Source organism: Pleurodeles waltl, chromosome 1_2 (assembly GCF_031143425.1).
Source record: "Pleurodeles waltl isolate 20211129_DDA chromosome 1_2, aPleWal1.hap1.20221129, whole genome shotgun sequence".
NCBI lineage: Eukaryota > Metazoa > Chordata > Amphibia > Caudata > Salamandridae > Pleurodeles > Pleurodeles waltl.
The window spans coordinates 1,085,383,156-1,085,455,244 of NC_090437.1; positions in this window are offsets into that span (position 1 = coordinate 1,085,383,156).

The window sequence follows — 72,089 nt, forward strand, 5'->3', positions numbered from 1 at the left end:
ACTACTATACACCACCAGACCAACAATAAGGGTGGGTCTGGGCTCTGAGATATCAGAACCAATCCGGGTAGGTAGAGGCACGAGACAGGGCTGCCCCCTCTCACCGTTACTATTCTCACTCGCAATGGAGCCCCTAACGGCCACCCTATGCGAGGAGGGACCCAACTGGGGAACACCTCACAATACACATAGTGTCGCTCTACGCTGACGACCTCTTGCTATATTTCAGAGACATCACGCAGATTCCGCAAAGGGCTGGTTCGCTCTTGCAGCACTTCGCGCAGGTGTCAGGTCTTAAGGTCAACTGGTCTAAGTCAGGCCTCTTCTCATTCAACCCAGACCTACCAGGCCCGAGACTTACCCTAGCTGAAAGTCCAGTCCCATGGCAACCAAGCACTTTTAGATACCTGGGCATTCAAGTCTACCATAGCGAAGAAGACATATTTGAGGGTAATCTAGTAAAAGCAACATCCTCAGTCAGATCCCAAATGGCTTTCTGGAGAACGTTGCCACTATCAGTGGCGGGTAGGATAGCACTCCTAAAAATGGTGGTACTTCCACGACTCCTATACTTCTTCTCTAACGTACCACATTATGTCTCCCCCAGCTTCTTTAAAGCACTGGAAATAGGGTTGAGAGAATTTATATGGAACAGCGGCCGCTGCAGGGTAGCCCTGAAAAAACTGTACCTACCGACCGATAAGGGTAGACTTGCGGTTCCCAACCTGGAGCAGTATTATCTGGCAGCCCAACTTCAGTGGATATCCAGATGGCTGGCTGGTAAACAACTGGCAGATACAGCAACAGAGGCAGGACCATACTTGCTCCAACAAATACAGCATTCATTTCACCCTCTCACACACGCGCAAACCCCACGACAAATGTTCCTTAAAACAGCTCATAAATGCTATCATAGATCACTCTGCCTTCCGGGACCGACGATCCCATTTGCACCCACTCTAGCACTGGCGGGCACACTGAGGAGCTCTAGGATCACGTCAGACACAGAACTGCGCTCATGGCACAAGTAAGAATTGCACACACTGGGTGACATATATGACGAAAACCGACTATTACCATTTGCCAAGCTCCAAGAAATGGGGCTCCCGCCTGGCCTATTCCTCCTATATTGCTCGTTGGTGAGGTCTTTGAGCTCCAGGTGGGGAGACATCACAATGGCTCCGCCCACCCACCTGCTGGTCCAGTACCTCCAGACTGCCCCCGAAAGTGATACATTACATATGGCATGGGAAACAGACGCGGGTGAACCCATCGCGATAACAAAATGGAGATCTGCCCTCTCAGGCCACCTCAACATACCACGTAACTCGCGATTCAGACTAATCCAGTATTATATAGTGAACAGAGCCTACCTTACACCTGCACGTGTAAACAAGTACTTTAACCGTCAGGATGCGGCCTGCCCCAGATGCCGTGAGATTGGAGTGGACATGCTGCACATTATGTGGTCCTGTCCTGCCTAGGCGCCTATTGGACGGCAGTGATTGACAACCTAACTACTTGCATAGCACAACAAATACCCTTCACATGGGAGGCATGCATCCTAGGACTGTTCCCAAGAAGCAAGCAACACAGAGCAGAGGCGCGTTTCACAGACCTAGGACTAATTGTCATGAAACGGCTGGTGACCCAAAGGTGGAAGTCTCCAGACCCTCTGCCGATACAGGCCTGGAGACGCTCGCTCAGGGTATGGGCGGGAGCAGAGAACTTAGCACTCAAGCGTGAAGAAGCCCTAGGGCTACTACAATTCCCGATCTCCATCGGCTGGGAGGGGTTCTTACTCCAACTATATAACACGGAAGCACACCCGACAGGGGAGGGATTAGACTAAAGCGAACTGACATCCACAAATGAGAAGATCACATCACATAGGGGAGTAGAACGCACAGCACAATTGAGCAAACTATGACATTGAGAACCGAGAAGAACATACGCAACGACTTCCACAAAAGACCTCCCCTCCCCGCCTGCAAACTGATTTGTCACAATTAATCCCCAACCCGGCATGAAAACAGCGAAATTTAAAATAATCACATAGGTGTGGACCTCGGCCAATGTTATTGTTATAGATGTTCCTCTTTTCTTTTACTCTTCTTCACTTTAAGGTTAATCTATATAAAAATCATATTATCTGCTCTCCCTATTTTTCTCAACCAAGCGTAACAATCTGACACTTGTGACAAAATAATGTTACCCTAACAAGAACCGCAACTGTGATGAACAACTGAACAATTGCAGTAACATAACGTAGCGAATGTCGTATAACTGCAACGCCACTGTATTAAACATTATGTAACAATGTGAACATCATGCGCTAAAATATACTGTAAAGTAACAATCATCATTCAAGACAAGATGTGAAATGTAAGTTAAACAAAAAAAACAATAATAAACAGATTTATGAAAAAAAAAAAAAAGTGTTGGCTTCTTAAATTTGCAGTTAACAGAAGCCTGTTCCTCAGCTCTAAATACTTAAAGTACTCAAAGTTCTTCTATCCTTAGCCGAGTCTCCCACTTGGAGTTTTATACCTCAAGAATGTCGGGAAATTCCTGCAGAAGAACGTGATATATCAAGCCAATCCTGTTTTTTGCTTAATGTCTTCGACCAAGGAGATCTTAGTAACCGATTCGGAGTCTCTCAGATGCCCACTCAAAAAATCCTGTAACTGCAAGAATTAAAAATACTCCCCTCTTGGAAGATAAAACAATTCCTGAAGTTCTGTGAATGCGCAGATTTGCCCATTACTATAAGAGTCTCCCAGAGATGTCACCCCTTTCTGAGCCCATTTAGTAGCAACCGAGTCCTGAAATACTGGTGGGAGAAAAGGCCGTCATAGGTGTATATAAATTAAGTTTCGGAATGCCTACCAGCAGCTTAACCTGAGACCACACTCTGAATGCAGCCTTTACCATTTAAAATCTAGTCCTTTTTATAATAGCTGGGTTCTAAATTCCGAACCAAAATAGACACTGGCTTGATCACCTAGGCTTATCTCATAGATAGCAGGCAATTCAGTAAAACTGACCCTACTCAATGTGTCAGAGAGCAAGATACCCATGTGCTGTAACATGCAAGACCAGTAATACAATTTAAAGCTGGGAACCGCCCATCCCTCAAAGACATTGTAGGATCATCCACTTGCCTGCTCTCCTACTCCTATGAACCCCCAAATGCTTTCTATGCCAGACAGCCAGCATATTTAATGGGATTGCTCTGAAGAGATATAGAGGCATACCTATGGAAAGTGGTGCATCATGTCATGATTCGCCACTTTTTTTGCGACCCATTGCGCCCCCCTAACACCACCATGTGTGCGCTGTATTTTTGAAATGGCGCACCATGGTGCACATTAGGGAACAAGCATCAAAAACTTTGATGCTAGTTTGGCGCTTTGCAGGATTAGCGGCAAAAGTTTTGACACTAGTCCTGCAAAGTGAAAGGAGGCCCATTGAAAACAATGGGAGTGTGAATTTAACGCCTGCCTTAGAGAGGCATTAAAAATGAGGTTAAAAATCATCATTTTTCTGAGCCTCCTAATGCCGGAAAATCCCCTGGCGCAGGCAGAATGTGGTGCAAAGGTTTACAAAGTGGTGCAATGGCAAAGGTGTAGCAATCAGAAATTTGTGGAATAAGACCTTTTATACTAAATAATGATTTCAAGTTAGTAATTAAGGGCCAGATGTACGAACTTCCGGCATTGCGACTCGCAAATCGCGAGTCTGAGCGACTCACAATTTGCGGGTCGTAATGCTGGATGCAGGATGGTGTCCCTGATACCATCTGCGAATCGCAAGGGGGTCGCAAAGACCCATCTCATTAATATTAATGCGGTGGGTCACAATTTGCGACCCCCTTGCGATTCGCGGCACTCACAGGGATGGTGGCCTGCTGGAGACAGCAGACCACAATGTCTGTGACTGCTTTTTAATAAAGCAGTTTTTTTTATTTATATTGCAGCCCGTTTCCTTAAAGGAAAACGAGTTGCAATACACACGAAAAAATGAAACGTTTTTGTTTCATTTTTTCAGAGCCATTCACAAAGGGGAAGGGGTCCCATAGGGAACCCTTCCCTTTTGCGAATGGGTTAGCACCCATTTGAAATGGGTGCTAACTGCGAATTGCTTTGGGACTGCGTTCGCGGTCACAAAGCAATTCTACATCGCGATGCGAATCGCAAATAGGAAGGGGAACACCCCTTCCTATTTGCGAGTCGCATTCCCATTTTGCGAGTTGGGAACCAGGTTACCGACTCGCAAAATGGGAATGAGCATCGCGATGTGCGTTTTGCATGGCGCAAACAGCGAATTTCGCTGTTTGCACCATGCAAAACGCTTGCTACATCTGGCCCCAAATTCCTTGCACTTTAAAGACTGTACAACCGAAACTCCCTGGTTACAGGATTTCCAAAACTACATCCAGCTACCTTCAAACCAATCTTATCACATTTTACTGCTAATACGTTCTATGGTGTTTTGGTTTAAATGTGATGACACAGTGCCCAGTGTTAAATTGGGTATGGCTATGTAGAATTATTAGTTGGGCTGGATAGTAGCCCACCACAAGGAACAATGTCACTATTCTTGTTAGGTCCAGTAAAGGTTTCAGTAATTTAAACATAAGCACAACTCTTGGTAGCTATGGCGCAGAGCAGACAGCCTTAACATATGAAAAAGTATTTTGAAGTGCCAAAACAGTTTAAAAAATGAAAACACAACACATTATAAACCCCACTAAATAAAAGTAGCAACACAAAATGTTCAGCACCAACTGCAGTCATCTGACCAACAACCCAGATAGAACACGAAACCCTAAATATGGCTCTCATACATTGTTACATATAAAGTATTGAATAACCTAATTTTAGTGTAAAAATAGTGCAACAGAAAATGTTACTCAAATAACATGTATTTTTACATTCTTTTTCAAATTCAAAATAGGTTATTAATATATGTTGTAATTAAATAAATATGTACTATTTGTATATACTTTTAACATTTGTTACATTTATTCACAATTTCAACTGTTTTAAATAATTTAATTTAACATTATTTCCTATAGGGTTTCATTTTAAGTCCCTACCTCCATTATTTTCTAAGGGAGGGTGTTGCGGTACCAGTGGTGGGTCATGTGCAGTACTGGACTTACTAGAAAAGTGTAGGCTACTGCCACTGAGTAAGTGAAATTTGTGAGTCAGGCCCCCTGTGCATTTTCAATATGAGAGTCAACACTTATTCCTGCCCAAGTGGTTTGCTTGGGAGAGTGACACCCTCCTTGAACTCAAGATCCAAAAATATAAATGAATGCCAATATACTTCACTGACATTGCCAGGCATGCCAGCGTTTCTCACCATGCAGAAAATGGGTCCCTAATGGGATCACCATCCAATGTTGCTTCTTCAGAACTCCAAATAACCCACTCATTCTGTGCCTCCACCTACCTCTCAACCACTCTTTCACTAACACACTGCAGACTTTGCAACCATTCTATGCCCCTGTCCCTTTCTGTGATGTGCCCTCTTACCCTCTGTATCACTTTAACCCAGTCTCTGCCCCCACATCCACCCTAGCGCCATCATATATGCCGTCCCCTATCATAAATTGTTTCACAACCTTTTCCATATAGCAGTTACCACCCTTTATCCCTCACAATTATGTGCTTCTTAGCTGATTCTTTGCACTCACCAGCTCTCTACTCCTCAGTTTCCCTCCTGTCTCAACTTGTAACAAGTGTTCTGTTCAAAACAAAGTATTGTACTGTATGAATAGTGTGGATGGACAGAACCAAAAACTTAGAAATGATTGAAGATCAGACCCTCCACATGAAGTAAAGGACAGAGTGCAATAGTTATAAAAATGCTGGATTTAAAACAAAGCTATTCTAGCTAGCAATAATGATGCAGCTTTATGAGCATGATGGTAGCAGTATCCAGTAGAAGCAGCAGCCATGGCCCAACCACCCTTAAGGAACCTCACAGACCACAAAGGGCATGTGTCTCTAAACCAGATGTTTTGCAGGCCATTGAAGTTGGTGCTGATGCCACCACCATGTACTTTCCATGCCTTGTCCTACATACTTTAATGAGTCTTAATAGACTCTGAGCCACCTGTCTACTGTCTACAGGGGCCAGGGCACACTCATTGATGGGAAAGCTCTCAAGATAAGCAACTGTTCTCAGAAACAGACTTTAGCATTGTTGAAGACAAAGGAACTTTTCCCTTCTGGTGCACCTTGAGACAAGACTAGAAGAGAGTTTGTAATAAAATGTTTGCAGTCCCTGGCTAGGACCATGTGGTGAAGCTCAGATCACCTTAGAAATGGAGGTGGGGGAGTAAAAATCACGGAATTTAACTCTGCGGAATTCTACGGAGTTACATGAAAACTCAGTGAGATCCTGCACAGTTCTGTCAATGGGTGCAAATAGGCATGTCATGCTGCTCGCACTGTGATTGAGTGCTGGTATTGCGTTCTGAGCTGAAAAATCATCACAAACGGCACCACGTGGCACATAAAAGGGTGTAGCTACTCAAGTTGATTTTGTTGCTGCTTAAGTAGATTTTCTACTCGAGGGGCAGCCTTCTCACTGTGAACAGTTGTGATCCCCCGCACCCACCTTAGATTCAAAGGGACAGATTTACAAGGCCCTAGTGCCTTCTTGCACCACATTAGCGCCTTTTTATTTTTTACGCTAATGTGGCTCAACAAGGCAAAAATTGCTACGCCATATTTACAAAGTGGCACAATGCATGCATTGCGCAACTTTGCGACCCCTTGCACCATATTATGCCTCCGCCAGGTTTAATGTATGCAAGAGGGGCATTCCGGTGTTAGGAGACCTGAAAAAAGGGTACAATGAAATCTACAAGATTCTTTTGGCGTAATTTTTAATGCCTGCTCAAAGCAAAAATGGTGCACCGATTGAAATCAATGGGCCTCCTTGCACTTTGCTGCACTACCATCAGAATTGTTGATGCTAGTGTAGCAAAGCGCCACAATAGAGTAAAGAATGTTGATGCTCCTGGCCTAACATGCACCATGGTGCGCTGTATTGTAAATACGGTGCACCCTTGTTTTCGTTAGGTGGTGTTGGGGGGGCGCATTCTTGTAAATCTGGGCCAGAGTCTTCAACTGTTATCAACAATGTGCAATGAACACTGGTAATGTGAGGACGCTCTAGGGATAGCAAATTACTGCTTGATCCATCGTGCATATGTATATACCTTTGACTTTGCCACATGCTTTCTCCATATAGTTTGCCCTGTATGTCTCGCTGTTCTGACCCAGTGAGCATGGTGCCATGGAGAGAATGATTTGCAATATCAAAGATACTTTACAACCTGCAAGAATTGTCACGGGTAACATTGATAATTATGAAAGGGCATCTCCCTTACTCTAAAACTGCTCTGGGTTGAATGAAAAGAAGCAGCGTGGTTCAATGAAGTTTGGATGATGGTGGACAATTGATGTGGCACAAAAGAAATACAGGAATTACAATTGTACATGACATGGGGGTCAAAGACATCTCTGTGTGTCTTAGTGTGCAGGCGTGATATGTGGCAAAAAATACCTAGGGGTGAAAACGCGCATAGTGAACCCAGCCATATTGTCCAAGTTCTCAGAAATGCTGCAGTGTTGGATGATGGAAGTGCACTTAACTTCAGTAACATTTCTTTGGCTAAAAATGACGATAGAAAAAGAAAAAATGATAAGCGGTTGGTGTCTCATGGCTGATGAAAGTAGTAGCGATTATTTTTGTGAACGAAATGTACCTCCTGAGTCATCGCCATGTGATGATTTACAAGGTAAAGTGGTGTCTTCTTCAGATTCTTTGTAACAACGTTGCTCTGGAGACTTAGATGAAAATTGTTTATTTGCACCTCCGAACAATACAGGAATAGATATTGTGGCCGGTCATTCTCTAAAAATAAGCATGTTTAGAGTTATTTCCATGCTCTTACTAGTTCAAAATACAAGAATTTGAGTGTGTAAAAGTCAGTGAAAATAGTTCATTTTGGTAATTCTAACCAGAGTTAGTAGATTTTGTATGCATACCAGAACACCAGTCACCTTTAATGATTAAATTATGGAAATGTAACATTTTCATGCATATTTACAATTTCTTTTCTTCTCTTTTGTTTTCAGTTTTTTTTCTTTACCATTACTGAAGGTCTTTGTATCTTTAACATATTTTATGTTTTTTCTTTAAAAAACAAGTAAAGAAATACAAATTGGGGTTGCGTGTAGTGCCAATTCATATTGTATGTACTGTATGCGCTTTGTCAATGTTATGTTGTGAAGCCTATAATCACCATGACTTTTAATATATCCATTCTGGAAGCTTGGTGGAGAGAATTCTTGAAGGCTTTCGGGATTGTTTGGGCTACAGGAACACATCATGTTTCAAGGGGTCTTTTTCCAGCATTTCCAGCTGACCAGGTTCAGCTGGCCTTGCCCTGGACCCTACTATTGGCCTCTGCGGAGTGAATTATGAACCTCAAGTGCTGTCCCTTAGGCCTTGTGCCATTGGCTTGTGTCACAGTGTAGTACTCCTCCTAACATTTATTGAAACCCAGGAGTTAGAAATGTCTTGTTAACTCTTTACCCTGAGAATTGGCATGGGATGGGACCAACCTGCAAAGCCATCCACTGAGAGCACACTGCCAAAGGATTGAGTTTGGTGCAGCTCATACTACATTCTTATCAGGAGCAACAAATTGGATTATGCTGAACTGCCTTCAACCAGCGTACAACATCATTGAGCCCTCATTGGCCACACCTACCCTGCTGAGGAAATCCGTGTTCCAGAAAAGTTCCTAAGTCCAAACATAGAAACATTGACTGAGCCAACTTGCTACCTGCATCCGATCAGTGTCAAAGGCCTTTGTTGTGGACTTCACCAAGACTTTCGAACATCTGCTTCCCATCATCATTAAACCCAGTTTTGGCCGCAGCCTGCTTCCTTGCCTTGATGAAAACGTTTTGCTACATAAAACTTTCTAAAGTGCAAAGGTAACTTTTTTTTAACTGGGATGGACCTGGCCTTTGCTTCCATGCCAAACTCCACTGTGATCAGTCTTAAAACCTTCCCTTGTCCCGGTCAGGTGCAGCCAGATGAATGAGGTTGGTGGCTGGTGGTTTTTTGTGCTATTTTTACATTCAAACTTTTAAGAAATCATAACTTCCATTTTACTTATTGGATGCCTAGTGGCATTTCATTCAATAAGATATTCTACATCTAAATTGCTTTGAGGGGGTGTGGCCAAGATGGCGGCGTGAGCGGACGCGTTCGTCTGAGCTCCGCCGCCCGAGCCCCAGAAAGCAGTCTTGTGACCCCAGAGATCGATGTCCCGGGGTGCCTGGAGGTAGCGGCTGGTCCCGAGGAGCGGAGGGCCCCCCGAGGACGTTGGAGACGCCCGCTGCGGCGAGAGGTGGAGGCGCGGAGCCGTGCGGTGTGGGCCCGCGCTGGGTGCCGGTGAGTGAAGCGCACCGAGGACAGAGTCGCGTGGTGTACCCCGGGCCCGGCAGCCTTTCGGCCACGGGTGCAGTTGCGGCAGGAGCACAGGTGGGGCTGTGGTGATATCGCGCAGTGGAGCTGCGACGGGGGTCCGGCGCGGAGTGGTGCGCTGGCAGCCATGCGGGGCTGACGTGCCCGCATTGCTCGACCCTCCGGGCGGACGGAGGCCTCAGACGAGGCGGCAGATGAGCCGAGGTGTTACCGGGGTACCCCGGCTCTGGAGAGAGGCAGCCTAGAGTGGCGCGACGGCGCTGGGCCGCTTATCGGCAGTGCGATCGGCCCGCGGTGGCCCCAACTGGTGCTAAAAGAAGCAGCTGGGTGGCAAGTGGCCATTAAGAGTCTAGGAGCGAAAGGGCAGTAGCGGCTGGTGGAATACGAGGCCTGGTGAGGCCTGGTCCCCTGGAGATACCGTGAGGGGGCCCTGGCTGGGTGATTGCACGGTCGCAGTAGAGAAACAGGAGTGATGGCGGCTCCATGTTCAAGCGGGAGCGGTCAGTTAGAGACATGCTGGCTGGAACACGCCCGGTGCCGGGTGTAGCTGCTGACGGGCCTACGGTGACAAAGTCCCCAGAGATACGGGGGGAGATGGAAGAGGATGAGGGGGACCCTGTCACGAAGGGCTTTCTTACCTCCTTGTTCGACTCACTCCGGAGCGATATACAGGAACTTCGCAGGGACATATCTCAAGAGGTGAAGGAGCTGCGAGGGGAGGCTACGTCCCTGGGAGAGCGGGTGGCACAGATGGAGGATGGTGAGATCTCCTGCAGCGAGGAAGTGGCGGACCTGCAACAGGAGTTTGTCCGCCTCCGGGAGCAGCAAGACCTCCTGCAGATAGCGGTGGAGGACTTGGAGAATTGCTCAAGAAGGCATAATATTCGCATCAGAGGAGTGCCGTCTGGGGCTGAGAAGGAGGGCATTGGAGACTTTGTGGTGGCACTGTTTCGCTCGATACTTGGCCTGGGGGAGACCAGGGAGATCGCGCTAGATTGAGTTCATCGAGTGGGCCGAGCTGGTGGTGCCGGAGACCGTCCGCCAGATATTCTAGCATGTGTCCACAGCTACAGGCTTAAAGAAAGCATATTGCAGCGGGCTCGTAATCTTCCACAGGTCCACTTCAGAGGGCATGCGCTCCAACTATTTCAGGACCTCTCGGTTCGGACTTTACAGCGGCGACAAGAACTCAAGCCCATTACTGAGCATTTGCGAGCGCATGATGGCCCTCATTCCGACCCTGGCGGTTTGAAACTGCCAGGGTGGAGGGCAGAGGAAGCACCGCCAACAGGCTGGCGGTGCTTCCTGGGCCATTCTGACCGCGGCGGTAAAGCCGCGGTCAGAAAAGGGGAACCGGCGGTTTCCCGCCGGTTTACCCCTGGCCCAGGGAATCTCCGACCCCCTTCCCGCCAGCCTGTTTCTGGCGGTTTACACCGCCAGAACTAGGCTGGCGGGAACTGGTGTCATGGGGCCCCTGGGGGCCCCTGCACTGCCCATGCCACTGGCATGGGCAGTGCAGGGGCCCCCTAACAGGGCCCCACAATGATTTTCAGTGTCTGCTTTGCAGACACTGAAAATCGCGACGGGTGCCACTGCACCCGTCGCACCCCTGCAAATCCGCCGGCTCCATTCGGAGCTGGCTTCCTCTTTGCAGGGGCTTTCCCGCTGGGCCGGTGGGCGATCTTTTGGGGATCGCCCGCCGGCCCAGCGGGAAAGTTAGAATGACCGCCGCAGTCATTTGACCGCGGTGCGGTCTTTTGGCGGTTTCCGCCCGGCGGGCGGCGAGTCGGAATGACCCCCTATGTGTCTTACTCTTGGGGTCATCCGTTTCACCTAGTCTTCCGATGGGAGGATCAGCTTCGACAGGTGAAGTCAATATCGGAGGCGAATCGGATTCTGCACCTGGAGGGTGATAGCCAGGATCCGGGTGCGAATGTCGGCTTGGCTGGCAGAGACTGCTTGCGCTGGTGGCGGAAGGAGAGAAGGAGGAAGCAGCAGCGACCTACGGCTTCGGAACAGATGTCGGAACGGCAGTCGGCGCTGAGCACCGTGGTCGCTGGGACTAGTGCTTAAGGGAGAGGTGGCCGTGGAAGGCTGGACTGATGGGGGTCGCATTGCTTAAGGCCTTGTGGCCGTTTATGAGGGGCCCAGGTGGTGGAGCCGGTGGACTTGGCTTGACGATCTTGGGAGGTTCTATTGCACTGTCGAGACTTTGCCTCTATGGAGATGTGTGTGAGAGGACTTTTTTGCTGTGAGCACCTGTTGTGCGTAATGGTTTTCTGTTGGTGTGCTTCCCTGAGATCCCAGTCATTGTGTGGTTTAGCGATATGGCCCTGTTGTTCAGAAGGGTCAAGGTGCTTTCCTGGACTATGGTTCCCCCGCGGGGCTCCTCCTTTTCTGAGCGCTCTTTCCTTCCTGTTGCATGCCTATTAAGTGCGTAAGCTTGAATGTCCGCTGGCTTAATAGTCCGACTAAGAGGTTGGCGATATTATCAGGCCTTGAGAAGTCTGGGAGCCATATCTGTTTGTTACTGGAGACGCACTTGTTGCATAAGGACACACACTGTATGCGCTCACAGTGGTTCCCTAGACAATTCTGGTCTTCAGCTTCCTCAAACATGCTGGGGTGGCGATATTGCTTTCAAGGTCCTTCCCTGGGGAAGTAGTGGCAAAAATACATGAAGTACAGGGGAGGTTTCTGGCTATCAGAATAAGGGCCGGGCTTTTTTCTTTACTATTGCTTCTTTGTATGCCCTAATACTCAGCAGGAAGCCTTCCTGAGACAGGCTGTCTCCCTGATCCTACACTTGCTGGATGGCGCCATCTTGGTGGGGGGAGATTTTAACTTGGTGATGGATAATGAACTGGATCGCTCCGCCTACCGCTTTGGGCAGACCGGAGCATTGACAGTGGCAGGGCGTCAGTGGCTGAGTGTGGTCTAGAGGATGTTTGGAGGAAGGCGCACCCCACGCTTAGGGATTATTCCTTTTACTCAGCGGCGACCAAGACATATGCACGGTTCGACCTTTTTCTGGCTTCGCAGGAGTTCCTCTCCCGAGTTAGAGAGGCCACGATTGAGCCTCAAGCCTTGTTGGACCATGCTCCTATTACTGTAGAGGTGAGTATGGATGTGGGCCGGGTGGGTGCTTCGGGCGGCGCTTTAGAGATTCGTTGCTTCAGAATGGTGCAACGGTGGAGTCGCTCCGGTGCGCAATTACGGACTACCTTAGTATTAATGACGACGGGGACACTTGTTTGGAGACGCTCTGGGAGGCCTTGAAGGCGGTGGTGAGGGGGGAGGTGATGTCGCTGTCCGCTAGAGATAATAAAGCAAGGAGAGAGAAGAGGGAGGAGCTGGAACAAAGGGTGGCGGCACTGGAGCAATCACATAAGTCTACTGGAGCGCCCAGAATCTGGCGGGAGCTGGAGAAGGTTCGCCAACAGCTGAAACGGCTAGATTGGGACAGGGCGGAGTATGCGATGGCACGTCTGAAGCATAAATACTATATTGGGAGCAACAGGTGTGGAAAGCTTTTGGCGCACCGGTTGCGAGCGCAGCGCGCAGTGTCGACGATAAAGCTGATCCGTTCCCCTTCCGGAATGGATGCGAGAACGAGTGATCGGATTGCAGAGGCGTTTGCGGAGTTTTACCGAGGGTTGTATGCGGCGGATGAGCAGAGCGATGTGGCTCTAGATACATTTCTGGAGGGCATGGCACTCACTCCTCTTGGGGAGCGGGAGGCATCTTCGTTGGACCAGCCTGTAAGGGCGGAAGAGGTCATATCGGCGATCTCACGCCTAAAGGTCGAGAAGTCCCCTTGCCCGATGGTTTTACGGCACTTTTTTACAAGACCTTTTGTGCGGAACTCGTGCCGCTGTTAGTGCGGCTCTTTAACTCATTCCGGACGTCAGGAGCCCTAACGCCCAGTATGCTGGATGCTACCATTGTAGTTATACATAAGCCAGGGAAGGACCCAGAGGAGTGCGCTTCATATAGGCCGATTTCGCTCCTGAATATAGATGCCAAACTATTTACAGGCATACCCGCCCATCGCCTTAACTTCTATATGCCGGGTCTTGTTTACCTGGATCCGGCAGGTTTTATACCGCACAGACAGTGCAGTGATAATATGAAGCTTCTGCTTCATTTGCTAGATAAAATGGATCGATCTCGCAGGAAGGCACTCTTCCTTTCTATTGACGCGGAGGAGGCGTTCGATGGGGTACATTGGCCGTATCTTTATACAGTGTTGGAACGGTTTGGACTGGGTCCAGGTTTTATGATGTGGATTCGTTGCATCTACCAGACCCCTAGGGCTGCGGTCCGAGTCAATGGTACGCTTTCTTTGCCGTTTCCGATTAGGCGAGGGATGAGACAGGGGTGCCCGCTCTCTCCCCTCTTGTTTGCGCTATACATGGAGCCCCTGGCGCAGCGTTTGCGAGAGAGCTCTTTAGTCTCTGGCATAAAGTTCGGAGGCGATCACCATCTCATTACCTTGTATGCAGATGATGTGATCATTACCCTGGCGGAGCCCGCGACATCGCTACCTGCGCTTATGGAGATACTTGATGAGTTTGGCCGGGTCTCGGTATTCCGGGTGAATATGCAGAAGTCCCAGGTCCTTAGTCGATTTTTAAGCTTGGAGCTTGAGGAGGATCTGAGGGCCCGATACCCCTTTCTCTGGTCGTCCTCGCGGCTTTCCTACTTAGGGGTTGATCTGGCACCTTCTGCTGCAAAGACGGCGAGCTTGAACTATGCGAAGGTGGTTCGTGAGGTGCAGCGAGACCTGGAGGCCTGGGGGAGACTCAAACTGTCTTGGCTGGGGAGGGTGGCGGCGGTAAAGATGACAGTCTTGCTGCGTATACTGTATGTGTTCCAGGCGCTTCCCCTGACCCCACCGCCCCAGACGATAGCGACTCATCAAGCGGCGGTTATGAGATGTGTCTGGGAGGGTCGACCGGCGCGTCTCCTGCGACGGGTTCTGTATCGCTCTAAGGGGAAAGGCGGACTGGCGGTTCCCTGCTTTCTGTGATATTTTCAGACGACACAGTTGCGTTTTCTTTTAGAGTGTAGTCGCCCACTTACAGAGAAACACTGGTGCTTTATGGACCAGGCCGTGGCGGGCTGTCATATATGGAAGGAGCCCTGGCTCTGGCGTCGGCACAAGGCGGGGGGGACTCTATTCCTCCCCGATCATGGGAGCAAAGTTACGCATCTGGTATGCGGTGGCGAGTCGGTTGGGGCTGACGACGTTTCCGCACCCGATGACCACCGTAGGTGCGAATCCTGATTTTGAACCGGGGCTACACGTGGAAGGTTTGCAACGTTGGCATGAGGGGGGATGTAAGAGGGTAGGGAGCCTTTTTGATGAGCAGGGAGTGATTCCCTTCGATCAGCTGAGAGAGAAATATGGCTTGACAGAGGCGGATAGGATGATGTACTACCAGATCCGGCACTGGGCCCTGTTGCCGGCTAATAGGGCATTAATAGATAGGCCGTTAACACAGTTTGAGAGATGGCTCTTGATGAAGAAGGATGATAAACGAGTAATTTCAGAGCTTTATAGGCTTTTGCAGGGGGAGGGGTTACCGCCTAAATCTAAGGGACAGTTGAGATGGGAGGAGGAGCTGGAACGGGAGCTTTCTGATGAAGAGTGGGAGAGTATCTTTTACAGAATACATCATACGGCCTATAATTCGGCAGGGACGGAGACACCATATAAGGTAGCCTCCTACTGGTACTACACCCCAGCAAGGATACACACATGGGGCCCCACTAGACCTAGCCTCTGTTGGAGGGGGTGCGGGGGAAGAGGTACACTTGTGCATTTACTGTGGCACTGCCCCAAGCTCCATAGATTTTGGGAGAGTATTATGATCGGTGTTGATAAAGCGTTTAATACTACGATTCCTAGATTTCCATCGTATACCCTGCTGGGCCTGCCTAATCCCCTCACCTTTCCTCTGCGATCGCTAAAAGGGCGACAGATGGCCCTGGCCCTTAATGTGGCGCTGCAGCTGATTCTAGCTTTGTGGGGCACAGACAGGGTACCGACATATGTGTCCTGGCTGCAGAAACTGTGGTGTATTCTGGCAATGGAGAAGCTTAGTCTGGCCTCTCAGCAGCGAATGGGGGACCTGACTACCTTGTGGAGACCATTCCTTCAGATTTTATCCACAGAATTTACTGAGTTGACATGCCCGGCTTATCTGCGAATACTGGGGCTGACCTGAACCCTGGGGTGTGTGCCTATTTTTCGGGATTCTGCGGAGAACGGGGGCAATGCGGGGGTGGCGGGGCGGGGGAACGGAGAGATGTAAAGACAGGGTCCTTCAAGGGAAGCACTGTTAGTGTTTTATTAGTTTTTTATATATTATGTATTACAATGTATGAGGTTCGCTTTGCTTTATTGGGCGGCAAGGAAGAGACCGATGGGGGGTCCCTTTTGACATGACTTTACAGGTGATGGATGCATTGGGCCCACTTTAGAGCTTCTTGAATAAGAGGTGTTGCATTGTGTTTATCATACTACGATGTGCTTTGAGATTTTTTTTGTGTTTTGACTTTATTGCTGTGTGAGTACTGCATAAATACTTTACACATTGCCTTCTAGGTTAAGCCTGTTTTTTTTGTCATAGCTACCAGGGTTTGAGCTCAGGGTTAATTATTTAGTGACTTTAAGGGTCACCTTGACAAGGGTTGTGGTAATTTTTTTAGATGGGTGCTCACCCCCTCAACTAATATCCCACTTTTTTACATTGGTGCTTATCAGTGGGATCCAGGACTTGTGTTTTTACAGAACCATTCAGTAATGTAAGTTAAAATCAAAAGTCCCTTGGTAATCTGACATAAAAATCATCTTTTACTTTTTAAATGGAGTTCTGGTTTTTGATTGGCCATTTTTGATAGAAAGAATTGAAGTAGATCTGAGCAACATTGAGACCCTCAACATGGTAGAGCCAAAGAAGCTGTGCTTAGAATGAGGGTCGAAGCTGGCAAAGGGGGGCAAGCATGTGAAATACCAGATAGCCCTCAGACCTTGGGATGAGATCCGTCTGCTGCAGGCCCCACACTGGAGCAAAAGGAGGATGGAGCAGAGAAGGAAGAAGAATTGTAGCAGGATAGTCCTGCAGAGGCCCCAGTGCCAGGTGCAAATGAACATACAGGTCCCCTACCTTGTCCAGGGAGGGAGCTTAAAGACAGACAAGCAAAGAGGGCAGTGATGCTGCAACTGGCCACCCTGGCCATGGAGGAAAGGAAAGCTTAAGCAGCAGTGGCAGTGGCCCTAGATGAGAAATAGTTGTGACTGGAGAAGAAAGTGTTTTTGACTCATTAGGTGAGCCAGAAACAACTGAACCTGAAAGTCAGGGAGGGTCACAAAGTCCAGTGAAAATAGTGGCAGTGTCAGCAAAGTACCTTGGTTAGGTAATAGGCCCTCACCCCAGAGACCTCGTGCTTAGCTTTGTGGTGGAGGACGATATAGATCAATGGTTTGAAGAATATGAGGTGGCCTTGTATATGCATAGAGTCGCCAAGGAGTACTTGGGAGCTAGCCTGTGAAAATACATGCCAACTACAGTACGAGATACCTTATTAGCCCTCAGGAAAGTTGACAGGATGAGATATGCCCTGTGAAGAAAGGCCTTGTTGTGAGGTTTGGTCTGACCCCAAGGAAGTATCACCTTAAGTTGAGGGATAGTCAGAAGCAGTCACACCAGTCATGGATAGGCATTGGAGATTTATCAAGCAATGCACTGGATCATCAAGTGAAGGGCAGCAAAGTAAATGATTAAGCTGGGATTTACAATTTGAATTAGAAAGAGAATATACTGAATAATTTTATTTTTACAGAACTGCGCCAGACCCTAATAGATTCTACGCTCACTGTACCTATAGAACTTGTGAAGGGGCTCTGGATTAGTATCAGAGTGTCCAGGAAGGACCCTATGGTGTGACCACAAAAATGTTGGGATGGGTCCTCCTCAACAGAAGGATAGGGGAACAAGGAAAACCAAAATGAGTTCTCTAAAGCCTCCAAAAGAGCTTTCAAGAAAAGGAGTCTCATTCATCCTCTGATCATAAGAAGAGAGATTTCTTTGGAAAAAGCCCTAGTGGCCTTAACAGCACAAGTGCTATGGGTGTTACCAGCCAGGGCACAATAGGGGGATGACGTCTGCCCCACACTAAATACTTTCTATTGGTATGCTATCCCTGGGTATTGCAAGTATAGTGCTAGCAGAGGAGGTGGCACCAGTTATTTTTGGGGCAGTGGCCCTGGATGACAGAGAGATGGTACCTCAGGTTCACAATCCTAGTAACACTAAGAGGTACAGGAAGTGGCTCACCATGAATGGGCAGGAGGTTGAGGCTCTGAGAGAAACAGGAGCCAGCATGACTATGGGTATTGTCATCTGGTATCTTCAGAGCATGTTATCTCTAATTTAGTCCACTAGGTTGGGATAACTAGGTAAGCCACCCTGTGGCTTTGGTTCCCCTAGAGTGGGGTAGGAAGTCTATGGTTCTGTGAGAGTAGCAGCTATGTCTGTAGATTGTCTGCTGGGAATGACATAGAGCACATCATCTGGAAAGAGGCGGAGCTCAGGTATCATCTGGAGATGTTGGCATAGCCTGAATGGGTGCTTATGACCAAATGGTCCACATCAGCCCATCATGAGATTCAGATAGACCATAAGCCTGAAATAGTGGCTCAGGCGCCAGCCAGGAAGAGGGGGGCCAAGGCATATGGGAAACCCGCTCCAGAAGTTTACATGTTCCAGGGAAGAGGCTTAACCTAAGAGGGAGGCCACAGAATTTAAAGGGGAAGACATTGCTGCTCTGGGAGTCCCCTCTGAGCTAACCTGATGGCAAACTACAGGAGGACTGTCCAAGGCAGAGTTCTGCAAAGCACAGAGGGATTGTTCCTCTCTTGAAGGCCTATGGCAACAGGCGGCGGTCCAGACCATCTGCGACACCTCTTGTGAGCACTACATTTATTGGGAGAATGGTCTCTTGCATAGTGAGTCTAAGACTCTGAGCCTGGGTCAACCAGAGTGTTGGTGGTCTCCTGTGCATCCTACTGGAGCTTGTTCATGAGACATTCTTGACAAGGCATCTGAGGTGGGCCAAATCCTTTGACCACATGGTCACCTATTTCTATTGGCCCCCAGTGAGGGCCTAAACAGATGTGTTCTGTAGGTCCTGTGTTACCTGCCACACCAGTGGGAAGTTAGGGTAAAGTATTAGGCACCCCTGCAAATGAGTGCTGTAGTGGGAACTGCATTGGGTGGTAGATACTATTGGACCTCTGGATTCCAAGACAGCCTTAGCCAACAGGTTTATCCTGGTCTTGATTGACCATGCCACCTGGTACCCGAGACCATACCTCTGAGGTCGGTGTCTGCACCCGTAGTGGCCAGGACCCTAATGAGGATCTTTATCCAAGTAGATTCCCCCAAGGAGGTGGTGTCTCACAGGCACACCAATTGCATGTCTGCCCACATGAAGGCCATGTGGGATGAGTGTGAGGTTGCTACAAGCTCTTCCTTCTATACCACCCCCAAACAAATGGGGTTGTTGAAAGGTTAACAAGACCCTTAGAGCATGATCATGGGCTTGAACGCATCCCTGAGAGGTAAGTGAGATTTCTTGTTGCCATGCCTCCTGTGTGCTTACAGGGAAGCGCTTCAGAGCGGAGTTCAGTCCCTTCAAACTTCTGTTTGATCACCCTGTTAGAGGACCTCTCAGCATTGTCAAAGAGGGGTGGGAGCTAGCTCCCAAGTAGCCCTCTCAGAATGCAGTGAGCTACAAGTTAGCCAAGTTTCTGATGAAGCACTTTTTAAAAGAGATCACTGAGAACCTAGATGCCAGCCAGGAAATGATTAAACAGCGGTATGACCAGGCGTCTATGCTGGTGGAGTACCAACCTGGCTACAAAGTATGGGGGATGGACCCTGTGGAAACAAGAGCCTTGCAAGACAGTGGACAGTGCCGTGTGAGGTCAAAGTAAGGTAAGGGGAAGTCACCTACCTGACAGATCTTAAAGTATTCAGGAAGCCCGTAAGAGTCTTGGTTTTGAATTGCCTCAAGCCCCAATATGAGAGGTCTGAAGTAACTATGAAGTAACTATGATCTTGGTGACAGATGAGGAGGTAGAAAGTGAACCCTTAACAGACCTAATTTGAAGGAGCAGGATGAGTCAGTATAAGGAGTCACCCACTCTTCTAGTCAAATAGCTGAGCAGCAGAGAGACTGTTGGCAATTACTGAGACAGCTGGACTCTATCTTCTCCCTTACTCCTGGGCTCACAGACTGATGTACTCATAATAATGGCACAGAGAATAGCATGCCTGTCAAAAACAAAGTTTACAGATTGAAAAGGTGAGAGCCAGCATCAAATTAGAGGTTTCTGCAATGCTGAAGTTGGGGGTAATTGAGCCATCCTGTAATCACTAGTCTACCAGACACAATACCAAAACTGAGGTTCTGTGTGAACAATGGGTGCTTCAGTTCAGTCACCAAGACTGATGATCAAACCATCTCCCAAGTTGATATAGCATAGCTAAGGAATAGGATTTTCTCTCATATGGAGGAGAAGTAAGTATTAGGTAAGAATAGGTAAAGGATGGTTTAAAGTATCAGGACAAAGCAAAAGAGTTAAAGTCTCTGCGAAGTAAGTGGAGTCTAAAAGTTTCTGCTCGGCGCGCCAAGCTCCTTGAGTCATTCCTTTTTATCAAAACTGTCTAATTAGCCCTTAACTTCTCATTGGATAATAATTGGTGCATCGTTATCTCTGTCCAATAATCCTTCGTGCATCTTGCCAGAATTTTCCACAAACCACAGTTCTCATGTCGCGAATTGGTCCATGTTATTGACGTCTTCATCGGTTGGAATGTCAGGTAAGAAAAGTTACACTTTACGCTCCAGTCAATGTCTCCATTGTTTTCTCCTACTCCAGTAACCTTGCACCTGTTACTAATTACACTGTTGCATTCAGCAAGAACGTCTCCTTGAACAAGTCGGTTCGCATGAGAAAGAATTTACTACGGCTACACACACATAACTTCTGGAAAAGTACAGCTTTGTGTCCTTCAGGAAAACAGCACATTGCACGTTAGAAAAATACAGCTTAATATGAGGCCAGGCAGCTAGGCCCAGACCCTCGCTAAGCTAAGGCCTTCAAATTACTAAGCAAACTCTTAATACATAACTCTAATTATGATATACTAATACAAATTCAAAACATTAGCACATAATTAATTCAGAATTAACAAGCTTTTCATAAGTCTTCGCATACATTGGTAGCCACTCCCCATGGGCACATTTCAAAAGCATGCATTATTTTCTATGTTAACACATTTTCTATGCAGCTTCATCACACAATATATTACAAGCTTTTCATGTTAATATTGCTTTTAAAAAGACACACTCCAACAATCCCTCCTCTGATGACTCTTGTCATCACACAAAACCTTCCCCAAAATCTTTACATCAGTTAAAATTATTTCAACTCAATTTCCTCACTTATTGGCTTCCCCTTTGATTTTTCCCTATACAATTTTTCCCTTTGTTTTTCTTCCCTCCTCTTATTATTTTTCACCATCTTCATTTTTATTATTTTACTAATTTTACATGCCACCCACAATCCAAATAGGCAAGCTATAACAATCAATATCCCCTGTATTATTTTAGACAATATCCCATGCCAAATGTTACTAAGCCAATTTCCCTCTGAAGCAAATCCTTTTCCAACCTTTTCCCAAACACCTGGTTCTTTCAATTCCTTCAAATCTGTACTCTCCCTAGTCAAGTTAGTAAGCATACTTCTAATCTCGTTACTATGATCTGGTATATATGCACAACAATGGCGCTCTTTAAGCATCTTACAAACTTCGCCATTTTTCGCTAAAAGAATATCTAAAGCAAGCCTGTTTTGAAGAGTCATAGCCCTCACCGCAGCAAGTTCAGTATCCATCAGGAGTATAGCCCCTGAAAAAATTGTCAGCATGTTATCTACAATAGTAGACAACTTTTGAATCTTTATGGAGTTTAAGATAACTCCCACTGAAGGAATTATCACCCCAAATATGTCTCCTACTACACCAGCAGCAGTCTCACTCTTCTGTCTACTACGATGTAATTCAGACACTTTCGGAAAACTTTTGAAATCGTCCAGTTGATATATCTTTGGGAAAACTATCCCCAAATAACATGTCCCATACCATCCTTTTGGAAGACGGTAATAAGCATTAAATCCACAAATGTAATTGATCCCTGGGATCGCTGGATCCTGTCCATTTAACATGAACGTCCATTTACTCTGAAACAAAAACACAAGCTTACATTCACTCATACCCACAAACACATTGTCATAATATGACTCCGGCCTAGATATGCAAAGCTTCCCTACATGTAGTGCATCTAAAGCTAGCTTCTCTTCTTCTCTAATTGCACCATAACTTTCACTACTAGCAAAAACCCGCTGCTGCAATCCTTTTTCTAATTTACCCTTTAATGCCCTTCTTCTATCTTCCGTATCATCTAAAAAAGCTTTTCTTTACAGGTGTAAGCAAGCATGTCAAATTATTATGGTGTGCATAAGATGTACTAATCGTTAATGTTGACTCGAAGAATCCTTTAACTAACTTTATACTATAGTACCTAGCTACCCCACTCAAATCCTCTATTACAGGCTCTTTAGAAAACACAAGGTCATAGTTTGAGTAAAAGTATTGAATCTCTTCCTGGTTATAGAATCTTGTTAGTAACAGACTACAACTTATCCCATAAGTTAGTGGCAGACTATGATAGGTAACCCCCTCTTGTATCGAAACAGGAATCTGTGTGCACACAAAGCAATCCTTAGCATCCATTGTGTCAACATGCTCACTCAGCAAGCGATTAGTAGATAGTTCCCCTTTTGCATTAGTTCCCTCATGCAAGTATCTTGTATCCAGCTCAAACCTTTCCCAAGCGGTTAGTGCAGTGGTAGTCTCAGGAATTGTAGCATTGTTAGTCCCACTCTTATCCATTAGTGTCATACCCACTACCATAATGAATATCACACACACGACACCTAAACCCACAGCCAAATATTTGTCAGCCATGATCTGTGAAGTATCAGAAAGTGAAGGATGGTTAATTCAAACAACAACAGAGGACGGTTAAAAAAAAAAAACTATTCTTTTTTTTCTCACAGCAAAGTCAAACAAGCGAGAGTCTTCCTTCAGCAATTATTTACAGCTTTCAGTTTCTCTCCCAGGATCCTTGTCAATTCCGGTTAGCAGCTTGTCAAAATCGGTTTTCAAAAGTCAATTCAGGTTTTCAAAGTCTCATTCGGTAAATTCTCAGTTTCTTTTCTCAGTTTTTCAACTTCAATCTGATTTTTATACCTATTCAGTGTCTTCAGCCAGACTCAGGTGCCAAAGTACTGACCTGGAATCTCTTGATCAAAGCAAAATGCTAAGAACTCTGGTTGCCATTCAGCTGTCGTTGCATACGCCCATTCAGGACCTGCGTACCTTCTGTTTGCTACTCTTTTTCTTTTCAACTTGCGATCACCTTGCAACTCTCCTTATGTCTTCTCTCCTTCTCTCCTTGTATCAACCTCTTCCTCTATTGCATCTTCGACAACCACTTCTCCCTTTTTCACTTGCAATTCTGGCCACTTGTCTCCTTTCAGTATCTCTCTAGTCTTTGATCTTTCCTGTGGCAACCCTTTGCCCTCTCTTGGCTCTATGGTATTTTCTCTTGATGGACCTGCAATCTGCTCAGGAGGAGTTTGGACACTCTGACTCTCTTCCACCTCAACTCCTCCGCCTTCTGGGTCTGTCAAATGCTCCCACAATTGTCTGCTTCTGGGAGGACCTCCCTCTGAATAGGCTTTCCTGCTGCCCCAGTTGATATAGGCTCACCGTCCAACCTCTGGATCTTTTCTCCCTCGTCTCTTACTGGAGTGACCAAGCCGTCCACAATGGGCTCTCCTTCTGTATCAGTTCCCCTTCGATCACTCTCCGGCCCTGAGACTTCCTTTTCTGTTGTTGGTACTTTCAACAACTCAACTTCCTCATCAGTTGGACACGTCACCTTCTTCGTGTGACTGGCATGGATCCAGTAAGGAATTCCCGCACACTTCACAGCAGTAGTAGTCATTTGTATCACTTGATATGGCCCCTTCCAATGTGGCTCCAAACATGTCTTCCTTACGTGTTTCTTGATAACGACCCAGTCACCGGCTCTCAGGATGTGTCCTGGATTATTTATCGGCGGCAGGGTGGTAGCTTCCACCTGGTGAGAAAAAGAGCGGACCACATCAGCCAGACCCTTGCAGTAGTCCAACACCATATCATCCGTGATAGTCACAAGAGCATTCGCAGGCACTGCGGGCAGTCTCATAGCACGACCCATGAGAATCTCATGAGGGGACAGTCCTGTTTTCTTGTTAGGTGTATTTCTCATTGACATTAACACCAAAGGTAATGCATCAGGCCATTTCAAATCCGTGGCTGCACACATTTTTACCTTCCTTGACTTCAGGGTACCATTCATCTGTTCCACTATTACTGATGTTTTAGGGCGGTAACTACAATGCAACTTCTGCCCAATGTTCAATGCTGCACACAATAACTTCACCACCTCGTTGTTGAAGTGACTTCCCCTATCTGATTCTAAAGAGATCAGAAACCCGAAACGTGGTACCAATTCCCTAAGCAGCAGATTCGCTACTGTGAGACTGTCATTCCTGCGTGTAGGGTACGCTTCAATCCAATGACTAAAGATACACATAATCACCAACACATATCTCAAACCTCCGATCATGGGCATCTCAATAAAATCCAATTGCATTCTGCTAAATGGACCTCCAGCTCTCCCAATGTGGCTTAAATTCACCACTGTTCCTTTTCCCGCATTCATCTGTTGCCAGATGACACACCTATGGCAAATCACCTCTGCAGCTTGTCTGAACTTTGGGTTAAACCAGTCAATTCTGAACAACCTGATCATGGCATCCCTCCCAATATGTGCTTGACCATGGTAAAACCTTGCAAATCGCGACAAAAGACTGTTCAGCAAGACCATTTTCCCTTCGTCTGAGACCCACAAATCATCTGGCCTTTGTACGCATTGCATCCTAACCCAAGAACGCTTCTCATCTTTGCTGGCACGTCCCTGCAACAATCTCAACTCTTCTAACGTATCAATCACCCTTAATGCGTAACCTGCGCATGTCTCATTTTCTTTTTCAGCAACAATTCCCACTGATCCTTAAACGATATTCAGTTCAATGTGCAAAACCTTGCGACTTGATCCGCATATTCGTTTCCCATTGAAACAAAGTCTTGTGACTTCAGGTGTGCACTGCCTTTCACCACGGCAATTTCATGAGGTAACTGAATGGCGTGCAACAACACCTTAATTCTCTCACCATTTTTCACTGGCGAACCAGAAGAAGTCAAGAAACCCCTCTGTGACCACAGTTGGCCAAAATCATGGACAATTCTGAATCCATACCGGCTATCAGTATAGATAATCACTCTCAACTGGGCAGAAGCATGGCAAGCTCTAGTAAGATTGACCAGTTCAGCTACTTGAGCAGAATATACTCCTTGAAGCCAAGATGCTTCCAGAATACCAGAAATCATGCATACAGCATATCCGGCTCTCAGCACTCCTACTGAGTCTCTCAAACATGAGCCATCGACAAAGATAATTTGGTCATTTTCTTCCAATTGGGTATCTTTAATATCAGGCCTCAGTTTGGTGCACATTTCTGTTACCTCAAGACAATCATGTTCTGCATCTTCTACATTTTCAACCTCCGTATTTTCACTTGGAAGCAAAGTTGCCGGGTTCAATACTGTACATCTTTTTAGCGTTACATTTGGGGACCCCAATATAATCGTTTCACATTTAGTCAGTCTTGCATTTGTCATGTGCTGCGTTTTAGTAAGGGTCAACAGGATCTCAACTGAGTGAGGGACAATGACTGTTATAAGATGTCCCATCACTATGGGGCTCATTCTTACTTTGGCGGGCGGCGGAGGCCGCCCGCCAAAGTAACCCCGTCAGAAAACCGCACCGCGGTCGAAAGACCGCTGCAGTGATTCTGAGATTTGCCCTGGGCTGGCGGGCGGCCGCCAAAAGGCCGCCCACCAGCCCAGGGCAAATCAACCTTCCCACGAGGACGCCGGCTCAGAATTGAGCCGGCGTAGTGGGAAGGTGCGACGGGTGCAGTGGCACCCGTCGCGTATTTCAGTGTCTGCATAGCAGACACTGAAATACTTTGTGGGGCCCTCTTACGGGGGCCCCTGCAGTGCCCATGCCATTGGCATGGGCACTGCAGGGGCCCCCAGGGGCCCCGCGGCACCCCCTACCGCCATCCTGTTCATGGCGGGTTTCCCGCCATGAACAGGATGGCGGTAGGGGGTGTCTGAATCCCCATGGCGGCGGAGCGCGCTCCGCCGCCATGGAGGATTCCCCCGAGCTGCGGAAAGTCGGCGGGAGACCGCCGACTTTCCGCTTCTGACCGCGGCTGAACCGCCACGGTCAGAATGCTCGAGGGAGCACCGCCAGCCTGTCGGCGGTGCTCCAGTGGTCGGTGACCCTGGCGGTCACCGGCCGCCAGGATCAGAATGACCCCCTATGTCTTCACACTGTGTGAGGCTTTGTCCAACTGCTACTACTGCACGCAGACAACCCGGTAAGGCTGCTGCGACTGGGTCCAACGTAGGTGAAAAATATGCTACTGGTCGGTTTACATCTCCATGGACCTCTGTCAGGACAGACAAAGAACATGCATCACGTTCATGACAAAACAGAACAAAAGGCTTCGTGTAATCAGGCATAACTAAAGCTGGAGCCCTGCACATGCTCTCTCTTGACTCAGTAAACGTGTTCATTTCTTTCTCTCCCAACACTATCACATCCGGCCCCTCTTTGACCGTCAGTCTTACCAATGGCTTGGAGATGACTGAGAAATTTGGGATCCACTGACGACAGTAACCCACCATTCCTAGAAACATTCTAACATCTCTCCGTGTTGTTGGGGGATTCATCTGTAATAGCGCAGTTACTCTTTCCCTGGATAACTTCCTCAACTCTTTCTCAATTTGATGACCCAAGTACTTCACCTCTTTCTGGCAATATTGCAAGTACTTTGGGGACACCTTATGTCCGTTCTTCCCCAAGTGATTCAGTAAGGCAATCGAATCATACTTGCACTCATCCCTCGTTTTGGATGCGATCAACAAATCATCAATGTACTGCACTAGAGTCGATTGAAAAGGCAACTCCAATGACTCCAAATCCTCATTCAGTATTTGATTGAATATGGAAGGTGATTCCGAAAACCCTTGAGGAATTCGACACCAACTGTAAACTTTGTCCAGGAATTTAAAACTGAAGAGAAATTGGCTGTCCTCATGAAGGGGCACAGAAAAGAACGCTTGGGACAGATCAATTACTGTGAACCATTCTGCATCGCATTAAATCTGGAACATAATCACAGCTGGATTTGGCACCACTGGGCAGCATTTCACCACTATGTCATTGATCTCTCTCAAATCTTTGACAATCTGAACCTTCCCACAAGGCTTTCTCAGTTCCATTATTGGTGAATTACATGGACTGCTCATCACTTCTTTCAAGACTCCCTGTTTCACAAAGTCTGCAATTAATTGTGCAACCTTTATAAGGATGTCTTGTGCCATATGATACTGCAGTATCTGGGGGAACGCAGCATTTGGCTTCACACTGACTTTAACTGGTCCACTCCTTTTATCAGCCCTACTTCTTTCCCTGTCAAGTCCCACACTTTCTCTTGAACTGTTCCCTGCAAGTCTGCCGGGAGATCAGCCACTGTGAACATGGGGAAGAAGTTAATCAGAGGATATTCCTCGTCTGTGGTCTCCGTTTCAGGCGCTGAAACCTGCTCCTCTCCTTCATCATCACTGTCTGGACCTCAATTCCATCATTGGAACAGGTGATTGCACCTGCTGCATGGATTGAAACCCCTGCATTTGATTTGCATTATTCTGAAAATTCAGATTTGGACCTCTCAGCCTCAGTCCCTTCACATTTTGAAATGAACTAACATCATTGCTTTGTTGAACAACACCCTCCTGCACCATCATTGGGCACTCCTGCTTCCAATGTCCAACGGCCCCGCACGCATGATAAGGTAACATCTTCTTCATTCCCTGTACATCGTTTTGAACTACTACAGTGTTCAAATCCGGACTTCAGTTCACAAAACCTCCTCGACCTCTACCTCTCACTTGCACCTGAAACATCCTGTTTCCTTGCGACTCTTGTACCATCTGTTGTAGACAACCTCCCTGCATCCCTGACTGTGCTGCCTTAATTTGCATCACCATTGCTTTCTCTTTCAACCTTCTCTGCTTTAACTCAATCTCGTCACTACAGTACTTTGCATGCTGAAACACTTCGTCAATCGGCTTTGCTTGCCAGCAAATCAAGTGACTCTTACTCATCTGGCTAACCTCAGGTCTCAACCCTTCAATAAATCTAAACAAAAAGTGATTCATGTCCTTCGCCTCAACAACCTCTTTACCACTGTAGTGCTTGAACGCCTTCAACAAACTCATAATAGGCATGTATCGACTCCTTGGCTTCCTGAGCCGTCCGATCAATCTTTTGCCAATCAATATTCTTTGGCGAAACTCTCGATTTCAGAAACTCAATCACCTTATAGTAATACTTCATCACCTCAGGAGACGGTGCTCCTGTGATTCTGTCCCTTGCCCGTTCCTCAGTTGGCCAATCCACACCACTCTTGCACTCAAGCCACAAATCAGCTGGTACTATGATCTCAAAGAGAGTATTCAGGTCTTCCCAGAGGCATTTTGCAAGTTTCACAAATCTGTCCGTCTGCTGATACCACTCTATTGGCTTCTCCCTCAGCCTGGGAAAGTCATTTGTAAACAATAGAATATCACCTCTAGTCCATGGCACATGGACAAGAACCCTTCCGACAGTCTCTCTCATTGGTAACATCTTCACTGTACCGGTATCCGGTAAGGTTTTTGCTGGCTGCTCCAAGCAGTCACTCTTCCTCTTGTCTCTTTTCTTCGCCCATCTGCCTTCCCACTTTTCTAAGGCTCCCCAAACTTGTGCACTCTGCAGTATCTCTTTGAGGTGTGCCTTCATCCCATTAGACCTCATGTGGTCGAAATCCTTCGGCTCAAAATCTAACCTGTAACTCCTCTTCAGATGTTTGGTATTTTCCAAATCTATGCCATATTTACCTGCCAAATTTGCCAACCTCTGGTGCACCCTGCTCACTTCTCTAGTTATCTTTGGACACAAATATCTTAATTCTGCTTCCGTGTATGACTCTAACCTGTTCACTCCCATGCTCCCTTCAACAAGTTCATTTGCTTCCATGCCCAACCTCACAAAATTCAAGTGTTCTTCTCCTTCTGCTCTCCCTGCAGCTACAGGAGCAGGATGTGGAGTATTAAGCTTGTCTAACCAATCGGTCAGCTGTTGTGCTGTTAAACCTTGTAATGAGATATTCCCAGTCTGCGTTAAAGGCGTCTGCGGTATATTCACACTCGAGATCTGCAGAGTTAACAGTCTCGAACCTGTCTGTCTCATGGCCTCTGGAGGAGCCCCAATCGGACTGAAGTCTAACAGGGATCTAGATCCTTCAAATGTCGGTTCCACTGGAGTCATTCCTTGGGAGCTTCCTACGAACCCTCCTCTTGTCATATCTCGTGTCATTACCCCTTGATCCCATACACTAGGCTTCACCTGCGCATACAATGGTACTGGTGGACCAACTGTAATAGGCAAAGATATGGCAGCTGGCGTCTGTCTTTTCCCCAAACCCTGTGGATGACTAACTCCCATATTCTGGTTCATCACCGGTGCCATGGTTGATTGCTGTCCTGTGACCGAAGTGCAATTCCGAATCATTTGCTGCTGTATCTGGGGAAGTAAAGGTGGAGTGGGATCAGTCTCAATCAACTTTGGTCCTGCACATTCTTGCTCTGTCGGCACCATCAGATTTGTGGTAGTCTCTAAGATTAGGACATCAGGGTAAAGTCTCTGAACTTGTGGTGGTTGCAGCTGAGATTTCATACCGTGGGCAGTGGACACGCTAAAACTACTCTGCACCGGAACTAGTGTCGAGACAGGACTAGCATGTATCGGACTCGTTGCCACCTTCTCTTGGGTCGAACCTGCAGGACATGTACTAGTACTCGGTCTATTGTCATCTATCGCATATGGCGGTGGTCGGTCATTCAGTAACTGAATAAGTAACTCATCATCATCTGAGTTATCTACCTCTGACCAGGGCTTCTTAGCCTCTTTGTCTTTGGAAGGACTTTTGTCAGTCTTACAAGTAGCTTTCCCCCCTTTGTCTTCACCTTCTTGAGCTATTGATGGAAACAGCCTGACTCCATATATTGTTTCTCTCCTCCAAACTCTCTGTGCACTATCCCATCTAGCCTACGCTAGTGTCTTTTCTACTTTCCTCATTCTCCTCTCAAATTTCTGTTGCTGTTGTCATATGGCCATCAGTTCCCAAATTGCTAATGCCTCAAACTGTGCTGGTCTCGGATGTGGCTTTAGCTCATTTAGCACCCTCCGCAAATTTTCCAAAATCCTCAAATTGAACGTTCCGTGCTCCGGAAACGCCAAACACCCTTCTTTCTCTGTAGCTTTGCACCATTGCTTTAGCCAAAGACATGGCTCGACACCCTTTTCCTCCATAACAGCATAAGCCGGTGTAGCATCCGGCGGTGTAACCTCCCCTACACTTGCGGTAATATATACGTCTCCCTTCAAAGCGCTCTTTAAGGCCTTGAAAAATTTAATGTTTACGTCTTTTATTTTTTTCACAATCAAATCAGGAAGTGACTTAAATTTCCAGAACTCTCTTCGCCTACCTTCTCAACCAATTGCCTCTCACGGACAGTTGCCAATCCGTGTGCAGCCCTTCTCACTAACCAACCTATCCCAGCGCGGCTCCAATGATGTCACACTCACACACACTGCGGCTGACAAAGTCTTGCGGCTTGCCTTCCCACTCTCTATTCACACAAAACTAATGCAATATATTGCGAGCACCAACAAAAACAAACTCAAATTTGCCGGTTTACTACAGGAAAGGGTAACACAATCGCTTCAGAACTTTACAGAGATTTTGCTTAGCCTCGGACGCTACTCTCGCCTTTTCAGATCCCGCATTCGCAAGCAAAATTTGACTCACAAATTTGTATCATACTTTTTTTTAATATACTCCGGAGTCTTAGACCACGCAGGGTCCGTACATCATCAACAACCACGTGGACAATTTTTTAGCACAAAGCGCCACACTCACATGGAGTACGCACACTCCTACTAAAACATAATCGTCTGGCCTAAAATTCTCACAAACTTCACAATTCACCTGCGATATGCATAAGCTGTACAAGCGCAAAATCTACTTCATTCACACTGTCACTAGAACACCAAGAACATACTCAAACTCCTTTCAGGGAAAGCCATTTGGGACTTAGGGGCACATCATCTCTCCAATTTGCATTATTGAAAAAAGTAATTTTCCCAAAACCCAATTTTTCCGATACACCTTGCTTACTCCCAAATCACGCCCATCAATTTTTACCAGACCTTTTGAACTATCAACCCTATCGAACCGTAGTCACACATATTGGGGCCCTAAAGGGCCAAACACACCGCACTGCTACTAAAACCTATTAGCAAACCGTTATCTTTCGTACTGGGGCCCCAAAGGGCCAAACCATCACCTCTGCTACCAAAAACTGTTAGCACGTCAGAGCCTTGGTAAGTAAACTTAGAAGGAGGCGAGTTTAGGTCGATGAACCTTTGGACCACGTTCAGAGACTTCCCAGTACAGGGTGTCTTTTTGGCATCACAAATCAATAGTTCAATGACCCAATCAATAATCTCAATGACTAAACAACAAATTAATCAATAACATTTAATAGAAATCAATAATTGAACACATCATGACCTTACAGTCATGAATAACCACACCAATTTAGTTAAGTGTTAGGATATTTATTTCCCCATTGGTTACAATCTAAGGTCATTTCTGTTAATCTCATTAGCAATTAGTCTCATTAGGGACACAACTAATTTGCAATTAGATCACGAACAAACAATGCATAGAGAATATTCATTCAGTATTTAGGCTCATCATTAATACGAAGCAACTTAGCAAGTCTCAGTAATACATTATTCAACAAAGCAAGAACTCAGTCATTTGTCTTTCTGCGTAGGATATTTGTGAACACCTTAACTAACCTCAAATTAGCATTAGCATGTTGGGCTTCATGCAAAACATTTTAGCAAACACGAATTTGGAAAACATCTAAACTATGGCCTCTATCAAAATAGCAGTTGGTACCTAGAAAGAAAAGTCAAACAGACAAATTACAATTTTGCATCAGATAGTTACCAATCCATCAGATCAGCAAACAGCGTCAGTCTTCATCCTCAGGACATCAGTCGATTCACCATCAGCAGAGATAGGACAGGGCAAAGTCTCGATATAGCATAGCTGAGGAATAGGATCTTCTCTCATATGGAGGAGAAGTAAGTATTAGGTAAGAATAGGTAAAGGATGGTTTAAAGTATCAGGACAAAGCAAAAGAGTTAAAGTCTCTGCGAAGCAAGTGGAGTCTAAAAGTTTCTGCTCGGCGCGCCAAGCTCCTTGAGTCTTTCCTTTTTATCAAAACTATCTAATTAGCCCTTAACTCCTCATTGGATAATAATTGGTGCATCGTTATCTCTGTCCAATAATCTTTCACGCATCTTGCCAGAATTTTCCACAAAACACAGTTCTCATGTCGTGGATTGGTCCATGTTATTGACGTCTTCATCGGTTGGAATGTCAGGTAAGAAAAGTTAAACTTTACGCTCCAGTCAGTGTCTCCATTGTTTTCTCCTACTCCAGTAACCTTGCACCTGTTACGAATTACACTGTTGAATTCAGCAAGAACGTCTCCTTGAACAAGTCGGTTCACATGAGAAAGAATTTACTATAGCTACACACACATAACTTCTGGAAAAGTACAGCTTTTTGTCCTTCAGGAAAACAGCACTTTGCACTTTAGAAAAAAACAGTTTAATATGAGGCCAGACAGCTAGGCCCAGACCCTCCCTCAGCTAAGGCCTTCAAATTACTAACCAAACTCTTAATTCATAACTCTAATTATGATATACTAATACAAATTCAAAACATTATAACATAATTAATTCAGAATTAACAAGCTTTTCATTAGTCTTCATATACATTGGTAGCCAGTCCCCGTGGGCACATTTCAAACGCATGCATTATTTTCTCTGTTAACACATTTTCCATGCAGCTTCATCACACAATATATTGCAAGTTTTTCATGTTAATATTGTTTTTAAAAAGACACACTCCAACAAACTGTAGATCTGGATGCCTAGATATCAGCACTTATGGTGTGCCACTTGTAATATCAACGTGCCTAAAAGCAGGGTGTCATAGGCCAGAGTGTCCCGAAATGTGTTAGATTTAGCGTGATTGACCCAGAGACCAGACAGGTCACTAAATGACTGGAGTAAATTAGATATAAGTTTTAAGTCCACTTTTAGGTTTCGAGCATATACAATCATATCATCTGCATACATGGAAACTGCGTAGACCTGAGGCCCTTGTGGAATGCCCCAGTCACCGGGCATCTACCTGAGTCACTCCGCCAGGTGTTCCATTGCCAAGATGAATAACAGAAGTAAAAATGAGTAGAACTGACGAGTCCCACGGTATATCGGCTAGTGTGACGATGTATGTCTCCCTGTTCTCACTCTCGCTGTAGGGTTAGTGTGTAGGAGTTTGAAGATGGGAGGAAAATTAAACTTAACCAACGTTGAGAATATATAACACCACCACTAGGTATTAAATGCTTGCTGGAGATCTAGCAACCGGCCATGGAGTAGTACTCTTTAGCTACCTCCTTAACTTGGTACAGTCACCATATATTGAAGAAGGTGCTCTATCCAGGAACAAATCTGCATTGATCAGTGTGTATCAGTTCAAGGAGTAAGGGGAACAGTGGTCTCATTAGCACCTTACTTAATATTTTTTATTCGGCGGTTAGAAGGGATAGGGGACTATAGGAAGTTAGGTCTTCAGTAAGTAGGATGTGACAAGGGCTTATCATGTGGTAGGTGGTAATGAGCCTGCTTCGAGGGAGGCATAATTAAGTTATTTCAATTGTGGAATTAACCGTGATGGAATCTGGCACGAAATCCGATTGGTAAACCATCTATTCTGAGCGTCTTATTACATGCCGTTTCCGCAATAGCATGGCATAATTCGCCTGGCGTTATAAGGGCTCCCAACTCTTCCCTATGGATAGCCAAGACTTGTGGCGATCTCAAATCATGAAGGAAGGCATGCGGTCTGGGGGAGGCAAGCTCCGTTGAGCTCAGCGTAGTATTCACGGAATGCATCATTAATATCCAACTAGTCATGCAATGAATGTCGGAGGGTGTAATCACCAAGAGGACTGGTGGAGGCGATGGCACCATTTGAATCATATGAACTAAGGCCCATATTTATACTTTTTTAGCCTCGCATTAGCGTCATTTTTTGACGCAAAAATGGTGCAAACTTACAAAATACAATTGTATTTTGTAAGTAACGCAAAAGCGGCGCAAATGCGGCGCTAAAAAAGTATAAATATGGGCCTAGGAGTGCACCTGTTTTATCTACTTCTGTGTGTAATTTGTGTGTATAGGCATTACAGTCTATAACTCTGAGGCGCTCCAGGAGCTCTGCACATTTGATTCTAGTGTCTTGTAGTTCATCTGCATGAATGTAATCATGCATAGTTGCGCATTCAGAGAGCCCCAGGTGTGTTTCTGTATGGCAGAGGTCTTGCACAAGTCTGTCACACCCCTGTAACACTAACAATAGACCCCCCTTTATTACTACCTTAATGCCTTCCATTCGAAGAACGGGGATGAAACAGTGTCCGTATTGTCTACAAAAAATGTATCAATGACGTTAACCAAGGAGTCTTTAAATACAATATCTTCTAAAAGTAGTGGTTGTAGTCGCCAAGTCAGAATAGGGGTTGGGACCTGGCCCCAAGCTATAGCCAATTCTAGGGAATTGTGGTCTGATAGTACATTTGTAATTTGTGCTTGCAACGGTTTTGGGCAAAGGATACAATCTAGATAGACATGCCAGTTATGTGGAGGAGGGTTAAAGGAATATTCCTGCATGCTTGTATTCTGGGCCCACCATGCATCAGTCAAAGACCAAAACAACACCAGTCATTTAGGTCTGGGCATGTTTGGCTGAGTTTGCACTAAGGGTCTAAGTATATATCTAGGACCGCGTTAGTCTTCTCCGGTGAACCATGGGAGGTGTGACCACTCAGCCAGGACAGAGGACAGGTGTGCTAGGGAGACATCTTGGTCTGTGTTTGGGGCATAAATACTACCTAGCTATATTGGTTCATCATCTACTACCCTTCGGACAAAAACCATATTGACCATGTGAATCTATTTTAGTGTCACAGGCTTCAAATTGTACTCTAGCACTCAACCAAACAGCTGCCCCACTGGCAAAAGCCGAATGCGTTGTAGCAAATAACTGTCCTCTCCATTTAGTCCGGAGTTGAATTGCTTCAGAGGTGGAAAGGTGTGTTTCCTGCAAACAGACCATGTTTGCCCTACAGAGTTTAGCTGTGTGAGGATTCTGTGATGTTTGTGAACAGAGTCCACCCCCCTGACATTTTAAGTTAAAATTGTATAATGATGCATAACATTTAACATTTAAACACAGAACCAATCCCCACAGTACACATATGATACAATAACAGACATTTAGATTCAAATGATGGAACAGTCCCCAAATACTAGGTCCAGAGAAGAACGATTTTTCGACCAACACTGCAAAACCATAATAACACGTAATGAACTTGTGAAACTACTTTGGGGTAGGCCAGAAAGACCTCAAAGTGAGACAGAGACTTACAAAGCAGCCAATACCCCCGCGCACATGCCCCAGGTCACGATGTTGAAAAAGCATAATGTGAGGTAAGTGTTGAACATAACTGATGAAGAGTATGCCTGTGAGGAGAAGGGATGAGGGGTGTAACAGATGCTTTCCAGTTAAAATGATACCATGGAAAGAAGTGAAAGGGGGGGCATGTATTAGTGGAGCACAGGGGAATAGCAGTATGGAATTGAGTGCAATATTTCGGAGTACACCTGAGGGGAGAGGAGGAAGTACCCCAGTAGGTAAAAGCATAGTATGGACCACTCCATAGGCCTCTGGTTCTATGGGAAAGCTCCTACCTAAGGTAAGGGTCATCACGAGGCCACACTAGATAGTGTTTATCAGATCAATTGATAATATGAGGTGGCAATCAGAGTACATTGTCTGCTGTTTATGGTGCCACAGAAGGATAAAGAGCCATGCTGTAATTGGAATCTGAATCAGAAGTGGCACTCGGCCAAAGGGACAAGAGTGGGGCAACAGCTTCTGAGTTTTAATGGAGGACACTGTTGCTATCACCGCCCACCTGCCCTCCAGGGCCTGTTGTGGGGAGGGGACCGCTCTAGTCATCATTGTTCGACTGACTACGTGCCAACGCTATCAAGGAGGGCCTGTGCCTTCTCAGACAGCGGCTCTGATGTACGGGGATGATGTACATTGAGATAATGCTGCTCTAACCAGTCCCACATGATCTCTCCACTGTAAACAGCGTCAGAAGTCCCTGCAGGGCCACCTCTGTCGGTTGCCAGTTTTCGATAAACAACGAAGCGTTGGGCCCTTACAGCCCCCAGCATTCCAATGATGCACACCTCATTGCGGCATGCCCGGCCTTTGGCATCCTCCCCTCTGTCCTGTAAGACGGTGAGTTATTTAAGGTCATCCATAGGTCAGACAGTGACACCTATTGGAAAGCTACTGTAGGGTCAATTCAGCAGGCCTGGCCCTATTAGATAATTTATGGTGATCATCTCCCAGCACACCTAAGTCCACCACTAGGCTGGGGATGCAAAGAATGCTGTGCTCAATGGCTGCTCTGGAGTCATGTATTTCTTGGAGAATGATGTCTAGTTTATCAGGAGGGGGTCTGATGTTGTAGGTGGAATACAATGCCCCAGTGCGTGGGCTGAAGAGCCAACTGAATGATTATCCTGAGATGACCCACGGCTCAGCAGTGTCATCAATCTAGTAGATTTGGTGCTGCCCATGACAAATGCTAATATGCTCTGTGTGGGGGGCACAGGTTCCCTGTAGCAATTAGTAATAATGACATTAATAGGCAGTCGTGTGTCATACATGTTTGCAGTGGATCTGCCTCTGGCATTCGGTCAAGCCCATATAATCACTAAGGGTGTGGGGTAGTAGAGGTTGAGGGTAGAACTGGGTCAGTGTTCCCTCGGTAGGCGGTGTCAGTTAGGTCGCCTTAGGGAACACTGACCCAGTTCTACCCTCAAACTCTACTACCCCACACCCTTAGGGATTATATAGATTTCTCTTGGGAGGTGGTGTGGGATAGCAATACTCCCAGTACTCTCTTTTTGTGTTTTATAATTCAGTCAAGCCCCACATTGGGCGATCAAGTATACCACACATGTAACTGGTCGCAGGTTCGTCACTAATATATGGCAAGTCAGGCAAATTGGATAGGCACTTCAGGGAAGACAGAGAAAATCTTCACCAAATCCATAGTCCTTCCAAGGGGCTGGTGGGGCCAAAAAACAGTGAGAGTGGCTATAGTCAAATTCCAGGGAGACTATAGTTGAGTTTCACAGTGAGGGATGTTAACATCAAGGAGTACAAAATTGTGTTACTGGTCTGGGGGTTCCTAACATTGTAGATCTCATCCACCAAGGCCCCTTCATCCAGACTCACCAGTTTCGCCTGGGCTGCTGCTGCAGAAAAGCGTCCGATCAGCTCTGAGAGGCAGGTAAGGTGGGAAGCAGTCAGCGGCTCCAATCCTCAGACCCCAGCACTGCTAGTGTTCCCCATGAGCCTGTCATTAGGTGAGTTGAATCCCCCAGAGCCAGATCGGTTCACTGGCCCCAGCCAAAGTTCTTGATGTCTCAGTCAGCAAACCGCTCTGTGTGCATCTGAGGGTCACCTCAGTTCTGGGATAGGCCAGGGCAGCTCAGGGGTAGGCAGATAGGGCCTCTTATATTGAGCGGTGGACCCGGACCATCACTGGGGCCCAGCAAAGTGGTTTGAGAGCGGGGAGAAGCACCCAAGTTGTCGCCTGGTCGCCTCCCATGCCGATTGTCCGGGCTGCACCTTTTTGCCTGCAGCAAAGGATCAGGTCACAAATGCCCCCAGGGGTGTAGGGAGAGTTGCCACTAACAGGCATAGTCATAGGCAGGGATGTTATCAGATGGTGTATGGTTCCCGAGCACCCAGTGGGAGCACTAAGGAAGTTCGTCCGACATCTATGAAGGTTAGCAATGCCTTGTTTCTAAGGTAACGAAAGGTCACTTTTCAACCCATATGAATCAGGTCCTTCTATCTGACCTGTGCTCCATTGTGGTCAGCCTTAAAACTTACCCTTATCCTGGTCAGGCACAGCCAGATGACTATGCTTGGTGCTTTACACTCCATGGCACTATTTGTAAATTCAGACTTTAAAAACTCACAACTCCAGTTCTACTTATAGAATTTTTGTTGTTATGGTGTAATTATATTCATTAGCATATTCTCTATTTCACTAAATTGGTGTGAACATTTTCTTATTTACTGTTTGAGTACTGCATAAATACTTTTTACATTGCCTCTAAGTTAATCTTTTCAGTTCTGTAGCTAACAGGGGCTGCTGGCAAAAGCTTTGAGGTTATTATTTGCAGTAGGTAGTCACCTCCTTCAACTAATGCCCACATTTCTTACAGAGCAAATCATTGATGACTGCTCCCTCGTATGGCAAAGGGGCCTCATTTACACTTTTGCCCTCATCCCATAGACCATAAGAGTTTTTATAAGGATCAGAAAAGAGAGAACAAAAGTTATCCTTATGATCCTTAGTTAACCCTGCAGACTATGTTACCTTCTTCTCTGTAGTCTGGCAATGGAATGTGTGTGGCTCAAAATATCTCTCCATTCCATATGTGTCACCCTCCTCAGACCCTTCGTATCAGGCCCTTTGATGTTCCTTTTCTGAGGGCTGGAAAGTAGATCGTGTCATGGTGTACCAGGGATATAGATTGCAGGAAGTAGCACTTTGTATTCTGTAAGCAAAATGTCAGTGTGCCCACTAGGTCTATTTCAGACACTGGGACATTTTTGCTACCTGGTGTTATCCTATCCCTGGTGGCCTTCAGATAAATCAATATAATCTCCTTCTGTATCTAGATTTTCTCAAGGATAGGCTATTTCGCTGATAGCAGCTGCTCCTTTGTGGAGCCACTGTGGGTATAAATGCTTTTTGGTAAGTAGGTATTCGGTATTTTCTAAGTAGAGATTCTGGGTGTCTATACCAAGGAGGCTCATAAGAGACATTTAATATTCTTGAGTATAATTTCAGCTACCTTCCATTTGATACACTAACAATGCAACTTGTGAGTATTATAGGTTGGTGGTGAGCTTTTCTTCCTCAACAATTCTTTTTATCTAAGGTTCCATAAGGAACTGGAGCATTAGTTGAGGGGGTAATTACCCACCTCAATTAATTATCACAATCTTTCTCAGGATGAATCACTAAAGTCAATGATCATAACCACCTGGTAGCTATGGCACGTATCTGAAAGGCTTAACTTAAAGGCAATGTGTAAAGTGTTTCTTCAGTTTAATTACTGATAAAGTCAAAACACAACACAAGAACAGTCGCAAACCAATGTATAATAATTGGGAATATTTTAATAAATCAATAAAATGGCACCAAAACAACAAAAATCCAACAAGGGGAACCACAGACAGGACGTTTTAAAGTTCAAGGTTAAAAGAGGTGCCAAAACATGTTATGCCCCAACCGCAGTCAATTGGTTACTATAGACAAGGACATAGAAGCGATTTGAGGCTAACTTTGACGAGGTGTGAATTGGCTATGGAAACCAAATTTCACCTGGTCAGAAGTTCTACCTTTAGACCTGGGCCCTCATTAGGACCCTGGCGGTCTTTTGACTGCCAGGGTTAATGTGGTGGTATCACCCCTAACAGGCTGGCGTTGTTTACCGCCACATCATGAGTGTGGTGGGTTGGCCACTGCCAACTCGCCACATCACCACTTATACCCCCATGTCGGTATGAACCACCGGGCTGGAGATGTACATCTCTGACCCGGCGGTCCACAGCAGACCACCGGCAGCATTATGAACCTGCCTACCACCATGGTTTTGACGGTGGTAGCACCGCCACAAAAACCATGGCTGTAGGGCTACCAGTGACAGGGAATACCTTCTCTGTCACCAGTAGATGGCACACCACCCCCCCCAGCAAGCACCTGAGCCCCCTACACACATAGCAGCCCTCACCCCCCCACTGTCACAGCGCTCCCCCTACTGTCACAGTGCGCCCCTCCCCGCATACATAAACACATATACCCACACGCACCACGCATACACCCATTCATTGACACTTCCAAACACCAATTCACTAACAGTCATCCATACACGCATTCACTCGCACTCATCCATACACACATTCACTCACACGCCTTCAGGCATGCATACACTCATAATACAAACACCCATACTCACATGCATACACACTGACATGCAGACACGCACTTACTTCAAGATTCATACACACACTCACATGCATATGACCACACCCACACCACAACACTCCAAGTCGCATTCACACATGCGCACACACATTCAGACACACACGTAGACACCACACACTCGCACACAACAACCCCCACCCCTCTCCCCTGTCGGACGCCCGACTTACCTTGTCCGGCAGGGAGGTTGTCCGGAAGAGAATGGGAAGAGGCGCTGTTATATCCAGCAGCGCCCCGCCAGCAGGACACCACCAGGCCATATTAATGGTCTTAATACGGCCTGGCGGTGTCCTACTGGTGGGTTGGGGTGTGCAGGTGGTAGCACCACCTGCCAGCATGGCTACTGCGGAATATCTGCCCTAAGTGTGGCAGAAATCGGGCAGTAACCATAATATGGCAGGCGGAAGACCGCCAGCACTTGGTGGTCTTCTGGTGCCCGTGGCTTTGGCGGTCTCAGTCAGAGACTGCCAAAGTCATAATGAGGGCCTTGGTCTCTGACTTGCAATTTGTTAGACATGTGGTCTCTGGTTGGCAGTCAGTTCACACTTTGTCCAAGTAGGGATCCTCAGTCTAGTCAGGGTAAGGGAAATAGACAGCTCAGATAACCCCTGCTCTCCCCTTTGCTAGCTTGGCACAAGCAGTCAGGGTTATCTCAGAGGCAATGTGTAAAGCATTTGAACAAACAAACACCGTAGCACAGTAAAACCTCCACACCAGTTTAGAAAAATAGCCAATATTTATCTAAATCAGACAAGTCCAAAATTAAAAAAATCCAACATAAAAAAGCAAAGATACACATTTTTTAAGAAAAATGAGTTTTACTCCATAGAAATAAATGGATGTGTTGTTTTAGCACAAAGTACTTGGTATGCGTCAAAAATAAAGGTGCAGGGGTGGGCGTGCATCGGAAAAGCAAGTGGTGCGTTGATTTCTTACTTGCAAGTGAGGCTGTGCGTCGATTCTTTCTCCACCGGGTAGGCGATGAATCAATTCTTTCCTCGCAGAAAACAAATGTGTACATTTCTGGAAAAGCAGCCTTGGGTTCGTCCGGTGATGTTGAAGATTTTGACGCACAGGGACGATGCATCAAAAATCCGGACTTACAGCAGCGATTAATCTGCACTGAACTGGTGATGCGTCGACTTCATTGGTGCTGTGTCAATTATTCAGCTGCGGTGCCAGCACTGCATTGAGTTTTTTGCCACTCAGCTCCGGTGCGTGGATTTTCACCTTGGGTTCACCAGCTTCTCCTTTCAAGAGCCTAGAGAATGGATGTGGTACCACTTGGCAGGGTAGGGGTCTCAGCAAGAGAGCCCAGGTGCTGTCAGATGAAGTCTTTGATGCCCCTGAGACTTCATAACAGGGGGCAAGCTCAGCCCTAGCCCTTGAAGAAACATCACAAGCAGGATTTCAGGATGCAAAGTCCAGTCTTTTCCCTCTTAAAGCAGAAGCAACATCAGCTGGCCAGCACAGCAAAGAAACAGGCAGATAGGCAGGTCCTCCTCAAGTATGAAGCTCTTCTCCTTGGCAGAGGTTCCTCTTGATCCAGAAGTAATCTAAAGTTGTGGGGTCAGCAGTCCAATACTTATACTCATTTCTGCTTTTGAAGTAGACAAACGTCAAAGGAAAGTCTTTATGTGCACAAGATTCTGCATATTCCTTGCCCTGCCCCAGCCACACTCTAGGGGGTTGGAGACTGTATTGTGTTAGGGTAGGAACAGTCCTTGCAAATGCAGGTGTCAGCTGCTCCCTCCCAATCTAACCCAGGAAGACTCATCAGAATATGCAAGACACACCTCAGCTACCTTTGTGTCACTGGCTAAGGTGAATTCACAAATGTCAGTCGGACCCAGACGTGTATTCAGCAGCCAGGCAGAAGCAAGGATTAGTTAAGGAAGAAAATGCCCACTTTCTAAAAGTAGCATTTTCAAACTTACAATCTAAAAAACAACTTTACCAAAAGCTGTATTTTAAGTTGTGAGTTCAGAGACCCCAAACTACCATATCTCCATCTGCTCCGAATGGTAAACTGCATTTAAAACACAACTAAAGGCGATCCCTATGTTAACCTATGTAACAGAGAGTGTTTGCAACATTGAAAAACAAATGTACCAGTACTTCACCATCAGGACACATAAACACACTAGTACATGTCCTATCTTTTAGATACACTGCATCCTGCCCATGGGGCCACCTAGAGCCTACTTTGTGGTGACTTACATGTAGTAAAAGGGAAGGTTTGGGCCTGGAAAGTGGATATACTTGCCAGATCGAACAGGAACTTTAAAACCTCACATACAGACACTGCAGTGGCAGGTCTGAGAGAGTTTACAGGGTTACTCAAGTAGCTGGTACAATCAGTGCTGTAGACCCACTAGTAGCATTTGATTTACAGGTTCTGGGCACTTTACTATAGACTTACTAGTAAATTAAATATGCCAATCATGGAAAAAGCCAATTACCAATATCATTTAGAAATAGAACTCTTGTACTTTATCAAAACAAGCAAAAACAAATTACAGTACAGGATCCAAAAACAGGAGGTCAGAAGCAAAAAGTGCAGGGAAGCCAGGGCAAAAGCTGCCATGTCTAACTCAAGTCAAAAATCCTCAGTGTAGCAACGCAGCAGGTTGTGCCTGAGGAGGGCTAAACGACTTTGAATAGCCGTTGGACAAGAGCATGGAGCTGTTGACATCTGGATGTGAGTTTAAGAAAGAATAGCCAACAAGTGTATTTTGCAGAGCTTTAGACCTGCTTCTTCAGGGTTGAATGATCCTAAAACAACCAGCACATCACACAAGGATTCAACATTATAATATGTTTCATTTGACAGGCCTAATTACAATGGATATGCTAAGTCTAGCCATAGTTGCAGATATATAGACTCTCCCGCAGAAGTCTAGATAGGATCTTCTTGCATCCCTTTGTCTGCATCCACTGAATATTTAGGGCCAGATTTTGCAACACTCTGCACCAGTATAAATTCAGCAAATATGAAGCAAACCAGCATTCATTTGGGATTAACTTTCCACAATAAAACATTTTTTGCTCTGGAAAGTTGCCTAAAAGTATAGCATTGTGCTACTTTACATCAAGGGGTGTCCCATGGGTGGTGCAAGGGCATTTCTGTGCTTCTATCTATGGACTTTGATGCAAAGCTACTAACATTTTTAGCCAGAGCTTTACACTAAAAAAGCCTCTTTGAGGCAGATATAAAGTAGGTAAAAAAATGTATTTTCTCCAGACCTGTCCAAATGTGCCTGTGTGCTGCACTGTACAACACACATACAAAGTGGGAAAACTGTTTTTGAATCTATCTGCATATTTCCATACATTACAACTACAACTTTGTTTTAATTAAAACCTGACTTGTATTAAATGGATTTCAATAACATTTTACAAAATATCTAACATCTTTTTTGTGTGTTTCGTTTTGCACTAGATATTCTAAGTGTATTCTTCATTTTTAAATGTAGCTATGTCTTTCACTTAAAAGAGCAAAGATACTAAGGATTCAAGTGCTTGTGGGAAAGGTGATAGTGTGTCCGTGAAGTATAAGGAATGAAGTACAGCCTTCCAAAAGACAGCTTTGATTTCAAGTACCTTATAAAGGAACTACATGTTCAGCCTCATTCCTCTATATGGTCACAAAACTACTCAGTGACATACAATATTCAAAAAATGTGCAATAAGGGGAGCACTATCCCATGGAGTTCTGAATACAATGGCTCAGTAGCTGTCTGTCAGACCCTACTTAAATTTTACAGTTGTCTTGATTCTCACAGCAAAGAGATTCAATCCCTTTAAATTAACTAGCTCTAACTAATTAGTTACAGACCTGTGAAGCCTAAATGTTTTCTGGAGTACTGTACAAAGAGAATGTCACCAACACTTATTTCAGTCACATCCAGGTATCTGCACATCCACAATGGTATACCTATTTAATAGAACATAGAGGCCCCTCATTATGACATTGGCGGTAAATCCACTTACTGCCATGCTGACTGCTGCCAACATACCACCGCAGATATCCGTTCACCATATTATGACACACACACACCAATCCGTCACTGTTCAGCCACAGACACAAGTCCGCCACACCAAATGTCAGTGATAAACTGGTGGTAGCAAAACCCACACCGTTACGCCAACAGAACTACGCCCACCACATCATGACCCACAAATCACCACAGCGGTCATTCAATGGTGGTAAACCATTGGCGGTACATACCGCAGCGCTCAAAATACACACACATAACCAAAACAACACCACATTGGACAATTTAAATAACACACACCTGACACCCATACACACACCACAACCACACCACTAAAAAACACACACCCACATTACCCACAGCCCCTTAAGAACACAAACCATTGGCACGAGACAGACACCACGACTACACACAAAACCAGAGCCACACACCACTTACACCTATACACCACCCACGCATCCAACACCACACACCCCAACACATCACCCTACACACCCTTACCTACACAACTCACACAACACCCATGGCACCACAAAGACACCCCAGATTCTCGGAGGCGGAGCTAAGGGTCATGGTGGAGGAAATCATCAGGGTAGAGCCACAGCTATTTGGATTACAGGTGCAGCAGATTCCATTGCTAGGAAGATGGAGCTATGGCTGAGGATCATGGACAGGGTCAACGCCGAGAGACAGTACCCCAGAACAAGGGACGACATCAGGAAGAGGTGGAACGACCTACGGGGGAAGGTGTGTTTCATTGCAGCAAGACATCAACTCGCTGTACAGAGGACTGGTGGTGGACCCCCACCTACCCCCCACAACTAACAACATGGGAGAAGCAAGTCTTGGCAATCATGCATCCTGAGGGCCTGGCCAGAGTAGCAGGAGGACTGGACTCTGGTAAGTCAACTCTATACTACTATCACCCCTCTACCTGCATGCCATCACATACCCCCACCCTCACGCTCACTCCCATCACTCCACCACCTCCCACACCCCCACCATCACATCTCACTCATCCCAATGCCAAGCCCTGCATGCCATACCACTCATCACTAGAGCAAGCACACTATAGCGAATTAGCTAGCCCACCACATACCAACTTACACAAGTGGAAGCTGCCAGGGCAAATACTACCAAAGAGGGCAAGGTACTGATGCACAATATGTCACACACAGAAACAATAACACAGCATTTACATCCCCACAGATATCCCAGCCAATGTCAGCAGAGAAGAGGAGCCAGCACTATCCAGTCCCCTCATAGAAGAGGCCCACAGTGATGACAGCAACTCTGGTCGACTGGATCTGGATGACCAACGTGGCCCATCAGGGACCTCTGGACAGTCGGTTACCCAGGCACAGTCACACACCACCACAGAGCTTCCCCCACCTGGAAACACCATCACAGTACCCACCCAGCGTACCCATACCTCTGTCCCCAGCACACGTCAATCAGCAGTGTGTCCACCATTACAGGGACCCTAGGGCACACCTCATACCCAAGACAATCAGGGACCTGGGGTCAGTGGCAGTGGGCACACAGTTCAGGGGACAGAGGCACAGGGCAACAGGGAAACTGGGAGGACTGCTTTAAACCAGGGGGAGGACAGGCCCAGGGAACCGACTCTCCAGGAGGCACTCACTGAGATCCTGGGAGCCTACCACCATTCCCAGGATATGCTGTGCCAGATCCTGGACAACGTGCAAGGGAGCAGGCGGCTGCAGGAGGGACAGTAACAGAGGATCAGGGAGGACTTGCAGGCCATTAACACCACCCTGGTCTCCATAGAAGGGGTGCTGGCAGACATGGCCAACATTATGAGGGTGGCAGTCTCACAACAGCGGGCCCCTGCCACTAGCCAGACGTCTGAGCTGCCTTCTACCTCCACTGCCGCTAGTGGACAGGAGGCCCCACCACAGGACCAACAGGCCACCAGCACCCCTCCGCCTGCAGAAAGTGAACCACCCCGCAAACATTCCCTGCGATCCAGGCAGAAGCCAGAGACTATTGCCAAGACCCCCGCCAGGAAATGAGACTTTCCTGTTTGTCCCCCCTTGTGTCCAACTCTATCACCCTGTCCACCTTGAACTCTCATTGCTCCCCTTCCTATGTCCCCTTGGACAATGCACCTGTGAACCAAATAGACTGGACAAATACCCTGGACTTTCATCCATCATTCCCCTATCCCAATGCAATTGCCCCTCTTCTTCTTAGCACTTCAATAAATACCCTTCGAAAAAATACAAGTATGGAGTATGTCAAATATTTTAAGTATGTGTTTGCTTAACCAGGTTCAAACATTGCAATTCAACTGTACAGTAATGTTCACATAGGAAAGACCTGTAGTTGTCTGCAGTGATCACACCAGGAGCGATAGTGGGGCACCATCTGCAAAATGAACTGCCAAAGGGTACAGTGAGTGGGCATAGAAGTGGGAAATAACAGCATGCCAATGCAAAAGATAATCTAAATAATGACAAAGAAATGTGAAGTAACACTGTGTTACCTGTGTGTCATTGGAAGTATTGTCGTATCACTGCTGTTCTGTTGTCCTCATCATCATCCTCTGCCTCCTCATCCTCACTGTCCACAAGGTCCACTGCTGCCACACAGCCATCTCCAGCCTCCTCCTCATGCAGAAAAGACACATGGAGGGCCGGCCGCCAGGGCCACCGACCACGGGAGCACCGCCGACAGGCTGGCGGTGCTCCAATGAGCATTCTGACCGCGGCGGTTCAGCCGCGGTCAGAAGCGGAAAGTCAGCGGTCTCCCGCTGACTTTCCGCTGCTCATTGGAATCCTCCATGGCTGCGGAGCGCGCTCCGCAGCCATGAGGATTCTGACCCCCCCTACCGCCATCCAGTTCATGGCGGGAAAGCCGCCATGAACAGGATGGCGGTAGGGGGGGTCGCGGGGCCCCTGGGGGCCCCTGCCGTGCCCATGCCAATGCCGTGCCCATGCCCGCCAGGGTCATAATGAGGCCCATGGTGTCTCAAGGCAAGGCTTTGCAACATGCAGCATGCCACGATTATCTGGCAGACCTTCTTGGTTGAGTAGCAAAGGGATCCATCAGTTAGATGGAGGCACCAGAACCTGACCTTCTGGAGGCCAAACGTCCGTTTCATTATCCTTCTTGTTCACCCATGTGCCTCATTGTAACGTTCTTCTGTCCTTGTCCTGGCATTCCTCACAGGGGTCAGTAGCCATGATAGGTTGGGGTAACCAGAGTCACCTGCAGATATAGAGGGACAACATTTAGGCACAAACTATCCCATATGGCCCACACCATACCCATACACCAACAACTACTGGGAGGGAACCAGTGCTCACCGATTAGCCACACCCAGTCCCTCTGTATTTGGGCCATCACATTTGGGATGCTGCTATTTCCCAGGACAAAGGCATTATGCACTGACCCTGGAAACTTAGCATTGACAGTTGAGATATACTGGTCCACCAAGCACATCATCTGTACATTCATGGAGTGGAAACTCCTACGATTTGTGTGCACCTGTTCATTTGGCCAGGGGGGACAAATGCAAAACAAGTTCCATCAATCGCCCCAATTATGTTGGGGATATGTCCCATTGCATAGAAGTCAGTTTTCACTGTGGCCAAATCCTCCACCTGAGGAAAACAATGTAGCTGCACATGTGTTTAATCAGGGAAGACAACACTCTTGTTAGCACTATTGAGAACATTGGCTGTGACATTCCTGCTGCCAAGCCCACTGTCACTTGGAAAGAAGCAGTTGCCAAGAAATGGAGCACAGATAGGACTTGCACGAGAGGGGGATCCCAGTGGGGTGACGGATAGCAGATATCAGGTCAGGCTCCAGTTGGGCACACAGCTCTGTGATTGTGGCCCTGTCAAGTCTATATGTGAGGATATGTGCCTGTCCTCCATTGTTGCCAAGTCCACCAGCGGTCTGTACATGGGGGTATGTCTCCATCTCCTATTCATCCGCAGCAGTTGCAGTCTAGGGGGCAAAAGAGTGAGGAGCTGGTCACAAACTGAACATCGGATCCACAACAGTACAAAGCGTGATGTTTATTTGTAATGGTTAAGTGGGATTTGTCCTCTATGTCCTATTTTTTATTGTGATGCAGTTATTATCCAGGGCCTGCCCCCCCCTGAAATGGCATCTGCCTGTCCTGTGTGGAGGGACAGTTGGAAGTGAGGTAATTCCGCTGACGTTCTGCGTCGTTGCGGTAGGGGGTCGGGAACTGCCGTGCAACTCCTCATTAGTTAACATTGGGCCCTATGGGGTACAGTGAGCAATGGTGATGTACACCGGCAGTGACGGTACACACCACCGTGGACGTGACTGCCATTTTCTATTTGATCACTCACTTGCTACCTGGCCTTCAGCAGGAGAGGACCTACACTGCATGTGCTGCTGTGACCTGTGTCTGGAACCTACCATGACTCGTGTGACTGAGGAAAGGGGCCCTGCCTTCACCTCAGCGGAGTTGGAGCGACTGATGGATGGGGTCCTACCCCAGTACGGACTGCTGTATGGGCCTCCAGACCAACAGGTGAGTACACTGTGGGCACGATGCATGTGGCATGAATGCATGGAGTGGTGTGTGTGAAGGCCTTGTGTAGGGGGGTGGGTGGATGTCCCCTGGGCGGCGTACAGCTTGTGTGCTGGGCCATGTGCGTGTAAATGATGATGTGTAGGGGTATGGTGGACCATAAGTGTAACAGGCAGGACAATCTGACTGATACCATTTCCTGTGTGTATTTCTCTGCAGGTCAGTGCCCATCAGAAGAAGGGTACATGGCGTGCCATCGCCAAGGATGTGCGAACCCTGGGGATTCTACAGCAGGCGGAGCATCAACTGTCGGAAACGGTGGGAGGACCTGAGACGCTGGGCATGGAAGACGGCGGAGGCCCAGCTGGGGATGGCCTCCCAACAAGGAAGGGGTGCCCGTCGAACCCTGATCCTCCTTATGGCCCGCATACTGGAGGTGGCCTATCCGGAGCTGGATGGGCGCTTTGGGTCATCACAGCAGCCACAAGGGGGTAAGTACAGTGCCCATCATTACAACTTACGCATGGTAGGGGGGTACTCGGGTGGGGGATGTGTGTCAGAGGGTGTCCCTAGGCTAGGCCTGACATTGCAGAGTAAGTCCCATGTTGTCCAAGTTTCTGAAGTGATAATCCTACCTAGCTCGTAGGCATCCACAACTGGTCACGGCTGTGTGGGTCCCAGGTGTGCTACATTTGGCGGTGTATGCCCCTCCCCATGCCTTGGTGGCTAGCATTATAACTAGTAGTGCAATACATAGTGCGTAGGGCTGTTCCGTGTGGGTGAGTGTGGTGTGTACGCCAACTGTGGTGTTGGTGCAGCCATTGACTCAGTGCATCCTTTGTCTCTCCCCCCCCCTTTTGTTTTGTCACCCTGTCCTTATGTGCATTAGCATCATCTGGCGGAGGAGCAGAGGCACTGGCGATGGAGGGAGCTGCATCTCACAAGGAGGAGTCCACAGACAGTGAGGGCACCAGTGGGACGGAGGGCGAGGGGAGCACCACGGCAGAGACTGGAGGGGACAGTTTGGACATAGATACCTCTTCTGATGGAAGCTCCCTCATGGTGGCAGACACTTCTATGCCCATCCCATCTAAAGGTAAAGCCGCCACCCCGCGTACCAGCACCGCTGTCCCAGCAGCCCCTCAGCGAGTTGCCCGTGCCCGCTCACCCAGAAGGGTGGGCATCTCCTTCGCCCCAGGCACCTCAGGCCCTGCCCCAGTTAGCCCTGCTGCCCTGAGTGAGGAGGCTATTGACCTCCTGAGATCCATCTCTGTAGGGCAGTCAACCATTGTGAATGCCATCCAGGGGCTGGCAGCCTAGATGCAACAGACTAATGCATTCCTGGAGGGCATTCCAACTGGCTTTATCGGCCCAACAGAGATCAATCCAGGCTCTGGTCTCCTCACCCTGTTTCCACCCTTCTCCCTCCAACTTCTTCTTCCCAATCCCATTCCCCTCAACCCCAACCTATCCCATGCACCCAGGGAGACGCGCATGCACACAACACACAAGAGTGGCACAGGCAAACACAAGCACCACACATCATCACACAGGCACTCACACAAACACCATCCAGATGCCGACATACCAACATCCACAATTTCCAGTGTCTTCCCCTCCTCCTCCTCCACCTCCCTCCCAGTTCGGTCTACACTCACACCTGCATGCACTACATTCTCATCCACTACCAGCATCACCACCACACTTAGCAGAACACACAACTCACTGGCAGACACCTACACAACAGCCATGTACATGTCCCCTGTGTCCTCTCCAACTGTGTCTGTACCCACCCCAAGGTACACAAATCCAAGCACTCAGACACCCAACAGCTATCTACCTCAAAACAGCCTCCAGCCCATGCACCTGCAACCAAACACAGCAGACAGACACCTCCTACAACCAATCCCTCTTCCTCTACTCCCAAACCTTCTCTCTCTACCTGCCCCAATGTCCCTAAGAAGTTTTTCCTCTCCACCATTGACCTCTTCCCTACCCCTCCCCCATCCTTCACGTCTGGTCAGGGTGGCAAAAACCCAGGCAAGCACCTCAGTCACCCAGTCCACGGGACCAGTAGTCTCCACACCTACTAGTGGTGGGAAAGGATCCAGGGCACCAGGCAGTCTCAAGGAAAGGGTGCCTGCCCCAGCTGTGGGCCGGAAGACCAAGGAGCCTTCCCCAGCTGCTGCCAAGAAGGCCAAGGAGGCTGCCCCAGTTGCTGCCAGTAAGGGCTAGGAGACAGCCTCAGCTGCTGCCAGGAAGGGCAAGGAGCCAGCACCAGCAGGCAGGAAGGACAAGGGGCCTGGTGCAGGGACTCAGACGGAGTTCCCACCACCAACCATGGTTGTGCAGCCAACTGAGGCTGCAGGGGATGGGTTGGAGCTTCCCCCCACCACCAGCAGCAGCAGCACCACCACCACCACCAGTGGGCAGCCTTTCAAGGCTGCAGGGGAAGGGCTAGATCCTCCCCCCACCAGCAGCAGCAGCACCACCACCACCACCATTGGGCAGCCGTCCGAGTCTGCAGGGGATGGGCTAGAGCTCCCCACCAGCAGCAGCAGCACCACCACCACCAGTGGGCAGCCGTCCAAGGCTGCAGGGGATGGGCTGGAGCCTCACCCCACCAGCAGTAGCACCACCACCACCACCAGTGGGCAGCCGTCTGAGGCTGCAGGGAATGGGCTGGAGCTTCCCCCCACCAGAAGTATCACCACCACCAGTGGGAAGCCGTCCGAGGCTGCAGGGGATGGGCTAGAGCTTCCCCACACCAGCAGCAGCAGCACCACCACCACCACCAGTGAGCAGCTGTCTGAGGCTGCATGGGATGGGCTGGAGTTTCCCTCCACCATCAGCAGTAGCACCACCACCACCACTGAGCAGCGGTCACCGCCAGAGGACGGTATGTAGTCCTGCCTCCATGGGCGGCCTGCCCGCTGCAAATCCAGTGGGTAAGACACTCACCAACTCCAGCCTCCCCAGGATCAAGAGCACAGGGCACACTGCCCCCTCCAGAACCAGTGGGTAAGACACCCACCAATCCCAGCCTCCCCAGGATCAGGAGCACAGGGCACAATGCCCCCACCAGAACCAGTGGTAAGACACCCACCAATCCCAGCCTCCCCAGGATCAAGAGCACAGGGCACGATGCCCCCTCCAGAACCAGAGGGTAATCCCAGCCTCTCTGTTAGACTTTTCATCCTTGGCGTGGTCTCCCTTAACTTTTTGCCTCTGTTCCCCAGGTTGTTGATGTGTGCTGGACTCTGATTTTACTGTTTTTGTTACTTTGGGCACTTTACCACTGCTAACCAGTGCTAAAGTGCAAGTGCTCCTGTTTAAAATGTGTACGTAATTGGTCCTCCATGATTGGCATATTTGTTTTACTGTTAAGTCCCTAGTAAAGTGCACTAGAGGTGCCCAGGGCCTGTAAATCAAATGTTACTAGTGGGCCTGCAGCACTGTTTGTGCCACCCACACAAGTAACCCAGTAATCATGTCTCAGACCTGCCACTGCAGTGTCTGTAAGTGTATTTTTACACTGTAAATTCGACTTGGCAAGTGTACCCACTTGCCAGGCCTAAACCTTCCCTTTTCTTACATGTAAGGCACCCCTAAGGCAGGCCCTAGGTAGCCCCAAGGGCAGGGTGCAGTGTATGGATAAGGTAGGACATATAGTAAAGTGGTTTATATGTCCTGACAGTGAAATACTGCCAATTTCGTTTTTTCACTGTTGCAAGGCCTGTCTCTCTCATAGGATAATATGGGGGCTACCTTTAAATATGATTAAAGTGTAGATTTCCCCTAGAGAGTAGATGGACATGTGGAGTTTGGGGTCCCTGAACTCACAATTAAAAAATACATCTTTTAGTAAAGTTGATTTTAAGATTGTGCGTTTGAAAATGCCACTTTTAGAAAGTGAGCATTTTCTTGCTTAAACCATTCTGTGACTCTGCCTTATTTGGGGATTCCCTGTCTTGGTCAGTTTGACAGTTGGGTTGTTTTTCACCTCGCACTAGACAGTGACACAAAGGGGGCTGGGGTGTAACCTGCATTTCCTGATTAGCCATCTCTGCTAGGAGGGAGGGGTGGAGTGGTCACTCTCATCTGAAAGGACTGTGCCTGCCTCTGACAATGCCGGCTCCAACCCCCTGGTGTGTGTCTGAGGCCTTGCCTGGGCAAGGCAGGATTTCACAAGTAGGTGTGAGTCCCCTTTGAAGAAAGGTGACTTCAAAGACTAAAATGGGTATAAGAAGGGCACCCAAATCTACAGACTTGAGAAACACTTCTGGAACCAAGGGGAATCTCTGCCTGGAGAAGAGCTGATAGCTGAGGAAGAAGTTCTGCCCTGCCTGTGACTGTGCTTTGTGGAGCTTTCCTGCAGTGCTGCTTCTGCCAGAGTAAGAGGGCAAAGACTGGACTTTGTGTGCCTTCCATCTTGTGAAGAAATCTCCAAGGGCTTGAGTTAGAGCTTGCCTCCTGTTGTTTGAAGTCTCAGGGACAGCAAAGACTTCTCTCTGCCAGCCCCTGGAGTCTCTGAAGAGACTCCTGCCCTGACAAGTGGTGCCCTATCCAGTCCCTGGGCCCTTGAAAGGAAAGCTGGTGGAATCCAAGGAAATCGACTTTGGACGACTTCGGACCGACGCCGCTGCTGAATCCGGTAACGCCGCCTGCACCTGACGCCGTGACCTTCGCTGGAATGCGACGCTCTTTGCAGGCCCGACGCCGCAGCAGCCCCGCTGAAGTCCACGACTCCGTGGAAGCCACCGCACCACGTCGTGACCGACGCCGCTCGAAGTGCACAGATTCAACGTTTCGCACAGACGCCGCGATTCCCGACTTCGCGCATCGGCTTGTTTTCACTCCTCACCAAAGGTACTGTACTTGGGGGTCTACACGACTCCGTGTCCGGCGCCGCTGGTGTCGGCTTGTTGGGAACAACTCCGTCACGATGCCGTGTAAACATCTCATCTAAGCATTTTTGTTTCTAAGCGCTATTTTTGAGTTTAATCTTTAAAAATTCATAACTTGACTTGTGTATGTCGGATTTTTGTCGTTTTGGTCTTGTTTTGTTTAGATAAATATTTTTCTAAACCGGTTTTGTGTCATTTTGTAGTGTTTTCATGAAGTTACTGTGTGTGTTGGTACAAATACTTTACACCTAGCGCTCTGAAGGTAAGCCTACTGCTCTGCCAAGCTACCAAGGGGGTAAGCAGGTGTTAGCTGAGGGTGATTCTCTTTTACCCTGACTAGAGTGAGGGTCCTTGCTTGAACAGGGGGTAACCTGACTGTCAACCAAAGACCCCATTTCTAACACTCTCCAAGATCAAGAGCACATGGCACGATGCCCCCTCCAGAACCAGTGGGCAAGTCACCCACTTGAGAGACTGTGGCCTTGCACTCCCGAGGATCAAGCACTGGGCTTGTTGCCCCCTCCAGAACCAGTGGGAAAATCACCCACTTGAGAGACTGTGGCCTTGCACTCCCCAGGACAGAGCACAGGGCATGTTGCCCCCTCCAGAACCAGTAGGCAAGTCACCCATCTGAGAGTCTGTGGCCTTGCACTCCCCAGTATCAAACACAGGGCATGTTGCCCCCTCCAGAGCATGTGGGCAAGTCACCCACTTGAGAGACTGAGGCCTTGCACTCCCCAGGACAGAGCAATAGGCATGTTGCCCCATCCAGAACCAGTGGGCAAGTCACCCACCTGAGAGACTGTGGCCTTGCACTCCCCAGGACCATGCACAGGGCATGTTGCCCCCTCCAGAGTATGTGGGCAAGTCACCCACTTGAGAGACTGAGGCCTTGCGCTCTCCAGGACCAAGCACAGAGCATGTTGCCCCCTGCAGAGCATGTAGGCACGTCACCTACATGAGAGACTGTGGCCTTGCACTCCCCAGGACCAAGCACAGGGTATGTTGCCCCCTCCAGAGCATGTGGGCAAGTCACCCACTTGAGAGACTGTGGCCTTGCAATCCCCAGGACAGAGCAATGGCCATGTTGCCCCCTCCAGAACCAGTGTGCACGTCACCCACCTGAAAAACTATGGCCTTGCACTCCCCAGGATCAAGCACAGGGCATGTTGCCCCCTCCAGAGCATGTGGCAAGTCACCCACTTGAGAGACTGTGGCCTTGCACTCCAACTGATGCCCTTGCAGTGTTCTCTCCATGTTGGTGCAGGTGACAAGTTGGGCCTTGGACTTTGGCCTCTGGCCCTATGGCCCACGCACAATGAGGTCTGGGCAGTGTCCCTTGAACTGTACATATGTGTACACCATTACATTGCATTTTTGTATTTCTACTGTGTTGTAGTTATTACACTCACTTTTGCACATTCCTGTTGTCCTTGCATTATTCCTCAGGGGTAGGGGGTAAATATGTTTTAGTACTGCAGCTGATTGTGTGTATTGTGTTGGGGGTGGGTGTCTGTGTGTTGTGTGTGACTCTCTTTTTCCTCCCGTCTCCCCTGTGTGCTAGGCGGCTGTACTCACCGCGCTCATCTTTGCTATCATTGGTGTTTGTGGTGGAGCAGGACATAGAAAATCATTCGAAATATTTTCAGTTTGGGCTCCATGACGGTGTGGTTCTTCCCTTTGTCTCCAAAGGTGAGTCCTTTCACTTTTGTGCAGTGTTTCACCAGGATTTTGATGTCGTTGGTACCGCCCCTGAAAAGGTCGTGGTTTCCTGTCTCATTATACAGTGGGCGGAACATTGACTTCCACCTGGCTGTTGGTGGCTACCGCCGTTGCGGCTGTTGTTTCCGCTCTTGCGGTCGGTGTGGTAAAGTGGCTGTGTATATGAGTTCTCACTGCCATTTTCATAATGTGGCGGTAGTTACCGCCAGCCTGTTGGCGGTATTACCACCACTTTATCACAGACCACCAGGGTTGTAATGAGGGCCAATGTGTCCTATTAAAATAATTCATTCAAATCAATCCCCAGGTTAATGTCCAACAATCAAAACATAAAGGTTACAGAGCCTAACTAAGCCTACTAACCCTAACTAAGCCTTACTACATTAAGTGGAAATTCTTAATTTCCAGAAGAAACCCATTCAGACGTCAACAGAGTTCACCCATAATATTGACACAGTGTACTCCATTGCTGTCAAAAATGAAATTTACAGGCTGTATAACAAAGCGTCAGTATTAAGGATGAGGTGTCCAAAATGTTGGTGTTAGTGGTGACTGAGCGTTCCAATAGTCCTTACTCCAGTCCAGTGGTTCAGGGACCCAAGGTCACTCCACCAGTTCTGTGTTGAATATAGAAGGCTCAATTAATTTACTAACACTAACGCTCAACTCATCCCCCAAGCAGATGCGCTCTGTAGACAATTTGGTTACTGGTTGAGGGGGTGAAATCCTAGCAGAGCAGAAACCACAATCTCTGTCAGGGTGAAAGCCAAGCAAACCCCAAATTAACCTCTGCTTAACATTCTTGTAGGTTAGCATGACGCAATCAGGCTTAACTTAGAGGCAATGTGTGAATTATTTATGCAGAACTTCAAACAGTAAAAAAGGAAAACACAACACAAGAAAGATTCTACACCCATTTAGAAACATTGAGGGGGTCATTCTGACCTCGGCGGTAAAAGGCCCTTACCGCCGGTCAGAAGTCCGCCATTCTACCGCCGCGGCCGCGGTAAACCGCCACGGTCATTCTGACCACCAACTGTGAAACCGCCAAAAATCCGACATCCAAGGAAGGCCGCCACATCAGCGGGCCGCGGAAAACTGGAGATGACCAAACCTCCACCGTCACGCCAACACAAACACGCCCATGCCATTCTGACCCACGAATCAACGCGGCGGTCTTTCAACCGCGGTATTCCATTGGCGGTACACACCGCCGCGGTCAAAATACACACCCAGCTCCAAAACACTGCCACATTGGACATTTTGAAATACGCACACCTGAGACACATACAAACAACACTCCCACACATCCAATCAACTATAAAACACACACCCACATCACCCACAAACCCCCACTAGTTGGAAATCGGAGCGAAGGCGAGAGCGAGAGAGATACAGATAGCGAGCACAGCAATAGAAAACCCCAACACACACAGGAACCCAACTTCATCACCCACACCACATCTACGCACACATCACCACATATCACCACGCACATCACCACAAACACCACCCCACACCTCATCCACACCACCCCATGGCACCCCAAAGACACCCAAGGTTTTCGGACCAAGAACTCCGGGTCATGGTGGAGGAAATCATGAGGGTTGAGCCCCAGCTCTTCGGCACACAGGTGCAGCACACCACCATAGCAAGGAAGGCTGAGCTATGGCAAAGGATCGTAGACAGGGTCAACGCTGTGGGACAGCATCCCAGAAATCGGGAAGATATCAGAAAGCGATGGAACGACCTACGGGGGAAGGTGCGCTCGATGATCTCCAGGCACAACATCGCTGTGCAGAAGACTGGCGGCGGACCCCACCCACACCACCCCAATTCACAGCATGGGAGCAAGAGGTGGTAAACATCCTGCATCCTGATGGCCTCGCTGGAGTACACGGAGGAATGGACTCTGGTAAGTCAAATCTCAACTACTTCACCCCCCCAACCACCAGCATGCCAACCCCCCCCTCCCTCACCCCCAATATCACCCCCCAGCACATAACCTCCCTGCCAATGTCCCACCAGCACAACCCACCCTAAACAACACCAACCCCTGAATGCCAACACAAACCATAGACAGCCACCACCAAAGCATGACCATTGTACATACCCATACACCCCCCCCCAAACCCTCACAACACCTCCCACAAGGGAATGCCAGCACTGGGGGACAAGGGCACTCAAAATGCACGCCATGGCACACACAGAAACAATAACCATACTCCTTTACCCCTGCAGGGCCCGAACGCCAACACACCGCCACGGAGGGTCCAGAGATGTCCATCCCACCCCCAGAACAGGCCCCCAGCGAGGACAGCAGCTCTGTCAACCTAGAACCTGACGACCAGCCCGGACCATCGGGGACCTCTGGACAGTCGGTTCCCCACACACAGACACAGGCCACAGCAGACCCAAACCCCTCTGGGAACACCAGCACAGCTCCCACCCAGCGGGCCCATGCCTCTGTCTCGCGGACGCGTCAATCAGCGGTGTGTCCGCCACTACAGGGCACCCAGGCTGACCCAACACCCCAACAACAACAGGGACCTGGGGGCAGTGGTAGTGGGCACACCGTCCAGGGGACAGAGGCCCGGGGAAACAGGGCAACTGGGAGGGCTGCTGTGCGACAGGGGGGGGAGGACAGGCCCAGGGAACCGACTCTCCAAGAGGCCCTCACCACCATCATGGGAGCATACCATCACTCCCAGGAGACGATGGCGACGGTACTGGCCAGGTTCACCGAGATCCAGGCACAGCAGGAGGAACGGTACATGGGGTTCAGCAATGAACTCCGGGACATCGCTACCGCTATGGGGACCATAGTCCAGGCCCTCAACCGGATAGAAACCACATTGCGGGACCATGTGGCACCGCAAAGGGCCCCTGTCACTAGCCAGGAACAGCCTACCACCTCCGCCGGCGCTAGTGGTCAGGAGGCCCCCACAGAACGACAGGCCACCAGAACCCCACCTCCTGCTGAAGAACAACCACCCCGCAAGAGGAACCTGAGATCTCAAAGGAAGACAGAGTAGGATGCCAAGACCCCCGCCAGCCTAATATCCCCCCGGATGTCATTCCACTGTCCCACAGTGTCACCCTGTCCAACCTTGAACTGCCCCTGCTCCATCCTTCCACAGCCATCTGAACAATGCACCTGTGCGACCGAGAACTGGACTCTTCCATGGACATAACTCCACCCTCACCCATCACCGTTTTAATATCATGTACCAATATATAGCACTAAAAATAAATCACTTATTGCACATAAATCATTCTGGAGTCAGACTGTATTAATTACAAATGTATAACACATTACTTATCAATAATGTTCTGTTATTTATGTGTGGACAACATACCGATGTCAATAAGCATTAGTCCATGGGCTAACCAAGCAGAAGTCACGCAGTGGGTCATACAGCACTGAAAAGGGAAGGGAAAAGTAAACTTCAGTTTAAAAGAACTGGGGGGAAATACACAAAGTAAAGATGCAGGGGGCATTCAGTAAATGTTAAATGGCGTGGGTGATTCCTACCTGTGTGCTACTGAAAATACTGTTGGATAACTCTGTCCCTGTTGTCTGGGTCGTCCTCTTCGTCTTCCTCCTCTTCACTCTCCGCAGGCTCCACAGCTGCTTCAACCCCACCATCTGGACCATCCTCCTGCAGGAAGGGCACCTGACGTCGCAATGCCAGATTGTGAAGCATACAGCAGGCCACGATGATCTGGCACACCTTCTTTGGTGAGTACATCAGGGATCCCCCTGTCATATGTAGGCACCTAAACCTGGCCTTCAGGAGGGCAAAGGTTCTTTCAATGATCCTCCTAGTTCGCCCATGGGCCTCATTGTACCGTTCCTCTGCCGTGGTCCGGGGATTCCTCACTGGGGTCAATAGCCAAGGCAGGTTGGGGTAACCAGAGTCACCAATTAGCCACACACGTTGTCTCTGTAGCTGTTCCATCACATAACGGATGCTGCTATTTCGCATCACATACGCGTCATGCACTGACCCAGGGAACATGGCATTCACATGGGAGATGTACTGGTCAGCCAAACAGACCACCTGAACGTTCATCGAATGGTAACTTTTCCTGTTTCTGTACACCTGCTCATCGTCTTTTGGGGGTACTAAAGCCACATGGGTCCCATCAATGGCACCAATTATGTTGGGGATATGTCCAAGGGCATAAAAATCACCCTTCACAGTGGCCAAATCAACCTCCTCAGGGAATACAATGTAGCGCCGCATGTGTTTCGTCAGGGCAGACAACACTCTAGACAAGATTTTTGAAAACATAGGCTGAGACATTCCAGATGACATGGCCACTGTTGTCTGGAATGAGCCACTTGCCAGAAAATGGAGGACTGACAGAACCTGCACTAGAGGGGGAATTCCTGTGGGTTGGCGGATGGGGGACATCAGGGCTGGCTCCAGCTGGGCACACAGTTCATGTATAGTGGCTCAGTCAAGTCGGTATCGTAGTATGATGTGGCGTTCTTCCATTGTCGACAGGTCCACCAGCGGTCAGTACACGCGAGGATTCATCCTTCTCCTCGCAAGTCCCAGCGGACGGTGCCTAGGAAGGACAACATGGAGCACAGAGTCAAGCAAGTCACAGGTACGTTCACCACTGCATGCATAGCACACGATTATCTATGTATTGAAAGGCGTGTATGTGTGGCAATGCAAGGCCTAGGCCTGTGTGACGCAGTACAAATAATGCCATGTGGGCCCTTGAAATGGCGGCTGCCTGACCTGTGAAGTGGGACAATGGGATGTGAGGTCAATGCGCTGGCGTGGCACACCGTGGCGGTAGGCGGTCGAAGACCGCTATACGAAGCTGCATTGGCTAACATTGAAGCCTATGGGTTTCAGGAGCCAATAATGAGGTGCGCCGGCGGTCGCGGTACGCACCGCCGCGGGCGTGACCGCCATTTTCTATCTGCGTAATCACTCGAGACCTGATCTTCCACAGGAGAGGACCTATACTGCAAGTGCTGCTGTGACCTCGGTCTGGAAGTGACAATGGCTGCTGCAACTGGGGAAAGGGCCCCCGCCTTCAGTTCCGAAGAGTTGGAGAAGCTCGTGGACGGGGTCCTCCCCCAGTATGCGTTACTCTACGGTCCTCCAGACCAACAGGTAAGTACATTGGGTGCACATTGAATGGGCTATGCCTGTGTGGAGTGGGGTGGATGCTAAGTTGGTGGGGTGGGGGGCGAATGAGGAGTGCAACGCACGACAGATGAGAGCATGTGGCATATGGCAAGGTTGGGGAGGGGGGGCCAATCGCATATAACATACAGAAATATGATGATTTCTCCTTCCCACCCTGTACATGTCAAATAGGTCAGCGCCCATCAGAAAGTGGACATATGGCGTGCCATCGCCAAGGAAGTCCGGGCCCTGGGGGTCCACGTCAGACGGGGCACCCACTGCCGCAAGAGGTGGGAGGACATCCGCCGCGGGACCAGGAAGACCGCCGAGTCACTGCTGGGGATGGCCTCCCAATTTAGGAGGGGTGCCAGTCGTACCCTGACCCCCCTGATGTCCCGGATCCTGGCGGTGGCCTACCCTGATTTGGATGGGCGCTTGAGGACATCACAGCAGACACAAGGGTGTGAGTATCAGCACATTCTGCTATCTCTCTGCGCAGTGGAGGCATCTGGGTGGGGGAGGAGGGTTGGGGGTGACATTAGGCCAGGGCGCTTTCTGTAGTGTAGTCCTCTCCTTTAGGCAAGGCCCTGTGCTCCCGGCCCCCACCTCTGTAGGGTGACAAGTACAGCTATCGATGGTCCAGCATCACACATGTGCGCCTTTGTCGTCTCTAGACCTGTTGTCCTAGTCAGAAGTACTGAGTAGTGTACCCCGAATGCGCGGCTTAGTGCATGAGGCTCCTGTGTCTGTCCTCTCCGCCAACAGTGTTGACATTGCATGCACTCAACCTGGTCTTCGTTTTTCTCCCCCCACCCTTCTTCTTCGTCTTCTTGTGCATCTGTGCATTAGCATCATCAGGCGGAGGAGAATTGGCATCGGAGCACGAGGGAGCTGCAAGTCACAAGGCCCCGGTGGGACCAGGAACAGACACCGAGGGCACCAGTGATCCGGAGGGCGAGGGGAGCACCACAACGGGGACCGGTGGTGACACCAGCGACAGCGACACGTCCTCGGATGGGAGCTCCCTAGCGGTGGCGGCAACATCCGGGCCCCCCGCCTCTACAGGTACAGCCGCCACCCAGCGCACCAGCCCCGCCCTCCCAGCAGCCCCTCAGCCTACGCTCCGTGCCCGCTCGCCCAGGAAGGCGGGCGTCTCCTTCGCCCCAGGCACCTCAGCCCCTGCCCCTGTTACCCCTGCTGCCCTCAGTGAGGAGGTCATTGACCTCCTGCGGACCATCATTGTTGGGCAGACTACCCTTTTGAATGCCATCCAGGGGGTAGAAAGGGAGGTGCATCGGAGCAATGCCTACCTGGAGGGCATTCATTCGGGTCAGGCTGCCCATCAACGATCGTTCAATGCTCTGGCCTCAGCACTGACGGCAGCCATTGTCCCTGTCTCCAGCCTCCCTCTTCTGACTGCCTCCAGCCTGTCTCTGTCTCCTGTTCCTCAGCCTATCCCATCCACACCATCAGACCAGCCTGCACACACCTCAACACCCAAGGGCAGCTCATCCAGACACAAGCACCACAGAACCCACAAGCATTCACGCAAGCAACACCCAGATGCAGACATTCCAACAGTCACTACCACCTCTGTGTCCCCCTCCTCCTCATCTCCCTCCTCCCTCCCTGTGACGTCTACACTCACACCTCTATGCACACCACCATCAGCCAGTGCTTCCATCACCAGCACACCCTCCAGTCCAGCCCGCACACGTGCAGTCACCACCCCCACTACCATTTACACGTCCCCTGTGTCCTCTCCCACTGTGTCTGTCACCCCCTCTTCCAAGACACACAAACGCAGGCAGACACCCACCCAACAGCCATCCACCTCACGACAGCCTCCAGCACATGCACCTGCACCCAAAGACAGCACACCTGACTCTCCTACAACCACATCCTCTTCCTCCACTTCCATCTCCACTTCTCCTACCTTTTACCTTGGTCCTAAGAAAGTTTTCGTTGCTAATCTTGACCTCTTTCCCTCCACTGACCCACCCCCTCCATCTGCAAAGAGTCCCAAGAGCACCTCAGCCACCACCAGCCCTGCTTCGAGTGTCACTGTGGTGCATGGGTTCTGGAGCCCACCCTTTGCCAGCAGTGACACTTCAATCAGCAGCAAGGGGACAGCCAGCCCCCCACCAGGCAAGAAGACCAGGAAGCTAAAGGGCCGCCGTGAGCGGACTGACACGGCTGCCCCCAAGGAGCAAAGTTCGCCCACTTCACCAGCCACAACATCTAGGGGAGGCAAGGGCCCGAGAGCCCCATCTAAGGAGCGAAAGGGCAGCAGGGCGGAAAAGTCAGCCAGCAGGAGCGCGGAGCTGGAGGGGCCCACAAGCCCCATCCCGGGTGTTAGGAAGGACACCAAAGGGCCCAGGACTCCGTCACCGAAGGGTCCAGCAACAGCACGGTCGGAGGGCGACTGAGCAGGGAGTCCAGGCCAGGTCTGGCTCCCTTGACCTACTGGACGAGCACCGCTGAACAGGGCCCCGCCGTGGCGAGGAGCACCGCTGAAGAGGGCCCCGCCGTGCAGAAGAGCACCGCTGAACAGGGCCCCGCCGTGCAGAAGAGCACCGGTGAAGAGGGCCCCGCCGTGCAGAAGAGCACCGCTGAACAGGGCCCCGCCGTGCAGAAGAGCACCGCTGAACAGGGCCCCGCCTTGCAGAAGAGCACCGCTGAACAGGGCCCCGCCGTGCAGAAGAGCACCGCTGAACAGGGCCCCGCCGTGCAGAAGAGCACCGCTGAAGAGGGCCCCGCCGTGCAGAAGAGCACCGCTGAACAGGGCCCCGCCGTGCAGAAGAGCACCGCTGAACAGAGCCCCGCCGTGCAGAAGAGCGCCGCTGAAGAGGGCCCCGCCGTCTCATGCACCGCTCCGCTGGGCACCGCCATCTCAAGCACCGCTCCGCTGGGCCCTTCATCTCAAGCACCGCTCCGCTGGGCCCCGCCGTCTCAAGCACCGCTCCGCTGGGCCCGCCATCTCAAGCACCGCTCCGCTGGGCCCCGCCGTCTCAAGCACCGCTCCGCTGGGCCCTTCATCCCAAGCACCGCTCCGCTGGGCCCCGCCATCTCAAGCACCGCTCCGCTGGGCCCCGCCGTCTCAAGCACCGCTCCGCTGGGCCCCGCCATCTCAAGCACCGCTCCGCTGGGCCCTTCATCCCAAGCACCGCTCCGCTGGGCACCGCCATCTCAAGCACCACTGGCACAATGACAGTGCCGGATCTGTCTCGAGCTACTGTTCACGGTTCACTGTGCCCACCATGCCTCCTCCTTGACCGGAGGAGACTGTTATCCACCTGATGGACTGTGGCTTTGCACTCCCCAGGATGGCCGAGTGGGCAACCCACCCACTGTAGAGACTTGAGAGACTGTGGCTTTGCACTCCCAAGGATGGCCGAGTGACCAAGCCACCCACTGTAGAGACTTGAGAGACTGTGGCTTTGCAATCCCCAGGATGGCCGAGTGGGCAACCCACCCACTGTAGAGACTTGAGAGACTGTGGCTTTGCACTCCCCAGGATGGCCGAGTGGCCAAGCCACCCACTGTAGAGACTTGAGAGACTGTGGCTTTGCACTCCCCAGGATGGCCGAGTGGGCATGGTGGCCCCTTCGTGGATCTGGCGTCGTGGAATCATGTGGCTGTGGTGCCCCCCCCCTTCCATTCCCCCTGAGGTGCCTGTGGTTTTTTCATCAGATGCCCCTGCTGTGTTCTCTCCAAAGGACTCAGGTCTCCTCTGTGGGCTTTGCCCTTGTGTTGCTACACTTTGGCCCACGGACACTTTGAATCTCGTTAGATGTGCAGGACTTATTGCCTCGGTTTTTCGTATGCACTGGATATTGATTTTGGATTTTTGATTTGTTATTGCTATTTGACCGTGACTTATCAGTGGTTTTTATTTCCCATAAATTTCGAGTCACTATTTAATTATGTCCTTGTTTTCTTTACGGGGGTTTGGGTGGTTTCACTGTGACTTGTTGCTCTGCATTGGTGTGTACATGGTTTGGGGGGGTGGGTGTATTGCGTATGTGTGTGCCAGTGACCTTTCGTCCTCCCCCCTCCCCTGTGTCGTAGGTGCAGTACTCACCGTTGTCGTCTGCGCCGGCGTTCGTACTCGTGGTAGATGAGCAGGTAGACGAGAGCAGGTAGGATGTTTAATTCGGGTTCCATGCTGCCCTCCTTCCTCGTGGAGTGCGTAGAGGTGCGCGTTTTCCCGTTCGTAGTCTGTTTCCGCCGTGTTTTTATCAGCGGTGCTCCCGCCCCGGAAAAGGTGGCGCATTGGCCGGTCATGATAGTGTGGGCGGTACATTGTCTGCCGCCTGGCTGTTGGCGGTGACCGCCGCGCTGTTTGTCGGTCCCGCCGTGGCGGTCGGAGTGTTAATGTGGCGGGCTGTGTTGGCGGTTCCCGCCAGGGTCAGAATTCCATTTTTTGGACCGCCGGCCTGTTGGCGGGTTGGCCGCCGCTTTATCACCGACCGCCAGGGTTAGAATCACCCCCTGAATCAAATGTCATTAAAAAAATACAACCAGGGGAACCGGAGAGATGCTATTTCAACGTTTTAAGTAGAAATAGTGCCTAGAAGCATGAAGCGCCAACTGTGGCCATCTCATTGCACCAAACAAGGACAAAGTCACAGGCCAACTGCAATGAGCATGGGCCAGATAAAGGAACCAAGTTAGGCCTGCAGAACAAAGAACCCTAAATGTTGTGAAGCATTCCAAGATCTTGTGTTCAGGTAGCAAATGCACAGTAGCAGTTCCAGAGAGCTGCGGGCTGTGATGAGAAGTTCTGTGTCATCATGGAGGATGCCCTTGATGAGGGGATTGTGATGCAAAGTCCTGCATTGAAGCTGCCTCACACACCGGTGGATCTGAAGAAACTGCGGGGCTGCGATGCAAAGTATTGCATTGTTATCAAGGGAGCAGTCAATGAGGTGCTTGCGATGTTTAGGCCTGAGTCCTGGATGCATTGTGCAACAGAGTTTTCGAGAAGGCTGTGGGCTGTGATGCAAGGTCCTTTGTCAGGGATCCGTTGCGCAACAGCGGTTCCAAAGCAGATAAGCAAGGAGATGTGTCGTGCTGCATCGGTTTTACCTATACGACCACAGCTGGATTGGCAGACCACCTTCAGGCCCACTTCCAAGGGTCCAGGGCTGGGGTGGCACCACCTTGGGGTTAGGACATAAAGCAAACAGAGTCCAGGTGCTGGGTTCAGGGTGGGTGGAGCCTCTTCTGTCCCTGAGGCTCTGATCAGGAGGCCAGCCAACTAGCCTCTGGAGTCACTTTGGTGCGCCTGTGTTCAAAATTCAGGTCAACTCCTTTCACTCAGGCAGCAGGGCAACAGAGTAGCAGTCCTTCTTGCAGAGCAGCACAGCAGGTTTTCCAAGTCTTCCACAGGTCCAGAGGTGTACTGAAGAATTTGGTCTGAGGGTCCACTATTTATACCTGGAACCCCCTTTGTGAGTGTCCTGGGCAGAACCGTTGTGATTTGTAAATGTGGTAGGTGACAGTTCCTCACTCCTATCAAGACAGAGAGGGCCTTTCCTGCCAATGTCTATCCCCCCTTTATCTTGCTGTCTGGGAGTAAGACACAAACACCAACAGCCAGTTATACCTATTCATGTGACCCAGGATACAAGCTGTAGGCACCATATGTATGGGGCAAGAAAATGCCAATTTTCTAAAAGTGGAATTTTCAGAATGAATTGTGACTGAAATTCCAACTTTACCATCAAAGAGGATTTTAAATTTCAACTCTTTAGACACCAAACTCGATATTTCTACCTGCTCCCAATTTAAAGTTACCACTTTTAAAATGTATTAAGGGAAAACAATTATATCCTATAAGAGAAGTAGGCCTTGCATTAGTAAAAATAACTTTAAGAGTTTTTCACTACTGGCACATATAAACCTTAAACCTACATGTCCAAGTTTTTAAATGCGTTGCACCCTGCCCTCTGAACTGCTTAGGGCCTTCCGTAGGGGTGACCTCTACGAATTAAAAAGGAAGGCTAGGCCTAGCAAGATGATTATCTTGCCGGATCAAATTGGCTATTTAAAACTGCACACACAGACTGCAATGGCAGGCCTGAGACATGATTTAGAAGGCTACTAAGGTGGGTGGCACAATAAGTGCTGCAGGCTTACTAGCAGCTTTTAATTTACAGGACCTTGGTACAAGGGACTTACAAGTAAATAATGTGTGCCATTTGGGTGTAAGACAATTTGACAATATGTAACAGAGACAGCACAAGCACTCTAGCATTGGTTAGCAGTGGAAAAGTGCACAAAGTCCTAAAGTCAGAAAAATCGAAGCCAGCAAAACCAGGTGGATGGAAGGCAAATAGTTGGGGGAAAATCAAGCCAAGGATGTCAGGTCTAACAACCGACTGGTTGACTCATTGACCGGTTAGGACCTGACAAGTTTTTGAGCACGTTTTACTTAACATCCAGTGTTGGAAATCGCCTCTCTGAAGGGTCACCCCAAAACTTTTTGCATTCCTCCTCTTCTTTTTCTGACCTCATTTTTAATGGCTTTAGGACTCTGGACACTTTACCACTGCTAACCAGTGCTAAAGTGCATGTGCTCTCTCCCTAAAAACATGGTAACATTTGTTTCATTCCCAATTGGCATATTTGATTTACTTGTAAGTCCCTAGTAAAGTGCACTGCATGTGCCCAGGGCCTGTAAATTGAATGCGACTAGTGGGGCTGCAGCACTGATTGTGCCACCCACTTAAGTAGCCCCTTAACCTTGTCTCAGTTCTGCCATTGCGAGGCCTGTGTGTGCAGTTTCACTGCTAATTTGACTTGGCATTTAAAAGTACTTGCCAAGCCTGAAACTCCCCTTATTCTACATATAAGACACCCCTAAGGTATGCCCTAGGTAACCCGTAGGGCAGGGTGCTGTGTAGGCAAAAGGCAGGACATGTACGTATGTAGTTTACATGTCCTGGTAGTGTAAAACACCTACATTCGTTTTTACACTGCTGTGAGGCCTGCTCCCTTCATAGGCTAACATTGGGGCTGCCCTCATACATTGTTTGAGTGGTAGCTGCTGATCTGAAAGGAGTAGGAAGGTCATATTTAGTATGTCCAGAATGGTGATATAAAATCCTGCTGACTGGTGAAGTTGGATTTAATATTACTATTTTAGAAATGCCACTTTTAGAGGGTGAGCATTTCTCTGCACTTAAATCTTTCTGTGCCTTTCAATCCATGTCTGGCTGGGTTTAGTCCAAGCTCCTTGTGCATTCACTGAGACACACCTCAGACACAGGATACTCAGCCTCACTTGCATACATCTGCATTTTGAATGGGTCTTCCTGGGCTAGGAGGGTGGAGGGCCTGCTCTCCCACAAAGGACTGCCACACCCCCTACTGGGACCCTGACAGACACGATTGAACTGAAAGGGGACCTGGTGCACTTCTAAGCCACTCTTTGAAGTCTCTCCCCCACTTCAAAGGCACATTTGGGTATATAAACAGGGCTTCTGCCCCTTCCAACTCAGACACTTCCTAGAGAAGAAACTTGTAACCAGAGCCTGCATTCTGCCAAGAAGAACTGCCTTGCTGCCCAAAGGACTCACCTGACTACTTTCTGTGAAGGACTGCTGCCTTGCTTTTACCCTGCTGCCTTGCTGCTCTCTGGCTGTGGTGAAGAAGTGCTCTCCAAGGGCTTGGATAGAGCTTGCCTCCTGTTCCTTGAAGTCTCAGGACCAAAAAGACTTCATCTCTACAAGAAGGACTCCTAGTGCTGCGAAATTCCATGCACAGCCTGCCAGAAACGACGCACAGCCTGTCCCACGGTGAAAATTTCACCGCAGGCCGAACCGGAACGACGCAGCTTGACTTTGCAACGTGACGATTGACGCAGTGCCAGCATAGCAACCGGAAATTCGACGCACAGCCCACTGGATCGTCGCATAGCCAAGCTGGAACAACGTAGCCCGACTTCCAGAGAGGAATCGACGCAGCGCCTGCCATGTGGTGGAAAATTAGACGCAACACCCACCGGATCGACGCAGCTCCTGTGACTTCGCCCTGCCAGCGCAGGTAATCCATACACCATCCCCGGGGTGTCTGAAAACCCCACAACCCGAAGAGGATCCAAAACCGAGGGCCGGGAATCAATGCACAGCCGTCCCTGCGCAGAAACTAAACGGCGCATCGCCATGTGTGGCCCGAGAAATCGATGCACACCCCTTTGTTTCCACGCTTCTCCTCCTCTGCGGTCCTTTGCAGAGATTTTTCACGCAAACCAGGTACTTTGAACTTGCAAGAGACTTTGGGGGTCATTACAACCCTGGCGGACAGTGTTAAAGCGGCGGTAAGACCGCCAACAGGCTGCCAGTCTTTTTTTGAGGATTATGACCATGGCGGTTACCGCCATGGTCATCCGCCGCTTCTCCGTTCCGCCCGCTGGGCTGGAGACCTGGGTCTCCAGCCCGGCGGCCGTGACAATACCGTCGCCGGTATTTTGACCCGGCTTACCACCGTGGATTTCCAGCAGTAGGAACCCCCATGAAATCCATGGCGGTAAGCACTATCAGTGCCAGGGAATTCCTTCCCTGGCACTGATAGGAGTCTCCCCCCCACCCTCATCCCGACTCCCTCCCCTACACCCCCAACCACTCCTGCCACCCCCCAAAGGTGGCAGGACCCCCCTCCACACCCCGACCCCCGACATTACCGTACACATACACACCCGACACGCACGCAGGCACCACCAACACACATACACGCACACACACCAACATACATGCCAACATACACACACACTCAGACACGCACACCCACATTCAAACATACACGCACACATCCATACAGACATACCTACAGACATACACGCACTCATTCACAAAACACGCAACACCCCCGCAAGCATACACGCACTCACATACCCCCTCTACATACACCCACGCACACCCCCATGCACCCACACAACACACAACACCCCACCGCCCCCCGCCCCCCTAACGGACAATCGACTTACCTGGTCCGTCGATCCTCCGGGAGGGGACGGGAGCCATGGGGGCAGCTCCGCCGACACCACACCGCCAACAGAACACCGCCACGGTGAATCACAGGACGTGATTCGCTGGGCGGTGTTCTGTTGGTGTGGCGGTGGAGGTGGAGCAACCTCCACTTCCCCGCCGCCCGTCACTATGGCTGTTGGCGGCTCTCCGTCGGAAAAACGACGGAGAGCTGCCAACAGTCATAATACGCCTAGCGGAAAACCGGCACTACTGGCGATCTTCAGCACCGCGGTCCCTCGGTGGTCTTGTAAAAAGACCGCCAAGGTTGTAATGACCCCCTTTGTTTACTTTAAAAAGACTTAAGACACTTTGGGGGTTATTCTAACTTTTGAGGAGTGTTAATCCGTCCCAAAAGTGACGGTAAAGTGACGGATATACCACCAGCCGTATTACGAGTTCCATAGGATATAATGGACTCGTAATACGGCTGGTGGTAAATCCGTCACTTTTCCGTCACTTTTGGGACGGATTAACACCTCCTCCAAAGTTAGAATAACCCCCTATATACCATTTTTCAGTGATATCTCTACATTTACTTATTTCATCTTTGATCGTTTTGACCCGCATTTAACCAGATAAATATTCAATATTTTTCTAGACACTGTGTGATGAAGTTTTGTGGTGCTATATGGTGGTATTGTATGATTTATTGCACAAATACTTTACACATTGCCTTCTAAGTTAAGCCTGACTGCTCAGTGCCAAGCTACCAGAGGGTGGGCACAGGATAATTTGGATTGTATGTGACTTTATTCTGCTCAACAAATTTAGAGATTTGTTGCAGCCCAGCAGACATCTCTAGACATTAACATGAATGTCATAGAGGTTTCTGTCAGTGTTGGTTAAGGTTAAAGGATGGCTCAATCAAACATGACAGTTAGCCATCAAACCTTTCCAAAATAAAAATGAATTACCCACACAAGTGTTCTGTCATGCTGTGGGGATCATGTATCTGTTTTTTTCACTGCTGTCGTGGCAGTTAGTAAAAAAAAAAAGTACGCTGAATGTCAATTCTAAATAGGGCAGATGGATGGATGGCTTATTTCCAATGGCACTTACTCTGTTAGGCTGTTGAAGAAAGTTTTAAACTGACAGAGTAAAAATGCAGCCTGCCTGACTCAAAATGGCTGGTGGACCTTGAGTTTGGCAGATAGGGTACTCTGCTGCCCTTGGAACAGAGTAACTGTCACCAACTTTAAACCAGTCCCAGGGGCCCATCTAATGCAAATCTTGGCCACCTCACACATTTACCCTGTGGCCCACTGCTTTTTAGTTGGGAAATTAGAGATTCACACCCCTTGAATCTCACTGACCAAGCAACCCCCCTGCAAAGACCAGTGGAACGCTGAGAACCTAAGGCTCCTGTTTAAGACACCTGCAGAGTTGGAGCTCTGCGAAGCCTCGTGACCCTTTTGCGTACATTGCAGATTCCAGCTCTTTCTCCCAAGAAGAAAAATAACAGGTAAATATTCTGCAATGCGTCCCCTGTCCTCAGATGTACATAGCAGTCGCCCCACAAGTCTTCAGAATGTGTTGCAAGTACATTACTTCACGTGAGACATGAACCTTAGTGTGCCTAAATACATGCATCTGTGGATGTGTGGAATGTGCGATGTGCATGTTTGTGTGATTGTTAAACTGCTTGGGCTTGCATCTAGAGGCAGATTCTGAAGGGACTCCTGGGCTATAGCAGCTGTCTCCTGTTGGTCATTTCAAACAATAATTAATCAGTACAATAGTATAAGATTCCTGCTGTGGTATCACTGAAATTGACCCATCAGATCAATGGCTAGTTTCTTCCATGGACCAATTGGTACATCCACTGAATTCACAACCATGAGGCACACCTTGGCTGACCACTCACTTTTAATGCATGTGGAACAATCTCATACCTACCTGGCAATCACTGCATCTATGTATGGCCAACAAAAACTATTCCCTCACTTTCCTTTTAGTATTGCGTGTTTAGTATTTAGGATTGCGTCTTGGCATATAATTACTGTGTACACTTCACATACCCTTGCAAAATGGGTATGACAACTGAATCCCCATCAGTATGTTGTTCCTTTAATTTTTTTGTGTTTTCTCCTTCTAGGTCAGCTTTTAGATATTCTCAGGTATACTGTACTGTAAGAACATGTATTTGATGTGATGGGGTTACTTTTACTAACTCCACACTTACTCTTCCCAACCATAAGTAGGTTAGGGCCTTGGTCCTGAGGAACTGCCCTGAATGATAACGACTTTTGTGTCAAGAAACATGTCGACCTTTACACACATTACCATAAGATCTGCCTTGGATCATTGTCTCCACATTCAGCCATCCATTATTTTTAACCATAACAATAGAACCCAATCATTAAAACCCATTAAGGTATCTCTTACATAGTTTTAAATTCACTCACACCAGTCTACACCTATAGCACCTCCATCCACATGTCACACCTGCATCTTATTTTAAAAAGACCAGCGGCAAAG